This window comes from Dreissena polymorpha, chromosome 7 (assembly GCF_020536995.1).
Source record: "Dreissena polymorpha isolate Duluth1 chromosome 7, UMN_Dpol_1.0, whole genome shotgun sequence".
Lineage (NCBI taxonomy): Eukaryota > Metazoa > Mollusca > Bivalvia > Myida > Dreissenidae > Dreissena > Dreissena polymorpha.
The window spans coordinates 74098692-74153930 of NC_068361.1; the positions used below are offsets into that span (position 1 = coordinate 74098692).

Sequence of the window (55239 nt, forward strand, 5' to 3'; positions counted from 1 at the left end):
GACCTCTCTACCCAACATTAATAAATTTGGAGTCAATTTTGTAGTTTCATTGGGAGTAGCTCTATATGCTGCTGCTAAACAACCTAAATTTAAATCCCAGTCAGTTTGATTATCAGACAGATAAGCCCTGATCATGCGTATTAATGTTTTATTATATCTCTCAGTTTGACCATTGCCTTTTGGGTTTCTACTTGTCGTTCTCGTTTTCTTAATTTCAAGCATTTCATATAATTCTGAGAAAATTTTACTTTCATAATTGCTTCCTTGATCACTATGAATAGAAATAGGGCATCCAAATCTTGCAATAACTTCATTTAGTATCACTCGAGCTGTTGTCTCAGCTGTTTGATCAGGTACAGGTATTATCTCCACCCACCTCGAAAAATGATCTGTCACTGTTAAAATATACCTATTACCCCTTGGAGTATAAGGCAGTGGACCTAAAAAATCAGTGGATAATCTGTCTAAAACATTGCCTACTGTGAGTGTTCCTAACGGAGCTTTTGGATTTATTGTAGGTGTCTTGTTAGCACCACAATTGTCACATTGTTCAATCCATAAATGAATATCTTCCCTAACACCATACCAATAGTATCTCTGTAACAACTTTTCTTGTGTCTTTGCGAAAATGCTAAAATCTCGTTAAATTTCATTAAAAACAGCCGCCATTTTAACCCGAAACTGGTTTTCTATATTTTTTTCTTTGTTTCAATGAAAGTATTCGCAATTTTGACAGTGAACGAATACCGGTCAGCACCTGTATCGAGACATCGCAAATGTCGAATTATAAGATTAAAAATGAAAATAAGCGTGACAATAAATTAATTATTTCCAAGCTGACTTTCGATCTAAATTAAAGAGTGATAATTAAATAATTAGTTCTATGTCGTTGATGTTACAACTTTTTGCCAATTTTCGATTGAAATGAAAGGTGATAATTAATTAATTTGATCGTTTTACTCATACACTATGCTAACTAACAGCGGAGTATTTTAATCAAAGGAAAACGTGAAAAACACGCGCGGTTTAATTGCAATAATTAAAGTTACGAATTTGTAACACATTGGAAGAGTAATTCATATCGTCTACAATATAAATGGAAGTAACCACTTTGTCCGTGCAGTCGCTAACATAGCTTCTTTAACCTTAAGGCGTCCTTTGGATGAAAATGAGTCTGAACAAAAAAATAAATAAAAATAAAATAGAGCGTTCCAAGAGTCATGGAAAGTTGATAATAATTGGTTTTGCTTTGAGAATGAATCAAAATCAATGTACTGTGACCTATGCATTAAGATGCAGAATTCCAACACGTTCACTGTAGGTTGCAATATCCTGAAAAAAGACTCAGTGACGAAACATGCAAAGTCTAAAGGTAAGATTTTGAAGATGAGAGGAATTTTAATTTGAAATTACTTTGAAATGCTAAAGTCTAACTATATGTTATGCAAATGAAACAAACGAAAACTGGTTGGCAATAGGCCCAAAACACAACACAGACAATCTAGGATCCAAAATTTTTTCGGGGGGGGGGGCATGCCCCCGGACCCCCCTAGATCTGGGTGGCTCAAAGATATTTTGGGCCAGCGCTAGCCCTGCTTTTTGCGACCAAGATGACCAGATAAGATACTGTTATGCATCTGATACAAAACATCTTTTTGTAATATCTTAGGAATTAATAATTGTAAAAATATTCCTGAATTATCCTTCTTATGAAAACGCCTAAAAATCAAACCATCCTTTATAATCAATGCATCCCAGCAATGCAAATAGTGACGTGTAACCACACTTTCTAAATTGGACATATTCCCATTAGGTTTGCTACCCAATGACAGCCATTTTAATATAGGCCCGATATCTTTATCTTTCATTTGCAAATCTATTATGTCTTGTATAGTAAAACTGTTTGACCATGTAATGTAATCATCTAAGGAACCAGTTTTTGACCTTGTAGTCATTGATCTACACACTGAACGATACACAGAATTGAATTTCAATCTGTAAACAGTCACTGTAATAAGTACTGTTAAAACAAGACTTATTGTCTCAAACATTGACCTTTTCATTAGGCCAAACAAAAAATATATTCCATTCAGACAACAGCTGAACAACAGTAATAATAATAAACAATCAACACTTCTTGTTGATTCTATATTTGTTCCAGTATTTGTAACCTTGACATTTGACATAGACTCATTTACTACATGTATGTCGTTGACCTTTGAATCAGTAACTGAACAAGTCTTTAAAGGCTCATCGTATATTTTGTTTGTACATACATTTTGACTTGAAATATCATGGATGTTTGAATCCATTTCTAACGCTCTTTTTCTACGCTTGAAACATGGTCCACATTTAAGCATTTCCTCGGTATCAATATCTTGACAATTACAATCTTTTGGATTGGGACACCTTGACAAAGCATCAGCATTGCCATGTTTTTGACCTTGCCGGTATTCAACTTGGAATGTGTATCCTGATAGGATTTCTATCCAACGTGCTATTCTGCCTGTAGGCGATTTCAGGCTAAAAAGCCAACGTAACGCCCTATGATCTGATCTCACTCTAAATTCTCTACCAAGTAAATAATGACGAAAGTATTCGACAAAATATCGAATAGCAAGTAATTCTTTATCTGTCACACAAAAGTTTCGTTCTGCTTTACTCAATGTACGACTAGCGAATGCGACAACTTTTTCTTTTCCACCTTGTATTTGACTTAATACAGCACCTATACCAAAATTACAAGCATCACAATCTAAAATGAATTCTCCATCATTTATTGGTAAAGTCATGAAATCTGGATTTGTAAGACAATGTTTCAATTTGTCAAACGCTATTTGACATTCATTTGTCCATTTCAAAGAACTATCAGTTTTGGTGAGATCAAACAAAGGTGTTGCAATAGTACTGAAATGTTTTACATGTTTACGATAATACGAGCAAAGACCAAGAAATTGTTTAACCTCTGTTACATTCTCGGGGACCTTCCATTGTAAAACTTTACTTACATTACATGGATCTGGTTTGACACCTTTAGCAGACACCCTGTATCCAAGAATTGTAACCTCATCTTTCAACAACTCACATTTTTTAGGCTTGAGCTTTAGATTTACCTGTCTAAATCTGTTTAAAACCTCAGATAACCTGTTTATGTGGTCATCCACTGTGCTTCCAAATACAATACAGTCATCAATATAGATGATACATGTTTGCCATTGTAGACCCTTTAAAGCAAGTTCCATAACTCTTTGAAAAGTAGCTCCACTATTGGTCATACCAAACGGCATAGAGGTAAACTTATACAACCCATACTTTGATGTGAATGCTGATTTGGGAATGTCATTTTTATGCAAAGGAACTTGAAAATAACCTGATGTAAGATCTAGTGTTGAAAAATATTTAGATCCTGCTACTGTGTCAATACATTCATCCACTTTTGGTATTGGAAATGCATCTACTTTAGTGACCTTGTTTAACAAACGATAATCTATGCATGGCCTTATTGTGCCATCCTTTTTGGTAACTAAACAAAGCGGTGGAGCCCAAGGGCTGTTTGATGGTCTTATTACCCCTTGGTCAAGAAGTTTATCAATGGCCTTTTTTTCTTCTTTTTGATAAGCAATTGGAACACGCCGAAAAGGTTGTTTGATTGGCCGTGCATTGCCAGTGTCAATAGTGTGCTCAGTTAAATTGGTAAGGCCAATGTCATTTTCATCCTTAGAGAAAACATCCTGGTATTCTATAAGAACATTTGCAATCTTTTTAATATCAGACTGATTTTTGTCTTTAACTGAGTCAGTGTACAGTGTTTTTAAATGTTCTGGTATTTGCTCACTTATGCTGTTATCATTTGCAATTTTAATGTTGTCCTGAGAAACATTTCTTAGGACTTTGTTTTCAGGTGTTTGAACAAATTGTAATCTCCTTATTGAATTTGTATTGAGGTCCTGCATATTTTCTGACTCAAGTAATTGTACTGGGTCATTTGCTACAAATTCTGCTGTACCAATCACTGTGTCTTGATTGATTGAAACATCATTAGGAAATGGATTTATCAGTCTAACTTTAACTGTTGGGGCACTATTGATACTTGCTAAACTTGTGGCCATCATAACAGGGAAATTGTTTTTAAAACTAGCTGATGCCTCAATTAAAATGTCAGCACACTTTCTATTGTCATCCATTTCATATCTGTCTACATATGCATCAAGTATTTGTTCTGTATAGCCATTAATAACATAATGATCTGCAGACTTAACTTTCCGTACAGTATTATCACTGTATTGATGACATGTAATTTCTGCGCCATTGAGTAAAATTTTGTTCTGACTAAGTATAATATCAGCAGGTTTGCCGTTACTTCCTTTTAAAATGTCCATACCCAGTAAAACATCATCTTTTATATCTGCAATAATGACTTCTAATTTTGTTTTATATCCATCAATTAGCAATTCTAAATCACATTTTCCAAAATCTGTCAATGGTTCCCCACCTGCATGTAGTAATTTGCCTTTTTTTTGTAAAGATGGTTTACATGAATCATCAATTCTATTATAAATATTTTTGGAAACTACAGTTTTTTCTGCACCAGTATCAACAACGTAATTAACGTGCACTCCTTGAACACATCCAGCAATATATATACTTTCTGATAATGGGAAACCTCGCCTAATAGGATTATTTGCTGGAATAGCAACATTACTTTGGCCTTCAAAATTTTGGACTGTCTCTTGGCCATTTAAGTCAGTCCTATCTAGTTTAAACATGAGCCAGGGGTAGCATAACTGTAGCTATTGGTGTTGTTTTGATGGTGCCATTGATTTTCACTGCCTTTATTGCTTTGATTTTGACTCATTAGTTGTGTGCCATTGGTGTAGCCATGATTTTCTCTCACTTTGTGCATATTACTTTGGGATGGGAATGCTGATGGCATTTTACACTGTTCAGTTATTTGCATGTTTTGTAATTTTGGGCAATTTCTTTTTATATGCGATGGGTCATGACAATAGAAACATTTCCTGTCATTGTTCATTCTGCTTTTAATGTAACTGTTTGTATGTGACCTATCCTTCATAAATTGGGCTTTTGGTGCGGTGTTGCAACTTTTGTGAAATTCTAATTGGTTTTGTTGGGCAGTCAATGCATTTAATTCTGCTCTGACAATTTCTCTCAATTTGTCCATGTCATTGGTTTCTATTTTATTTGATAGGTTCTCATGAACACTGTTAACCTCTTTCTTAATGAGCCTTGTTTTATTTTTACCTGGTGCAATTCTTGCAACATCACATTCTATATCACTGTTATCTGAATCAGTTAATATGTGTCGAATTTTTTCATTATATGACCTTTTCTTTTGTTTTGTTTCTTGGAAACATACTGTTTGAAAAACAGCTTCATCGATATTTTTTGGTTCTTTTATGAATTCTACATGAAAACGAGCCTTATCATCAATTAAACCATCAAGGAATCTTCTTAAAAGATCCTCTTTTCTTGTTTCTTTATCACGATTGACATGGGCTTTGTCATACAACATTTTTAATTCAGCAGCATACTCTTCTGCTGTTTCCCCACATTTTTGATTTCTGTGATTGAATTGTACCCAAAATGTTTTAGAGGTTTCAACTATCCTGAATCTGTTTGAGAGTTCTTTGCATAAAGATTTGTAATCTGACCTAGTGTCACGGTTCAATTGACCATAAACAAATTCACCAGCTATTCCCTGTAATCTAGGTAATATTTCATCTAATTTTTCATCAAGTGTCCATCTTTGCCTTTTTGCAACATCCTCAAATTTGTTAAACCAAACATTCCATGATTCTTTACCTGTGAAGGGAGGTAATTTCGAATAATGTTTGTTTCCCCTGTAAACATGCATTGATGAATTGGACATAAGATTATCTGGGTCAGGAATACTATCACTATCAGTATCACTCTCACTGTATGCCAACCTGTGACTTTGAAGTCTGTTTTGCCTATGCGAGTCAAGAGAGTTATCCCTATTATTTTGCAAATCTAGATTTTTTAAAGCATTTGTTAACTCCTGGGTTTCATGTAATAAAGTATTCTCTAGGCTTGCAACTTTTGCCTCAATGTTTGAAATACTTTGACTCATTGCTTTATTATCATGAGTGTCGCCAGCACTCATATGTAACTTTGAACTAGTCATACACTGTGACTGCCCATTATAAGAAGAACAACATTGTTCATCTGTGTAAATAATTTGTAATTCTTCACTATTTGAATGTTCAACAATCTGCCTCTCATTCCAAATTTGAATGTTATCATTTTCTTCACGAGCTCTATGTCGTGTTAACACCATATCTCTGTCCATAGTTTAAAAAAAAATTGAGAACGGTTTTTAAAAAACTAAATAATTTTCCAAATATAATTTATCCATTTATTCTAATGCAAATCCATTAAATCTGAACATTTAAATTCTGCAGAAATGATACAAAATTGGTAGTATGGAGTTTTCGCTGCCACCAAAATATGTCACGACTCTGACTTTTGTGAAAGTAAATATCTTCGGAAGCGGTAGCGAATCGTGTCAAGATAAATTTCTTTTAGCTAAGAAGTGAAAAATAAACACTTTTTATAAATTTTGTCCAACGTATCATTTATTATTTTCATCATATCACACATTTATGAACATAATACATTTATGTCAATGATAACATTACATGAGAAAAGTATGAGTTATAAGTTAATAATTATGTTAAAATTCTGCAAGTTTTCTGTTAAAATTCTGTGAGTTTTCTGTTAAAATTCTGTGAGTTTTCTGTTAAAATCCTGCAAGTTTTTCTGTTATATTTGTATGTTTATATTTCTTTTTCTTATGAGGTTGTCAATTACAAACCATCAACTTTCAAAGCCTTTGTCTTTCTTTTATTCTCATATTCTTGCGTTATCACCTACCGACCCAACCGTTCTGGTTAGAGTGATTCAAACTCAGAACTCACAGCCTTTTATACTCTCAGAAATTATGTTACCGCAGAATTCTGCTAAGTATTAGAATGTCATAACGTGAACAGCAGAAGACTGACAGAATCACCAATAACTTTGGATTGTTCAATGAAAAATATAACATTTCAATATGTATTAACAATATAATATATACTACTACATAAATTACCTGCATATTTGCTATTTTAAATGCAAATAGTATTTTAAAACAATAAAAATTGATGCAGTATAAAAACAGTTTACAGCAGATTGTTTACGTAATAGTGGCGTCATTCTCAGCTACAACGCCACCTAGGGTTAAATAACACTAAGTGAACATGTGTACAATACATTTACAAGAATCTGGATTTAAACTCCAACAATCGCGTAGCTGGTAATCCAGGTAAATTTTCAAGTATGTTATCATTAGAGTCTCATACAATACTATAACTTAACTGCAGACAGCATTCGAAACATAGGTTAAATATCAAATAGTAAATAAATATTACCCCACCCACTAAGGTTTACATGTGTTACAATATTCTAACAGAAATTACACAACCACCTAAGTGTACATACCATGTTTGATATTTCGTTCGATTGTTAGATTTCAGCATATACATGTTTAAGGTCATTTCGCTATTAGTTAACTTATCCATATGTTCGTGTGCGAACTCGGATAGTCAAGTGCTCATACGATTGAACTCACATGGTCCGGCTATGTGCTCATACCTACTTTCGAGAATCATCATGAATGTATTGCCATACTTAATGAACAAGAATGTGACCCGCCTCCCAGTTTTGCTCAATGGGTCAAGTTACCCACGGGTACTACTTCCCCGTACCCCTTAACTTTGTTCGTACCAAAAATGTTTCGTACGCAACAAATTTCGTACCAAATTTTTTTTCGTACCCAAAATGTTCGTACCCAAATTTTGTATCGTACCCAAATGTTCGTATCAACATACACAATTGTGGTGATATAGATAAACTTAAATTGATGTTTTATATCCATCCTCTTCAAAAGCATCGTCACACCAGTACTACCAGTACTTTGATTCATTTAAGGCCTCCACACACATAGGCGAAGGTCTCCCGACGTCAACTTGCGTGTCCTTGCGAATAAGACTTTAGCAAAATTCAATCTCATTAGTATTATGTACGTTGCACATCGTTGGTGGTGTTCGTATGGATGCGTTTGTGAGCTTTTGCGGCGACCGTTGCGATTAGTTCTGTTCATCGGAAAATTTTAAACATCGTCTATCGTTCGTTAAAATTCGTTTCAATACGTTAGCCGATCGGAAAGTCTTCGAATAGCGTTCGTCAACTGGTGTTAGAGATCGAAGCTCTCAGCTAATTTGCATATCGTGATTACTTGATTTGCATATCAAGCGAAAGAGGACGATCCGAAAACGAATCTTTGCGATAGCTTGCGAACTTTTGCGAACTATAGGGAGGATTTGCGTTTTGTAGCGAATTGAATCCGACGCATTTAAGCGATTTATAACGATAATCTAACGTTCAGAAAACAAACGGTATACGCTCGTATACGAATCAATCCGAAAGGTAACTACGATGAGCGAATCTTTGCGAATCCATCCGAACAATAGCGCTCCTAATAGTTTTAGTAGTTTGTGCAGACATATGCCTATATTTCATATATATAATGTTGAAGGTATCATTATTTCTGCGTCAAAATGGAAGATATACAACGACTGAAACTGCAGTACGTTGCTGCTATGGCCAATCAAGAAGTAGTCCAGCAACAACTTAACATACACCGGTTTCTCAGAGGCCGACTAAGGTGGAGAAGAGGAGCCAGAGCACGTAATATCTGGAGAAGACCATGGCTGCATCCCGGGAGACGGCGCAAATTTGGCATCTATGATCAGCTCATGGTTGAGCTCAGAAGAGAAGATCCTGGAACATTTAAGAAATTCCTCTGCATGCCTACTGAAATGTACGATGAAATTTTGGGAAGGGTTCGTCATCGCCTCGTGAAGCAACACACTCGGTACAGGGAGCCCTTGGATCCAGGGCTTAAGTTTTCTGCCACACTACGTCACCTGGTTTCTGGTGTCAAGAACTCAGACATGCAGTATTCCGGGCGGGTCGCTGAGAATACCCTCACTGCAGTGATCAGAGACGTGTGTCGTGTTATATGTGAAGAATATTTTGATGAGGTTATGACAGCCCCCTCCACACCTGAAGAATGGAGACAACTGGCTGATGGTTTCCTCAAGAATTGGAACTTTCCAAGTTGCGTTGCTGCTATTGATGGCAAGCACATAGCTATCAGGAAGCCTCTGGTTCCTTATATTATAATTATAAGGGATTCTTCAGCATCATCTTACTGGCCATTGTCGACTCGGACTACAAGTTCGTATGGTGTGTTCTGGGTGGTGAGTGTATGTCTACATAAATTTAAGTGAATTATTTTGTAATTACATAAATTATATACATTTAGTGCTGTTTTCATTGTACAGATGTATACTGACAATTTCTTATAATTTTGTATTTTCTGGATACGGTTTAAGTGAAAATGCCAAGATTTATCATGAATCAGAATTTCTGGAGATGGTGCAGGATGGTTCCATTGGATTTCCAGACCCACGGCCGTTTCCAACTGGCACCGTCTAAATGCCCTATTTCTTGGTTTGAGATGACGCTTTCAGCCTTTAAGTTAGCGAGAACATGCAGAAACCCTATGGACATAGAGTTCTGACAAGAGACGAAAGAATCCTGAACTACCGGTTATCCAGGGCTAGGAGAGAATCAGAAAATGCATTTGGGATTTTGGCCAACCGATTCCAGGTACAGTAAAGTTCCGCTATTTAGACCAGGCAAAATAGTGGTTTCAATAGCAAAGTGGTCTTAATATCGGACCATTTTCCTTCATAAATTAACCATTTGGTACTTGAATATTGTCAAAAACCGCATTTTTTTTTTAATCTTCGAAGTGGTCTTAATAGCGGAACTTTAGTGCAATACCCTTATTCAAAACACAATTTCATTTATAAAAGAAATGTTCACGTTAACTTTTAACACATAACAATACTGGTCATCTGTAACTTCAGATACTTCTTACAAAGATGAAACACAGCCCACCCACAGTAAGGCTGGTTGAAAAGACATGCTGCATTATCCACAACTTGATGAGGATCAGGTACCCCCACCATGCAGAATGCACTGGTTGACCATTATGATAGAAGAGGCGATCTGGTTACTGGGCAATAGAGAAAAGGTCGCAACTTGGAGGATACCAGGAATGTCAATATCAGGGGCCACAACACAGCAACCAAAAAAGGCAAGATTGTGAGGAACACTCTGAAGCACTGGGTCAACTCTCCAGCGGGATGTGTGCCATGGCAAGACAGGATGGTGCCACATTAGAGATTGAAATAAAGTGTAACATATTAGTGGAATAAATTAATAAATAATATTGTTGTTTTTGTATTGGCCTTATTCAGGGAAGTAATAGTTATAGGAAGACACGAAATTTACGCAAAATCTTTAATGAAAAAGACTTAATGCATAATCAACATGCATACATACGATAAAAATAGCAAATACAGTGAATATCTACAGAATCTCACTGACAAAGTATTTACTTTACTGAGTACATAATGAAAACATCTCAGGCGAAATCGGCATCGGCATGCGTGCATTTACGATGCTATTAAAGAAACAAATACAGTGAACATCTAGTGACATAATGTCACTGACAAAGTGTCTAAGGTACTTCCCTGAGTACATTATGAGAACATCGTCATGCGTAATCGAAATGCGTACATATACAATAATATTAAAGAAACAAATACAGCGAACAGAAAACCTACACTTCAGTACTGACATAATAGTATATCCATGTCAAATAAAGACTACGGAAGACTTGAACATACACCTAAAATATAATCATGACAAACGATAGAAATATATCGGAAAAAGTTAGTCCATGTCAAAACGCCCGGATGCAGAAACACCGTTTCGGAAATATTTGGCGGTATGCGCAAGTATGCGCAAGGTTGCGCTTACATTCGTATCTTTACGCTCTTAATAGCTCCTAATCGCTAACCGAAAGTACGAATATTTTTTGCGCGACCTAACGCTTTCTAGCGAATTGCAGTAACTGTTCGTCACACTTCGTAAATCATTCGCACCAAATAGTTCCTCTACGTTCAGATTGCGTTATAATATTACACAATGCAACAAATTTTCACACAATTTCGGCAAGAATTCGCTAGAATTCATAAATTTACCCTTTCCGCCAGGCTTCGTCATATGGATTCGTCTATGTGTGAGGAGCCTTTTAAACTAGAAAATCGCTTATTGCTTCAAACCAATTAATAACCTATGAAATAGGCACCATGAAGATATTATATAAGCTGTGATACATAGTTTACCATTTAATTAAACCACACAATGCCAAAAATGGAGAACAGAAGTACAATTTTAAGAAATTTATTTTCTTTAATGTGTATGTCACCCAAAAAACGTCAATTTTTTACTACTTTAACCACATAAATAGAATTAAAAAAATATGTCTAATAGAATTCTGCGAAACTGCTCACATATGTTCATCTACATGTTATTATCATAAAACAATAATTAAACAAGGGACAAAATTTTCACAAACCCAGGTTTTCAATTTGAAAAACAAAGTCTGATGAAGGGAGACAACTCAAACTGAACTGATTGTTTATAATTAACCCCCTTTGTTTCAAAATAAATCTATTTTAGTCGTGGCGACCTTGACCTTAGAGATATTGACGTAATTCTTTCGCGCAACATACCGTCTAATGATGGTAAACAAATGTGCCAAATGATTTTAAAATCTCACAATGAACGACAAAGTTATGGCCCGGACAAGCTTGTTCCGCCCGCCTGTCCGCCCACCCGCCCAACCGCCAGCCCGCCCACCCGCCCGCCCGCCGACATTCGCCAATCTAATAACCAGTTTTTTCCTTCGGAAAACTCTGGTTAAAAAGTGGGTCGCCGCACATTTAACAGAGATTTGTTTTTTCAACCATCCCTACCGTCTGTGTCAAATTACATAAAATACAGCAATAAGGCAAAACCTAAGTACCGGTACATATATTGCTAGATATTGTTTACAATCCTACCTGACATCACAACAATTTACCAAATAAAAACAATAATACAGTATTTAATAATAAACATAAGACCATACAGTATCAAACGACTTAAGAACACAACAGTATTGATTAAAAATAGAAAAAGATCAATATTCTTAAGAAATTCCACACAAAAATAGCCTTTTTAAATACCTAACTAATCTATGGTATTTTGATTGTATTTGTTATAGCTTACAAATCAAATAAGAACTTCATTTAAGATATATATTATATATATAACTTCAAATTATTGTTAATTTTTTTAAAAACCGCAGTAAATGATACATTATGATTATTAATACTATCACAGAAAAATAAATCAGACTTTAGACTGCAGAAAGGAAATTACACGTTGAATGAACTACGGGTAATGTGCATGGCCCTTAATTTATTTTAAAAGAATAGCATGAATATTTTCAATACAAACAAACTTCAAGACAATACTCATCGAGTCTTTACGACTTAACATTTTTTTCCCGCTGGAAGTCAAACAGTTTTTGAATTATTTTAGTTTTTAGTGTTACTCTTGGTTTTCCCCAAAGAGAAGTTTAAGTCCCCTTTCTCCGCCTCGTTTAGCTGCTAATTGAATGTGTGCAAAACACAAACCACTGTTGGAAATTTTGTCCGCAATTCTAATGGAAACTATGTTATTTATTTTTAGTTCATCGAGTGTTTCAAGATTCTTTACACTTGATATATGTACTTATCAATTGCTGATTGAAGAGTACAGCTATGCTCTAAAAATTGATGGCCTGTAACGACAACCGTTGTACATAACTTCTGCAAGCTTTACACATCACCCAAACCATTGTGATGAGAATAATGTTCTTTGAGAAGATAATTCACAAGGTATACTTGGGAATACTTTTCAAGACATTTGTGTGTTGTCCTAAATAAAGATAGAGTGCAGCCATAATGTCGATGCCGTTTGCTAGTGTATATTTTATTAATTGTCCCATAGTTCCGACACATGACAGCTGAACAAAATCCATGTCGATCCTCACGAATTGTATTAGTCAAGTTTAATTCGGAGTCACACTTGCAACATTTATTTAACTGCTCAACAATATAAGCAGGCTCTACGATTCTTCTTCCCGATGGTACGGATGTTTCAGCAGAAGACTCAATTGTAACTGTCTCTGACACTAGTTCAATGTCTTCCTCGATATTACTTATTGTATCCGAAACAATCCTATCCGAAACTGTGACATTATGTTGGACTTCGTCCGTTGTTGGTCGTCTAAGTGTCAACCTGGTCTTCAGTCGATCGTTTGACTAAACCCTCGTTTTAAATGTTTTGCGCTACTAATTTGCCTTTTCTGCATGGCATCATTAAAAGGTCACGAAAAAATAAACTTAAAAAAATGTATACGGTTTAAGATCCGAAATCCGAAGATGTATCAAGAAAAAAATTATTGGATTGTGATATTAGCAATGCGGTGTTGCTATAAATATATCATCGGTTTTATGAACTGCCGCAACACCACTTAATTGTTAACCTTTTGATGCATTCTACGTTTCATTATAAACAGAAATTACGTATTTCCAAAGTTTTATTGTATAGAGTATGCAGTGTTTTACGAGTAATGGCGATAAATGCCGAAGCCGATCGAACATATGTTTTTACCTAAAAAATATTCCGGCTAGTGGTATTAGGTTACGCATGTGCAAATAATTTCCTTCTATATTACATATAAAATAGTTGAAGTTCGATATCATTTTTTACCATGATCAAGCGCATACCCACTATATCATCATACATCATTGGAAAGATAAATGCATAATCTTTTGAAGAAAATGCATGTCATATTCTATACGCGCTAACTCAAAATATTTACCTTAGAATAGGCAAACCTGTTTTGACAACTGTGCAGACAACCATTTTGGGCTCAAATAGTATGACATACTTTCAAAGCCGGGAACCATCAACACAAAAAGTAGAGCAAAAAAAGTGGCTTGTTTTCTTATTGCTTACAAATATACCTTCAAGTTGATACCAAAACTAACCATTTGCAATGTATTTTACAAATCCTAGGCAGCATGCACTCACCTATGTGTGCTTAGTATCAAACTGACTGCATGTTACCCTAAAAACAGGAGTTCCAGTTTGGGGTTATGTGACCTTAAAGATAACCCAACGCCTTCAAATTTGAATTAAAGGCACTTTTCCCACAGGTGTAATCTGTTATGAGAAAGATCACAAAGTTCCGGTACAATGGCACACAGATTTATTCATAAAAGTTGCCGTTGAAAGCGCAATGCGTAACTGCGTTTCGCGTCAAGAATTAAGGTAAAAAAGCCAAACTTGGTTACATCATACAAGCAGCACTTAGAATCCATACAAGGCATCACTTTCGATTCTAATAGGCAAAGCTGATGTAACATATGACTTAATAAGTGAAAAAAATCATCAATGGCAATATTTGTGCATCAAAGCAGGTTTTGAACCTGATTCGAATAAACTTTTTTTAATTATTTTGGCACATTTTTGGTAAAATCCATGTAGAAGCAGCATTTCTAATGTCTTTTGACCCAACAAAAGGGCTTGCTTTTATGAAAAAACAACACACTTGATTTCCTGACTAAAAACGTCATCGTCAGACATGAGCTTTAAGTATTTTGTCACACCTGGACCTATGATTCCTCGGCTCGAGTTCCGTCTCGGACAGGCTCCGGAAAGTGTCAGTCTGGCCCGGGTGCTCAATTCCGTGTAATCTGAGAAAACAAAAAGGTTTTTTGTGCACATTTGCCCATTACGGTGCCAACTAATGTAGTTAGATACAATTAGAGTAAGCTTTCAATAGTCTTTGTTGCTTTTTTGCTGCAAATGAATAATTCACCACGCCGACATCCCATTGTCTGGCACACTGGCAAAGTTATCGCCACAAAATGTGGTTTAAGAGCTGCAGTAAATGTAAAACACCCAATTTTCCTAATTTTTGTGACAAAGGTGTGCCAGGATATAAAAAAAAATCATTTTACAATAAAATAAATTGAAAATAACGGCGAACTAACCTGCAAAGACACCGATCCTCTCGACACGACTGGGCGAGTGTTGAGGGCCGTCTCCGAATCAGTCATGCTGTACAGTTTTTGATGGCCTGTCACTTCAGCCGGACTTGTAAACCAATTGGACGACAGTTCAGGCAGAGCTAAAGACCCATTTCGACACCGCCTACAAATGCGCACTAAGGTTTATGCATAATATTGAGGTCACTTAAATACAGATTCCCTGGTGTTTTTCGCGCAGGGTCTATCACAACAACATTCTTCCAGGAAAGAAAGCATAATATTATAATCATTTTTGTGTTTTCAGCTTAATACTTGATTTTACTTAAACTCTTCAAAATATCCAAACAGGAAAAATAAGGCAAAGTAGTGTTATTCTGAGTAGATCTGCCTGACGGGGTTGAAGGCGAAGGCAGATAGCAGTGTCGGTCCAAAATTGGCAGGCATTTTTAACAGTAAAAGGCTCAAAAAGTAAACAATAATAATAAATACAGATAAAATACAGACATGCATTAGGTTCATTATTGAGATTGATGCAAATTAATGTCAAAATGACACTGAAAAACAATACCGAGTGTGTAAGTAGTCTTAGAATATGTCCCCGGAACAGGTTTCGGTGTGATTTTCCAGCATTTACCCCCCTTATGACCCCAAGTGCAACAGCCCAATTGCAAACAGCCCATATTTGGGTAAAATGACATCTGGCAGTTATGTTTTGCAATACAGAGAGTTTTTGATGGTCAATTGTCAAAATTCTGGCAGACGACTAACTTGGTCGGATGTGCTTAAAGGTTACGCATGCGCAATTAATTTCCTTCTATATTACATATAAAAAAGTTGAAGTTCGATATCAATTTTTACCATGGTCAAGCGCATACCCACTATATCATCATACATCATTGGAAAGATAAATGCATATTCTTTTGAAAAAATGCATGTCATTTAATTCTATACGCGCTAACTCAAAATATTTACTTTAGAATAGGCAAACCTGTTTTGACAGCTGTGCAGACAACCATTTTGGGCTCAAATAGTATGACCTACTTTCAAAGCCGGGAACCATCAACACAAAAAGTAGAGCAAAAAAATGGCTTGTTTTCCTATTGCTTACAAATATACCTTCAAGTTGATACCAAAACTAACCATTTGCAATGTATTTTACATATCCTAGGCAACATGCACTCAACTATGTGTGCTAAGTATCAAACTGACTACATGTAACCGTAAAAACAGGAGTTCCGGTTTGGGGTTATGTGACCTATTATACAAACTTGTTAATTAGAGGCAAATACGGCTTCCCGTTTTAAAATTCGAAAAATATTATCTTCGTTTTGTATTAAAGATAGATATGTAAGAAATATTTTACAATTTTATTAGACCCGAAATAGTAATTGTTAAATTATCTGGTAAAACAAGAGAATTCTACGTATTTAAGTACATTATGTGGATCTTTATGAATACAGACTCTATATCCGTCACCCATACGGTACGCCATATATCCAAAATCAAACAGTCATACATATTTATAGCATAAATATACTCATAAAATCAAAATTACAGTTGAATTGCTAGATGGTTTACTTATAAACGTAACCACTGTAAAATTACAACACATTTATTTTAGAAAAAAAATACTTATAGAGATCTACTTATTTTTCATAAATTATGTTCAAGTTAGACATACCCGTCCAACATTGAGAAAAAAGGTAAATTCAATTATTTAATTATTCAAATTATATTTGATGATAGCTGTAATATATAAATACTAGTTAGTTCAAGCAACGATTGCAATAACAGTGAATACTGTACCATCTAGGCTAGATCTTTTCATCTTTTTATGTACTAAAACAATTATTTTATAACAGTCATTATAGCGAAATCTATTGTATTGTACATACAATAATTGAAGTTTTATTATCAATATCGAATGTAAAATACCCGCATACAATTAAACGTCACTTATAAGCATCACATCCTTACCTAAAAACACTTCCTTGTAGAAATTGGTTCGCTTGATCGATCCGCTTTCGACTTTCAATTTAACTTTGTTTTCAAGACGGGGGAACATGGTCTCAACGTGATCGCTTCTCAACTAGCCTGTTTTTTTATGGGAAATATGTAGCACTATTTTTATTTCGCGCCTACATGTGCATTAGACGAGGCAGCTTCCACTAAAAATCCCCATACTGAGGTTCCATATGAATCCATTCAATTGTATTCGTTTGTGAGACATTCTGCACAAAAATACACAAGTAGAAAAAACCTCCTAAAATACTTTAGAAAGAGTGAAAGTCTATGTACCGTACTCCATTCAAGAAGTGAGACGGGCAGTCTGACGGATGGATTGGCGTTAGGACAAATAGACGGAAGGTAGGTCGATGCGATTACTGTGTGTTCCTTTTCTTGGGATTAAACTAAAGGCTCTCTATTTAATTCATAAATCATTGACAAAGGGGTGGTTTATATTAGTCGTGTTCTGATAAAACGGGGCATAATGCATGTGCGTAAAGTGCGGACTGCACAGGCTAATCTGGGACGACACTTTACGCACATGCATTAAGCCCAGTTTTCTCAGAACGCGGCTCATATTTAGGTCTACGCGCGATAGCGATAAACTACACAACGCAAATACCCTGTAGCGCTTGCCCAGCCTATCGGTTAGGCTTTAAAGACAAGGTGGTTTATTTTCACAAACCCGGAAGACCCTCATTTATTTGCCGACCCGAAATTTATATAAAAATGCAGTCCAGATTAAATTATTGATATTATCAATATCACTTATACCCTTTGAAGTATTTTCTTGAAATGGAGATAGTATGTTTATGTCCTTGAAAACTTGAAAATGTGCAGAAGATATAAGTACATATTGCCGCACTCGACGGTCAGAAAAAAACAACATCCGACTGCTTCATGTCTCCCCAAACTATTGAAGGTATTCATTTGCAAAATGTGATATTCAGGAAATGTCCTGATGACATGAGTAAATCACCCTGTCTGAAAGTTTAGGACGACAGATGAGGGCCATAATAATCACGGGGTATATAATTATATTGGTGTCTCTTTGACTTCCTTATAAGAATTATCATGTTGTCAAATTCAATGAAAAAGCGTTGTTGTGTCTTACAAATATGACTTTACAAACTTTTTTTGATCAACAAGAAAATATAAAGCAGTATTAAAATTATTTTAAGTACAAACCAATAATTTTACATTATTTCAAAAAGGAAGTTTGCTCGCTGTCACTCACATAAACTTTCAACTTGTTTGTCTGTTTGTTGAAGCACTTCATTGTCTTCTGTTTGTTTGTTCTGTAACTGATAAGGCCGATGTTTACTATCGCGATAAACAATATATCGTGGTCCTGATGAGCACATTGTTTGTTTTAAACAATATTTCGTGGTCCGGATGAGCACATTGTTTGTTTTAATCCGGGTCTTAACATTTGTAAAGTGTCATTGTCTTCGTGGAATGTGATTAACAATTATTTTCAACTTAAAAACAAATCGAACTTTTTCAGATCGCATACACTTTGCGACACGATTAAAATATCTAAAGACAAAATTGAGCATTGAGTTTGTTTATATTCATTTACGGTGTACAAATGTTATAATTACGGATCGCATTATTCATGGACTTACCGATGCGTATAGAGATAATACTCCGCTTCACAATAATAGTTTGGGCTAATTAATCGTGCTAACATTTCCTAATTCTATTCTTAACAGCGTAAAGAAAATATAGCTAGATATTATAGCGAATGTGCAGTGAATAGGATTTTATATCAATTTTAGAAATACAGTTTGCATGATAAGAAACCGCACAAACAGAAAGGAGCAAAGGGTTTGTAAAATATTTTGTTCACCTTTTATTTTACGCTTTCTTGAAAACGCCCTCTTGCAAGAAATAGTTTGTTCTGTTGCTTTTGTTACCGACTTTAAGCGTTTTGTTATATTCCAAAGCTATTGAGACATTTTATTCATTAACTTTATTTAACGTACTAGTTTTCATTTATTTTTTTTATTTATATATTATAAAACTTGTTTTATTCCACTTATCTTCTTAAAGACAAAGCATAAGGATATCCCCGATAGATTTTTGGATATTCACTCAATTAATAAAATGACGCTGATCATTACATAAAATGACGCTGATCATTACATAAAATGACGCTGATCATTACATAAAATGACGCTGATCATTAATAAAATGACGCTGATCATTAATAAAATGACGCTGATCATTAATAAAATGACGCTGATCATTAATAAAATGACGCTGATCATTAATAAAATGACGCTGATCATTACATAAAATGACGCTGATCATTACATAAAATGACGCTGATCATTACATAAAATGACGCTGATCATTACATAAAATGACGCTGATCATTACATAAAATGACGCTGATCATTACATAAAATGACGCTGATCATTACATAAAATGACGCTGATCATTACATAAAATGACGCTGATCATTACATAAAAGCCATGATCTAATAAGCCTTATGTTTCGCGCCTTTTGTGTTTGCTCTTCCACTCGTTCTGCTGCATCTGATGTTAAAATAATAATTATAATAAATCATCATCATCATCATCATCATCATCATCATCATCATCATCATCATCATCATCATCATCATCATCATCATCATCATCATCATCATCATCATCATCATCATCATCATCATCATCATCATCATCATCATCATCATCATCATCATCATCATCATCATCATCATCATCATCCTCATCATCATCATCATCCTCATCATCATCATCATCATCCTCATCATCCTCATCCTCATCCTCATCCTCCTCCTTCTCATCATCATCATCATGATCATCAACATCATCACATCATCATCATCATCATCATCATCATTTTATTATTAATTTGACTTATTAATGATTATCATAATAATTCTAATAATGATAATGATAGTGATAATAAGAGATGGCGACTTTGCTCAATAAAGCCAACGTTAGAAAATAGTATAGCTGTGCTTGTAAAAATAGTATTTTTGCATTTATTTATTATGCATGTACAATATTACGTTTGTATTACACTAATATGGACACGTGGGACTTATTATATGTTAACCAAAGTCCTAATGTAGGATTGGAAATTCTTATCTTCAAGCGTTCATGGAACTCGAAACTCGTGTTATATCTAGAGTATTATTGTTCCTTTATGCGGTAAATTAAAAAAAAAGTGACACTTGAAAGTTTCTAGTCGAGACTCCATGTAAAGGTATGTACTGTAAATTAGATCCGTTTGGTAGATTGTTTAAATTAAATATAGATCCTAAGAGAAGGCCTTACAGTGTATCAAGTACACTCAATTGGTAGCAAATGAAAGTTTTCTCTTTATGACATGCAATAAACTACCATAAGACGGTGTAGTGTTTGTATTTTGGAGAGAAGTGATATATTTCAATATCGAAAACTACTTAAAACAAACAACCATTCATCACTTTAACGTGCACTTAAAATCTCAGTTTAGAACAAATGGTAATATGGTCAATCTAAAGAACGCTCCAGCAATATTCTGAATGTTGATGATGGCGACAAAATATATGTTAAACTCTCTTGATTTCGTTTTCTAATGTATGCCGTGTATTTCTTGTCGAAAACCTTGTCGAAAAACAGTACCACACATACGATACCCACCAAAAAATATATGTTTGCATGAGAGAATAAACATGAATTTTAAAGATGTTTGCACTTGCATACAATCCCTTACATATGTCCTTTGGTATGGATAGTTGTACTAGATCGGGATTTGAAAGCAGGAGTAAAAGAAAAGCTACGCACCTGCACTTCAATTCGTGCTATATAACCATCAAACTATTCGCGGTGCGTCTTTTTCGCCTTACCGCACAAAGAACAAAGTATTGAACTGTAACAAAACATTACGGAAATCTCGATAATTATCCTAAAATCAATAATTTCTTAAACCTAAACATTACCTGTGCGACACTAATTTACAAAAAGGAGCAATATGGTTCACTTGATTAATTACTGATAATGTAATTGCATTGTGTTCGTTCGTAGTGCTTTGAAAAACCATGCCGAATTTACTTTGGAGTCGTTTAATTTACTTCTCAGACGTTTACCAAACTTTATGAAGAACATTTTAATTACTCATTTGATAGTATATTACTTAAACCAGAATGATCGTTGCGCTCTCAGACTCGACTCGATATATGTACCAATTCAAGCGAGGCAACACATTATCATAGCAATAGATATTGCTTTATTCCAATATTGCGACATTTTTAATAATATGAGCCTTGTTCTGAGAAAACTGGGCTTAATGCATGTGCGTAAAGTGTCATCCCAGATTAGACTGTGCAGTCCACACAGGCTAATCACGGACGACACTTTCCGCCTTAACACGATTTTCGGTAAGGAGGGACTTCCTTGAAACTAAAAATAACATAAAAGCGGAAAGTTTCGTCCCTGATTAGCCTGTGCGGAGTGCATAGGCTAATCTGGGACGACAATTTACGCACATGCATTAAGCCCAGTTTTCTCAAAACGCGACTCATATATTGTTTATAAAAAAATCATAAACTGCTGAACACCGTCGTAGATTCTCCATAAATCATAATGAAACTGCGTTGTTTATTAACCGATGCCAACTATAACATCAGTTCTTAAATCAATAACTCGTTTTGTCCTTAGATGTTACACATTGATATGTTTATTGCATGACTGTCAGTAAATTCTTTCTTTAGAGTACAGGTGATCAAGTCGATACAGCATCAACAGCATTGGGCATAGCTCCAAACGGCTCCGAATAATTCCGATATCTCAGCGAGCATTCACGATTAAGCACGAAGCTATTCGATAAAAGCATTCCCGATAGAAACCGAACTTGATTCGCTCTAAAACGGAATAAATCGCCTAAAACGGAATAAATAATCGTAAATCGATCGGTAACATCACAAAAGCTAAGGTAGATTATTTCAGAAATATAGACTTGTTATTTATCACGACAATAGACTTAACGTAAGAGTGCGATATAATCTTATTTTCACAACAATGCAAGGAAAACAGTGTGTTTAGAAAATTAGTTTTAAATTGTTACTTTGATGTTACGTCTGAGCACAGAAAGGTTTATAACCAGACATACATGTTGGAATACTGTTGCGCGCACGTTTGGAAAAAAATAATTTCGTGATACTGCGACAAATGACGTAGTGAGTATACATTTTGTAATTGAAGAGTTATGAAACTAAAATATTGGAATTTACATCTTTACATAGTAAATTCAAGATGATATTTATTCGTTATTGTGTATTTGTCATCAATTTTTCAAGTTATAATAGTTGTTCCGCTTTTAAATTTATTTGTCATTAGAGATGTGCGGATAAAGTTATATTCACGGTAACTGTATAAAACAGTATACACAAATGCAATTATAATACAGATAAGATAAGATAGTTTATTAAAATCTCATCGTCAAGTACAAAGTAAAACATTATACAAAATAACTTTAAGACACAGTACATAAATGCCACTCATAATTGAGTTATAAGAGACTATACATATTCTAAAATACAATTCGACGATAATAGCAAAAACTTTATGAACATATTTCACAACTACAAATGAGGATGTTGTTCAAGTTTTCAACTTCAAATAGCGGTTTTAATTAATACAAAATATATAAGAGAGAGATAAATCTTTGATCTAATAGCTATGGGTGTTATAAAGATGCAATTTTGCAAATCTAGTGCCAAATATAACTAATAGTTGGAGCAGAAAATCGAATTGAATTAAAGTTGCCCAAATACAAATTGGTAATTGTGAAGAAGTGTAATGTCTACAAACAAAATTAAGGATGGTTTACAATGAGGCCCTGTTCTCCAGCTGTTTGTCGGTTTCGACTCTAAATTAGAGTTCTTGCTTTTCTTAACCTATTTATGCCTAGTGGACTCTCCCATCCTTCTAAATTGGATCATTTTTTTTCAAAACTTAGGGATGTCTGGTATATTTATTTCTATATTTAGAATATTTCTTACAGAAATTCCTTTAAGCAAACAGCTGAGACCCTGGTGAGACGGCGCATCATGCGGCGTCTCATCTGGGTCTACGCTGTTTGCCAAAGCCTTTTTTTCTAGACGCTAGGCATACATAGGTTTACAAAGAGGTATAATAACATGAAAGTAAACATTGGAAAACTGACAAAATATGTACTGTAGCTTCCAATTATCGCCTTTTGAAATACATTCAAATGCAAATTTTCGATTTCTATTTGTATTGGGTTTAATTCAGTTTCGCGAACGCAAAAGTTGTATGTATTTATATTTCATTGGTTTAAAATTAGATTTTTAATGTGGCATATGGTGATAAATAACATAGACAAATAGCATAGACATAATAAGATGCTAATTTAATCGCATATCCAATGATCCGTATCAATGCTATCACAACTAACGCATTTACATATAGAACACATTAATTATTCACATCGTTGGCGTTATTTTATTGCAAACGACATCACTGCACGTTCAAACTCATGATTATTAGACTGATTAAATGCGATGAAATTGTGTATGCCTTTGTCTTTGAATACCCCTTAACCCATTTATGCCTAGTGGACTCTCCCATCCTTCTAAATCGGATAAAGTTATTTCCAAAATAAGGGATGTCTAGTATATTTATTTCTATATTTAGATTATTTCTTACAGAAATTCATTTGAGCAAACAGCGCAGACCCTGATGAGACGCCACATGATGCGGCGTCTCATCTGGGTCTACGCTGTTTTCCAAGGCCGTTTTTTCTAGGCGCTAGAAATAAATGGGTTAAGGAAGTATCCGGTAAAAAAGTACACTCATGTTTCGCGTACATGGGTTTATTAAATACAAATACCTGGTATACATATGATCTTAGTGTACATCGACAACGTTTCTTAGTTAAACCTTTGTTTTCTTAACCTGTTAATAGCAAAATTAGATGTATTTCTATATTTTCCTCTGATGTTATTAGGTGGATAGATTTAGATAATCCGGAAGTTGAAACGATGTTTCGGAAATGTTGTTTGCTGTGCCCCAAATCGGCGACGATGGGACTGTTCCTGCTTGTTGTCCGACTAGCTTTCGTCAGGTCGGCTGACCCGGTCTACAGTCCGCAGACGATTTCCGACGCCCATGGGAACGCCGCTGGAAATGATTCCGTGATTACTTGGGGAGCGCTCCCCGCTGGGGAGGCGTACTCCGCCGCCGCGGCCAAACGCATCTCCGAGGGACTCAGTGTCTATTATGACATGGTGCATGGCTTTGTTAACGCCATATTCATCAAGGGATTCCCAGATGGTAAGATAGTCTAGTATTAGTTATAGATGCAATGTTGTATTGAATATAGAGAACAACAGGCTACTTCCCTATCGTTGCGTAATATATCAGGTGAGGCTTCGAATAAAAGATCTGCGAAACCAGTTGTTTTATTCATGCCATGCCTAATATATTACACAGCGATAAGCAGAAGCGATATGTAAAACATGTATAAATGCAATTGTATGAGAGAGTGTGTATTATGAGTTCTTAAGCGTTTATGAAGTCACGCGAAATATATATCGTATTGACATAAGTATCTGAACTATGAGTTATTCAACAACAATAAGTTGGACACTCGAATAAATAATAAAATTTATGGTTCGATTTGCAAGGTGATTTATACTCTCACTTTCGACGAAATAACTGATATTGATACATGATTCTATATCACGTGACTTTAATGAATACATTTATAAAACATATTTCAAATTAAATTTTAAAAAATAATAATACGTTAATAACACTGAACCGCATGATGTGGCGTCTCATCGGGGTCTACGCTGTTTGCTTAAAGGAATTTCACTAAGAAATATTCTAAATATAGTAATAACTATACTAGACATCCCTAATTTTGGAAATAAATTGATCCAATTTAGAAGTATGGGAGAGTCCACTAGGCACAAATGGGTTAAATTTGGAATGAATGTGTTGCGGTAACATTTGATTTCCATTTCAGAGATTGTAGAGAAGCTGCTGACGCAAGATCTGAAGTACATCACTGACAACTACAGTACGGTAAGCTGCCATTACCTTTGGGCCGTGCTCTGTGAAAAGGGTGTTTAATGCAGGTGCGTAAAGTGTCGTCCCAGATTAGACTGTGAAGTCCGCACAGGCTTATCATGGATGACAATTTCCGCTTTTATGATATTTTTCGTTTACAGAAAGTCTTTTCTTTGCAAAAATCCAATTTAGGCGGAAAGTGTCGTGTCTGATTAGCCAGTGCGGACTACACAGGCTAATCCAGGACGACCCTTTACGCACATGCATTAAACTCTATTTTCACAGAGCACGGCCCATTTATTTTCACGCATTCAAAAACTTGATTTTTCTGTGAATTGATATAACATCTTATATGGTGTCAAACAATCTAACAAAATTAAACGTTAGTCTGATAACTATAAAACGATAAAAACTCGTAAACTATTATCATTTCAAGACCCCTACCGAATAGTTATTACCATGTGATATTATGAAACCTGAACCATTACTTTGCCCAATAATAAAGTATTACTATTTTATGGTTAAACCATTATCATTACATGGCACATTCCCGAGCCATAACCAATACTTAGCCGTTCAAACCCATTTGAATTACATCGACCATTCCCGAGGCAATGACATTAATGCGCCAATCTCAGATATACAATTACATTGTACATCCACAAACCAAAGACAACGATGAACCATTTAACATCACTAGATTGGTGCATTCTGATGCACCCTATGGTCATTTCAAATAGTACTATAACCATATTTTGAAATTATACCATAACATTGCCTTTACCCAAATAATAATGGTAGAACGGTATTTTATTTTTCAGATTGTTAATTTCATTGATAAGTACAATACATGGTTGATTGTAGGTATAACATTTTGTTCGGAAGACACTCTTTATGATTATCTTAAATTTCTTATAGATTTTAATTTCAAAGATAAACAAATGTTTTAGGCTGACATTTTAAAAAACGGTTAAAATGAAAAGATCTCCAATATATAGCACAATGAAATAAAAACAAACCATAAAGGCTGAAACGTAAACTCTTGTGTTATATATGGACTCCGTGTTTTAACAGAGAGAGTTTGAACAAAGATTTAATGGCAATTTAAAATCCTTTCAACAAACATCAAGGCGTCTTAACTAATGTCTGTATACAATTCTCGAGCGAACCATCATTTAATATTCAAGCTGAAAGTGACCTTATGGTGTGATACTAGATATGTTGATATGTTGTTGTTAGTGACACTATAAAACTTCTACATGTATTCCCGCTAATCGTAAGACATTTTTGGGGGAATTTGATACATGCGCTTAATTTTGTTTAGCTTTAATGCATTAAGTGTCGTGCATTTGGACACGTTAATAAGGTATCGCATGGAGGATAATTATAGAGTTTGAAAAAGTAAACACCTTGTGAAAGAAACAACGACCGATTGTTAATAAACAAACAATCGACTGCCAAGGTTACACATCCTCATTTTATTATCATTTTTATTGACGAAAATAACGTTCCAATGTTCTGCCAATTGCAATTCAATTGAAGGTTTCGATTTCAAATGTGTTTTTTTTTTCTGATTTAATCAGAACTTATTGACGCAAATAATTTACCACTTATGTGTCGAAAGCATAAAAAGCTGCCCTTTTACGATTGTCATATTACTGTTAATTAGTTTTCTTTAGAATGTGCGTCAAAAGCTGAACATCGCGCTCTCTTGAGTTAACTGGGCTGAATAGTTTTAACTTTTAAGTAATAGAAGTAAATAAAAGAAAACTTAACTTATGGATTACTGTTTTTCTTAAAACGTTTTACGAATATTCAGTGTGATTATCCAAATGGAAATAAAAAAAATATATTTAAATCCCTAGTCAAAATCCTTTACTTGACGTTTCGGCATTGTGTCTTTATAAAAATCTTTTAATTACATGTTTATATCTTTCAATACCAGTTATCAAATACTAATCTTAATGATTTAGGTCGGTATGACGTTGTAGATTATGACTTATCATAAACGACGCTATATATATTAATATAATGGCGCAAAATGTGTACCAAATTATTTATATAAAACAGACACAAACAATAAAATGTGACCAGCGTTGAATAGATGTCATGACGCCAATAATGCTATTGTTTTTAGGAATATGTATTAAATGATTGTACGTCTACTACGTCTATACTTAAAAACATCTTTGAACTGTGTGTGATAATAAGGTCATATTATCGCATATCGCATACACTGATTTAGGATATGAACATGCGTATAGGAACATGCGTATGTCGTTGCTGGAGGCATATCCAATCATATTGCCCCAGTGTACAAGTAAGCTAACATTCGGTGGACGTTGGTATCGCTCGTTGTTGCTAAACACGACTTATTAACGTCTCCTTCATGCACATTCACACTCCATAATAAATACATGCGCAAGCAGTGCACATACAAAATATCAACCATGAAAAAAGTTAAACGATATCGAAACGAAGACATACAACATATAAAACTTACAATAAAAAAGTATAATTCATTTTCCTATATACTAAGTGAAAAAATACCAATAAATCTTACAAAGCTTATCCAGAGGTTCTCTTAAAACGGTTTTATGATGAATAATGTCTTACACTTTGTTTATTTTTTACCAAAGTGAACACTTACTTTAATAATAAATACAAAAAAAACTAGCTTGCCCGCAAATAAAATTTTGGGACGAACAGGCAAGTTGTTATGTTGTTTATAAATGAGAATCGCTCGCGTTAAAAGAAGTTATTTCTGTAATATTTAAAGTTGGCTGCCTACTCTGTAAATTCAGAAAGCAGGCTTGTGCAATCATTCTTGTGAATAGCTCTAATTGGGAAAAGAACTTTTCATTAACCCTTACAGTGCGGGAACCGAGTTGTGAAGGCCTTTGCAAACAGTTTGGATCCAGATGAGACGCCACAGAACGTGGCGTCTCATCTGGATCCAAACTGTTTGCTATTCTGATAGTATTCTTTGAAAAAAAATCGTAGAAAATGCTAATTTTAGAAATTCAGCAGACGACATTTTAGCAGACGACAAATTTCCCAGCATGCAAAGGGTTAATTATCGTAAGATCAACTAACGAAGTTTGAATTTATAAGCTTTTCCAAATAATACATTGTTTGTTGTACTAAGGGCAATCAAATAAAACATGACTGCACCACTTGTTGCACTGTTTAAAGACAGCAAATAACTGAATGACAACATAATACTCGAGCAAGGGCACCCATAGTATCAACACACATCAACGTCCATGCACCATAGAGATATACAACTATAATAAATTAGGTCGTTCATTTAGTATGAATAGCGGACGCAATAATTAAATTACTGTCTTAATACAGGGTCAACAATAACTTACGAGATTTATATCAGCTTAGATTTAGTATATTTACTCGCTCTAAATGAAGACCTGTTTATTCCATTGATTTTTTGTAAGTCCAATTATTAGTACTTGATATCCGAAGCACGGTATGTTATTTTGGATGGTCTCTTTCAAAAGACATCATCTAAAATATCTAACTCAAACAATAGAATCTTGTAAGTTGATTGATTATTGTGACTATAGACAGACAAATGGAAAAATATTTATTTATTAATTGTATAATCAAGATTGTGGCTGTCTTTAACTTATTTGTATTTTTTATGAGCGCAAAGTCTATGAGTTTCCTGTCGAATTGATTAAATGTCATCTCATAAAAAGCACGTTCACAAACAAATTATTTATTACCTAAATACAAATATTTATTGCATTTGAACATCTAAATGTCGAGTTATCAAACCTCCATATCTCCTGGCGGGCGGTCAGAGGTTTAAACAAAAATCAAATTGTACCTCAATTTGTCGAATATGATTTAAAAACACACTTCAACTAAAAAATAAGGTAGCTATACGCTCTTATTTGAAACGTATGATAGACTATTACAATTAGTTATGAGGAAGTCATAAGCTAAACTGAGATACAAACTGCAAATTACAACATCGATATATTATCCATGAAGAAATTAATATTTTTATAATATTGTATCGATCTATGCGCATCAGGATGTAAAATTGAAAAGAATGGCATTTTAATGAAATACATTTTATGTATAAAAAAATAATGTATTAAAATCAATACGAAAACACCTTGTTAACGTTAATAGGTTTTATAAGTCACGTTTGCGGTATATTGTTTACATTCTAGGAGATATTTGATCTTCCGTAATGTATAAAATATACCGCAAAACGTGACTTACAAAATCCATTTACGTAAACAAGGTGTTTCATTAACATTTGTATCGATAGGGTTTCGTAAAATACACTACCTGCTGTTTATACTCGTAATCAATACGTTGCTTTTCAAATACGAGAAAAATAAACAAAAACGTAAGATTTAATACCGGATTATTGCGTGCATAAATTTCACATGTCTAGACAAATCTACCCCTCGGATGGTAATGTGAATTAAGTATTTAACAAATAATTATTAATCCAATATGCAAATATTGTTGACTGGATGTAATTGCTTTTAAATTACGCTAGGTGTGACATTTACAGTTTTGCCTAGTTATTCATTATTTTTTACAAAAGCACTGAGCCAATAAACCAATGGCATGATTAAACCATTTAAAAAATGTTGAAATGTAATATTGCTATAGACCAGGATTGTTTGTCTCTCTCAAAAGGTTTATGATCGAATGTTGTTTATTGTGGCTAAAATATACTTCCACATCATAGCTCTAGTATTGCTGTAAAACCAATGCTATGTATTAAAGGCTTTACAATAAGAAACGGGATATCTTAAATTACCAACTAAAAATCCCAAACATATGATTAATTTCGACGTTGATGTATTATTTTTTTAAATATGTTTTTGTGTTTTCATTTGCATTTAGCCATTAATGCCCAGTGGACTCTCCCATCCTAGTAAATGGGATCAATTTATTTCCAAAATAAGGGATGTCTAGTATATTAATTTCTATATTTAGAACATTTCTTACAGAAATTCCTTTAAGCAAACAGCGCAGACCCTGATGAGACGCCTCATCATGCGGCCTCTCATCTGGGTCTACGCTGTTTGTCAAAGCCTTTTTTCTAGACGCATAATGGGTTGAAATAATCTTCATTTGAGCAAACGAATTTTAGGCGAAGAAATAATGTAAAAAAAGAACAACACACACTTTTATATAGAATGAATCTAAAATAACTTTTCTGCAGTACTTACTTTCACATTAATAATAGAACAATTTGTATCTTTGGATCAATATTCAGAACTATTGTTGAATGTCGATGTTGTTGTTGTATATGTTATCGTCGATGTTGTTGTATTTTTGTGTGTGTTTTTATTTGTATTAAAATAATCTTCATTTGAGTAAACGAATTTTCGGAGAAGGTTTAACGAAATAAAAAAAAGAACAAAAACACTTTTATCTAAAATGAATCCAAAATAACTTTTCTGCAATAGTTATGTTCACATTAATAATAGAACTAGTCGTATCTTCGGATCAATATTCAGAACCATTGTTGCAGATTCTTTTTTTTGTTCAATTATATATCTTGTAATATGACTTCTATTTAAATCGTGAAGTTAGCGATGTAGAAAGTTAGCGACGTGTAACGCGATGAATTCGCTTACATTTCTGGCAGCTAAAATTGCATCAATTAACCAGGAAGAAATTTACTGTGATACCGGTTTGAGATTAAAATGCATATACCTGTTTGTTATCGATTATAAACTGGTAAAAAATATATAAAAACAAATTATTATAGAAACAAAATATGTACGAATACTGTTGCCGTATTGATTTGATTTAAGTAACTATAACAGGTTTCACGGCTGGTATAAAGTAATCGACACAATATAATTTTATTTTCACATCGTTTCACTTAACTATTATCGTTAGCTAACAATCGGATTACAACAAGAGCACAGTTTTGGCGTAGAAAGGAATTGTAGATTATAAACTTGTTTATTTTTTAATTTGTATAAAAAATAACGATTAATGCAATTTTAACTGCGGTTGTAGCCAGAGACAACGCACATATAGTTGATAGAATTGTATTTAGTAGCTGTGCAAGTTAAACATGTTACATGTAGCATGAATTATTACTTTTTTTAAATCTATGGATTTTTCATCAATTTTAATGTTGGATGTAAAAGTAATACTCTGTATCTATAGCGGTCATGTAAAATACGGTCATAACGACCAGTGATATAATCACATTGAACTATACCAGTAATCTTTTGTTTTTTTTGGCAATTTCCACAACGTTTAATAGCTTGACGCCGTTAGTTACGGAAGATTCGCAAACGTTTTTGTTTGCGAATGTCTGGTATTTTGAATTCACTAACTTTTCGACGGGCTGAAATAGCCAATTTTACAGTATTCCTTTAAAGCTGTTTGCAATTAATTCGCTGCATGGGGTATTTTATGGCTGTGTTTTCAGACTTCGATACACAGCTGAATACCCATTTCTTTCTCCCCCCCCCCCCCCCCCCACTTATTACAACCGACTTCACAGCTCCGTATAAAAACAGTGATCGAATATCTATCGGAAAACAACATAGTTATTCTACCTAACCACGGGTTGTCTCATGTTTGTTAATCATATAATGAATGATTAATCATCATACAATTAGTGGTAAACTAAATCGATTTCAAACAAGTGAAACCTGATAACGGTTACACCTATAGAACACTTAATCGATGAACGAATATATGAAAACACATGTACACCACGGTGTCCTGTTCTGTTCTGTTCTGTAACAAACTCCGTTAAGATGAATCATAGAGCAACACAGGGGGGAAAAGAAAACACGACTTTCCACCAGGTCTAACTGTATGAAAAAGAATTAAACTCTGTTCGACACACTTCAAATACCACTAAATGAAATGTTCCTATTCTAAAAAAATCTTTTCCCCCGTTGTTGATTTGACCTTTCGTCTGTTAGGTGTAGACACGTTTTGCAAACCTACCAACCTTTATTTTGCCGGTGTGGAAACTAACAACGTATTTCTTATTAACGGCTAAATGCGTTTATACTTTACTTTTTCACATTTGTTTATTATTTCTATGCATTTCACAATTTTGATTATTTTCAGTTCATCACATATTTCATTGGATATGCAATAGCCGTGGCAGTCGGGCTGCTATTTCTCCTGATATTTCCTATCGTGGCCTTGTGCTTCTGCTGTTGTCGATGCTGCGGTAATTGTGGCGGGAAAATGCGACAGGAACCGAAGGATGCCGAAAACACGTGCAAGAAAACAACCTTCGTCATGATTGTCCTCATCTGTTCTGCATTTCTGGCGTAGGAATAAACATACGACCTTTAATATAGTAGTATAACGATACAGATTACAAACGCACGTGTTTAATATAATGCGTTCCATTTCATGCACTTGACTACTCGTGCACTGTGTGTTCCTCTTTTGGTCTACCTATTGAACGCGTACCTGCATTGTATATTCATCCCTGTACGTGTTCACGCATCTTTTTTATTTATGACGTCGTTTATAACAATGTTCAATCACGGTGTTAAAACGTTTCAATACCCCCTCCGATAATTTAAACTAAAACTGAATCCTTTCTTTATACGGTATGTCAGTCTCCGTTAAATTATGATAATTTCGTGAGCGGTTGCAAAAAAAACGAACGATAAAAAGAAAGCAAACAATTATGTAAATAGAATTGTTTTAAAATCTACCATGCACGAAACATTGCAATCATTGAGTCATTTATAAAACGCTTGTTCATGAAAAAAACGCAATATATTACACAACTGAAAGGAAATAATTTGTGTATTTGTATCAAAAACGGGGCAATAGAAGAAGATGCAGGTTCCAATTACGTAGAGGCTTCAAGTACCTTCATGTTATGTGACTTAACCTTTGTTCATTTCATAATGTCACACTGTATACCTTTTGCTTTATATGGTAACAGCATATACAGAGAGGTTAAGAATTGATATATTTAGTGGCTTTCGTTGTTTAATTGAATATGTGAAATGATAACAACAAATATGATTTAAATAATCAAATTAACGTAAGAGTTATCCACTGTTTTCACTTTTGAAAAAAAACTACAGTAATGTTAAGCAAAATACATTATTTATAAGCAGCTCAATGTCAAAATATCCAATCATACCACCATCAGAATTTAAGCGACTAAAATGTTAATGGTAACGTAAAGTTTACATGCTCGTAGTGCTCTATGATGATTTATATCATCCACTCTCTTGGTAAACGATGCTAGTGCTTGTGCGCACAGTTTCCAAGATTAGCATTTACAGGGACGACACTTTCCGCATTCACTTAAAAAATACAATTAAGACAAAAAAAGTCATCCCTGATTGGCTTGTGTGGAGTTCACACGCTAATCTGGGACGACACTTTCCGCACATGCATTAAGCCCCGTTTACCTATAGCGCGACTCATTTATATCGGAGAGTGACAGGTACAATAACGAAGAGTTTGCATGTTTGGTTACAAATAACGGAGAGATTACTGGTACGCTTTAACACCATGTCAATGTAATTTCAGTACTAGCGCGGCATGTATTTATGTGAACAATGAAAACATGACAAAGACTTTGGCAGAAATAAACGGTACCATAAACGATAATGTGAAAGATATGAAGACATTTGCCAATAACACAATTGCGGTAAGTTATTCAACTTAACAAAATGTTATTTATATGTTACCTTCATGAAAGCGTTGAGAAACTTATATTAGTACAAAAACGTCTTCAGGTATCATTTTCTCCAACACAAAACGACATAATGTGATTAAATTGTGAGTGCGTTTGGTTCACTTTCAATCTCCGCATCCATATATAATCATCAAACATGTATATGTGCTTTGAATTGCTTTTATTTGCTTTTGAGATATTAAGATATATGAACGGAAACCTGTTATACCATGATATAATTACAGGAAGCTGAACACGTGATTGGAATCAATTTTAATTTCACAAGAGATGCACTCTTCCGCGAGATGGATAGTGAGTTTTTCATTCTTAATAACTTCGCCAGTCGGTTAAGAATTGTTTGCAGAACACTCCGTTATGTATTTTATATATAACATCATAAAATATGCGAACATTTATAGAATGTTTTCCCATTAAATACAGCGGGTGTTCTTAATTTCACTTAATTGATCATATATGAAAAAAATGTATCTGGTAATCACTCCTTTTACGTATATTTTACGTCTCATATTTGAAACATAATATAAACGTCAAATATAATGTCGTTGCAGTCATATAAAGAACTTAAAAGATCACTCTACGAATTGGTTTTTGCATTCATAACCTTTAACGTTCTTTTTGTGACTTCAGATATCGACTATTTGGTTGGAATTCCAATTCGAGAAGAAATCAAATCGAAGACCAATATTTCGGAGGTTCTGAATACGACCAACACGTTGGTAGCGTGTACGTTCTATTTGTGGTTGACTTTTTAGGTGTTGTGCTTCTGTTATGCGATAAAATATGTATCTTTATGCTGTAGCTCATATGTATCAAAATAAGTGAATACTAATAACGTGTGACTGTTTAATTTCAATATATTTTAAGAATGCTATTAACAATAAATATACAATTATGAACATTTTATATAAGGTAGTTGTTGTTAAAGAAATTATATTAATACTAAAATATACATGGTAAAACATATAATTTTTTGCATAACCAGTGTTAATTGGCAAACGTTATAAATAGTTTATGCATTCTTGTGCACTTCATCGCACCATAGAAATATCCTTTGATGTTCATTTATATTGTATGTTAAGTAATACAAAGTGTTGTTTGCAAATCTCAAATGATTTATTCTAATTCCAAACCTTATTTGTAGCCATGAACTCCGCCGATACAGCACTTTCGGCTGTTGAATCAGCAAAGACCGCGCTCGATACATCCATCACCGATCTTAACACCGCTCTTAACAACTTCGAGTCTAACATGAGGACCATTGAAACCAACTGCAATTGTCCTACACAATTTCCACCTTATGCCGTTTCCACGAACATTAATGGTTCACAGGTAAAGGCGTGAATGACAATGCTTGCATTGTTTATTTTACCTACTGAAAAAAAAACATCAAATGCGTCTTTCATATAGTCTGCCTTGCGTTAGGACCTTGTAATTTTTATGAAAGCGTTTTATATCTCGTAAACCTTAAACAATGAATTCCACATGTCCTCAAGAGCATCAACGTATATACTTTTCCATGACTTTGGCAACAAACATTATCTCAACTGTCTAAATATAACAAAATACCGACAAGCTATCACACGTCTCAGGACATCTTCAAACAGACTAGCTGTAGAAACAGGAAGGTGACACAAACCAAACAGTATACCAAGGAACGAAAGAAAATGCATATCTTGTAATACACTAGAAAATAAATTTCATTTTTTTCTTAAAATGCCCACTATACATGGAAATAAGAAAAAATCACATTAAAAGATACTACTGGAAACATCCAAATATAATTAATTTTTCAGAATTTATGTCCTCAAATAGCAATGGTATAATAAAACACCTAGGAATACATGAGTATATATTCATAAATCACTGACGCTTAGAGACAATTTATATTCACAAAATTAATTATTAATCACCTTATACATAAAATAAATATAATCATACTTACGAACATGCCTATACATGGGATAAATGGGGATCCTTGAACTTTCTCCTATTCTCATGCTCCTACCTACAGCACTGAAAGAAACACACACCACTATTTTTTACCGAATTGGTAGAAAACAATTTGGATCAAGAAACAGTAGCATGTCTATCCGTGGTATCGGTCCTCTAAATGGATACGTACGAATGTCGGAAGGGAACATATACAAAAACACGCATGTGTAATATGTCAATCTATAGTTAAATGTGTATTCTTGGATATAAAAACGAAAACTAGATTTGTAATCGGCAATCTTTTGACACAATACTGGCTAGACTTAGCTCCCTGTAGTAATCTGTTTGATATACACTTGTCTAATAGTATCGGCCCTTCTGATTGGTTGCTAAAATATATATTATATATATATATATATATAGTATACGTGTGTAAATAACTTGCGCAATCTTGTATTTCTGTTATATGATATACAATTATATATGTAAATAAGTAACACTGATAAATGCACCTTTTTAACTGAAATGAAACGCTTTGTCATGCCCACGTAAGTTGTTTTTCTTTATTTTTGGCTTTCTCATTAAGAATATACATTTCATATCTTAAAAATTAGTATTGTTGTTTAAAAAATGATTAAGTCACAAAGATCTTATAAACTTTTGTGTGTGTGTGTGTTTACTCATCTTACGATCTTCATATTTGGAGCATATAACATATATCTTTAAAAATGTATTCGAAAAATACTTTTCAACATTTAAATTTACATTTTTTTCAATACATAATACCATGTCATTAAGCTATGATTTACATTTTCTCTTACATTTATCTCTGGTCTAACACAGATAAAGGTTAGTTGTTTTCCCCCCATTGCTTCCAAACGTGTTTTATTATCAAAATAAACATGTTGCGGTATCTTTAATTAACAATATGTATGTACAGATACCTTACATGACGTAACATGCCTCACCATTAATCAACTATATATTTCTTTGTATTGTTTTATATGTGGAATGATGTGCATTTTACCGGTGTTCCTGAATGAAGCATATCATACCTTCTTGTCTCAAATATTTTTTTTATTATTAACCCATTTATGCCTAGTGGACTCTCTCATCCTTCTAAATTGGATCAATTTATTTCCAAAATTAGGGATGTTAAGTATATTTATTTCTATATTTAGTATATTTTTACGGCAATTCCTTTAAGCAAACAGCGCAGACCCAGTTGAGACGCCGCATCATGCAGCATCTCATCTGGGTCTACGCTGTTTGTCAAAACCTTTTTCCTAGACGCTAGGCATAAATGGGTTAAATGTTAATCTAAATGTAGACTACGTTTCGAATATGTAGTAACTAGTTTTTATTCTAAATTACTTATGTACTTCTATACTTCACGTATTTTTAAAATATATTACTGTGCGCACTTGCGATTTTATTACATCTAACAATATATTCTCTGTTTACAGTTGCCAGACCTTACGAGCGCTAGAACGAGCATGAATAGTGCCAAGAATGCTAATTTGACACAATCAATAGCGGAGGCAAGTTTGTTTTCTATATATATATGTCTAAGTATCTTATTATTAAAACTAATATCATTTTATTTCATTTTTTGAAAATAGTGTAATGGTATACGTAATGGTTCATTATTTAAAAAAATACCTACATTTAAAATAAGTAAAAATGTCAATGGGGAAAATATTGTATCACGTGTCTATGCTAGCATCACGTGGATGGTTATGAAGGCAATGATTTGATCTAGCAACGCTGGTTCCAGTAGAATTTTTGCGCGGAAGTTGAAATTGTATGTTAAATAATTTGTGTTTGTGATTAAATAAAATAATGTTACCATCGTGCAAGTGGTAAGGATAATACAAAACTGATTAAGTATCAGCGACTCTGTTTAAAAAAATTGTGTTCATTATAAATTATGATATCAACATGTGCTGTTGTAAACATTTCAGGCTGAGGCTGAGTTAGATAATATTCCGCAGACAGTAAAGAATGAATCGAACTCGACAGTGGCAGGTACTATAATGTCGACATCAAAGACTCAAGTTCGCATTAATAATTCTTAATTAGTCTGCTGATACACTTTCAATAAGAAATGTATACGAACATTCATATTTCTGCTTACATCATTTGTCCTCTTTATTCTTACTATTGCCGGAGAGTTGAACGTGCTTGGTATGCTTTTAATCACATGTAATTAGTGAACTCATCACTTTAACTTTAAGGAACCTTTTTACAGATTTTGGCAGATATTGAAGTTTGCCATTTAATGCTTTATACAGATACATGTAAACATTGGATCTAAAAACCTTCAGTCAAAACAAGAATGAAATTATAGAAAGAAAAAAATAACTGGGCTAGCACCACTAACCCCTGGAGTAAAGTTGGCAATACTATACGTAACTTACCTTCATTTATGATGACACATGTATGATGTTGTTTTTAGACATGAAAACGAGTATCGGCGATCTCAGTGAAGAACTAGACGACATTCAATCTCAAATGGAGAACTTCCAGGTGAGAAAAAAAGAACAAGAAACAATTCCTTTTACCCCATAGATAAGTTTTTTACGCATGTGTTGTCCCTTATAAATTTCAATTTAATTCAAAACCTATCTTACTGTATGAAAGTTTTTAAGGCTTCATTCCGAACCCTTAGGTACCGATGAGCAGCAAACAGCATAAAATCTGAACAGACTGCGAGATTATGCTGTTTGCACATATCCATTTTAATTTTGCACCTGAGTGGTTAATGCACACTACTGTTAATTTACAGACGCTGTACATGTACGCACATACTGGAATAAATCATGGAGTCGTTTCAGTATATAACAAGTACAAACAAACACAGTATAATATTCATGCAGATACAGACACAATTAAGCATGCTTCTCGTGTATCAAGGCTCTTGAACCTCAATATTTCGGTGACTACCGATAGAAAGTTCTAGATAAACTATGAGGCCGACCACCGTTGAAGGCTTTCGTGGCACTTATTCGACAATTGTAGTATATGCCGACTCAAAGAGAACGCGACAAGCGTAGGGATGACAATAACTATTAATGGACACGTTTTTACTTGTCTTTCATGATTGGAACAATATAACGCCGACCTATTGGGGTCAAAACTTTAAACATTTACACCATATATAAAAACTCTTCAAAGAAATACGATGCTAAACATTTTGTTTCAAAATATGTTACTTTATATGTATAGATAATTGCATAATCTAAGATGGAGCATTCTTTCATTTAAGTTGAGCGGTCCAAATGCTTCCATTGACATTGATTCGTATTTAAACCCTTTGGATGAGTACATCGAGCTGTTAACGAAATACGACAAATACAGGTAAATATGTATACTTTCACAGGGTAGTATGTACGCAATTGTTTCCCTGCAATTCAAATAAATGTATAACGTTTTGTGCTCCATAACATACAGATAAACGCATTGAAGACACATCTCGTTTCCGAAATGTAATGACATGGACGATATTTGTATAATTGTTTCCTTGTATGTTTAAACGTTTCATTTGTGTGATAAACATGCCAAAAATGTTCAGATGTAACATTTGTACTTATTGGATAAATATGAGCGACACTTTCGGAAAACCGGTCTTATTGCTTAAATATGAGGCGAGATTTTTCGCCTAGATTGAATTTTTTTTAAAGACTTCCTCAAGCTGAAAATTCAATAAAAGTGGAAAGTGTCGTCCCAGATTAGCCCGGTATTCCCAGACCGAGTCTCATATTTATACATAAGTACATGGAACCCCTCTTAACCGGACATCCCCGGGACCGAGAGAATGTATTATGTGCATTTGTAAAAAATGTAACACTTCATGTCAGGTGGTACGGTGGGATAGGACTGGCATCGGTTGTCGCTCTTGTGGTTGTCTTCTGTGTGTTAGGAATAGTGTTTGGTTGCCTTGGATCCGATACTAAAACACCACCGTACGAGAGAGGATGCATGAGTCGATGCGGTGGATGCTTTCTGATGACGTAAGTATCAAATACAACTGCAACAATGTGGTCGTCTGTAACAGCCGCGTCTACACCACCACCATCACCACCACCATCACAACCACCGCCACCCCTTACTACAGATACTTCATTTTCTCCTGTAATTGATTGCTATACAACCGGAGTTCAATGTTCAACCATATTTAAATTGTCGCTGCCGTTATTGCAGGGCGGCGGCGTTAATCATGATATTCTCGGCGTTGCTCATGCTATTAACGTTCCCGACGTTCATGCTCGGGGCACCCATACAGGAGGTTCTGTGTGAACCATTGACCGACATGGATAAACTTGCAAAAGTAAGCACTAAAATGTTTGTTTATTTGAGAGATTATCATATGCATTCTTCATCTACCGTGTAATGCAGCGATAGCTATGCTTGTCATTCTTCTCTTTATGAAAGCATTACCATCGGTGTCGTTATTCGTGTTGCATTTTTTTTAATTTATTTAATGTCTTTTTATTGAAAGAAGACACGAAAAATGCTACAGGCCCAGCATATCGATATGTACACATCGGTAATAATGTTTCAAAATAAATGTGTGCGTGTTAGTGATTGTTGTGCTTAAAAAGAATGCTATCATAAGATCTGCAATTGTTATCTCACATGATATAATATTCAAATAGATTATATATTCTAACAACTATGCACTTAGTAAAAAAAGGGAAAAACATAAATTATTGAAATAATTGTGTATGAATTAGAAGGTTGTATCAGATTTTTTACCTATGCTGGTATAGTACTTACTAGTATTGTTTCACTGTTTCGGGACAAACAGTTGCACACTGTATGATACAAGCACAGGGCCCGTATTCACCAACCGATTCTTAGACTTAAGAATAAAGCATAGACTTAGAACCAAGAAAAATGTGTTCAGTGTTTGAATATATACAGGCCGCCACTGGTAATTATGTCATTAACAAAATGTTCTATATGAAGAATAATATAGATAGAGATGTTTACTGCAGAGTTTGACTCAAAATTAAAGAAATTATTGAATATTCTAATTTAAAGAATTTTCTTTATTCTTAGACTTAAGTCAAAGAATTGTTTGGTGAATATGGGCCCAGGGCATTTTTAATTTGTAATTTTCTAAATCCAATATCTACATTTTACATTGAATATCATTTTTTTCCTGAAATGTGTTGTAGTACGAAAAGATGTACAGTGACTCTCAAGTAGGCGAGGGAAACTATACCTTTGGAAAAATGATTCTTAACAACGCTACCATCAACCTTACGCTTAATGGTATTCTCAGGTAAGATATTAGTGATCTCAGGTAAGATATTAGTGATCTCAGGTAAGATATTAGTGATCTCAGGTAAGATATTAGTGATCTCAGGTAATATATTAGTGATCTCAGGTAAGATATAAGTGATCTCATGTAAGATATTAGTGATCTCAGGTAAGATATTAGTGATCTCAGGTAAGATATTAGTGATCCCAGGTAAGATATTTGTGATCTCAGGTAAGATATTAGTGATCTCAGGTAAGAAATTAATACTCTCATGTAACATAACAGTATTCTCATGTAAGATAACAGTATTCTCATGTAAGACATCAGTGCTCTCAGGTGAGAAATTAATACTCTCATGTGAAATAACAGTATTCTCATGTAAGACATCAGTATTCTCATGCAAGATATCAGTGCTCTTAGGTAAGAAATTAATACTCTCATGTAACATAACAGTATTCTCATGTAAGATAACAGTATTCTCATGTAAGACATCAGTGCTCTCAGGTGAGAAATTAATACTCTCATGTCAAATAACAGTATTCTCATGTAAGATAACAGTATTCTCATGTAAGACATCAGTATTTTCATGTAAGATATCAGTGCTCTCAGGTGAGATGTTTTTGCTTTCAGGTACGAAATTAGTATTCCCATTTAAGATGTCAGTATTCTCATGTAAGACATCAGTATTCTCATGTAATGCATCAGTGCTCTCAGGTGAGATGTTATTGCTCTCAGGTAAGAAATTAATATTCTCATGTAAGATGTCAGTAGTCTTATGTAAGACATCAGTATTCTCATGTAAGGCATCAGTATTCTCATGTAAGGCATCAGTATTCTCATGTAAGGCATCAGTGCTCTCAGGTGAGATGTTATTGCTCTAAGGTAAGAAATTAATACTCTCATGTAAGATATCAGTATTCTCATGTAAGACATCAGTATTCTCATGTAAGACATCAGTATTCTCATGTAAAATATCAGTATTCTCATGTAAGATACCAGTATTCTCATGTAAGATATCAGTCAGTATTCTCATGTAAGACATCAGTATTCCCATCTGAAAATACCAGTGCTCCCAGGTACGATTTAATGCTGAATGATATATCATTGATATTTTTCGTTTCAGTTTTATAACACATGGTGCACAATTCCATTCTTCATATAAAATAATATAAACGCATGATTGTTTCGCAGGAGCTGTAGAAACGGTGCCTCGGCATTCAATGCCTTTCAGCTGGGTATGCTAATCGACATCGACGATAAGCTAAACTATTCGAAGGTGAGTTCATGTCTCGAATGGTAACATCAGTTCAATGTTAAGCCAGGTCTGCAAAAATCAATCGTTTAATTAAAAAAAACAACAATTTTTTTAATATCTTCAATGTTTTCTTCAGCAGGTTGCATCACTCATATGTGGCATTTAACCCTTTACCACGTAGATATGTATTTAATCCTTTAGCGCTTAGAAACGTATTTTTGACGCATTTGTAGTCAATCAGAAATTTAGAATTAACTTTAGACCTTTTTTTCTAGATTCAAATTGTAAAGGCTTCATTTCCAACCCTTAGATGCTGATGTGTAGCAAACAGCATAAAACCTGAACAGACTGCGAGTTATTCGCATGCTGTTTTGGTTTTAAGTTGTTTGCACATAGCAATTTTCACGTTGCTTCTAAGTGGGAAAGGGTACAACTTTTGCCGGTAAATGGTTACATTCCCAAACTTGTAATTGAAGCTGCTCGTATGTCCAAACTTAATGGAAACTCTTGTTCATGTAACCTATATTACTGTTGATTTGTGTGGATTCGATCGATCTTCACAGTCAATCTTTATATTTGTGATTTTAGACTGTCAACATAACTGGCGATATAGACACTATGGTCATCGACATGTCAACTGTACAAGTGTATTCGACTGATATGAAGACCCAGCTTGCCGACTTGAAAGCTGCAGTTGGGGTCAATTTCACACAATTCTTTGAAGAGGTAATATTATACACTTTCACCCGTTACTTCTATGATACGTATTTTGACGCATATGTAGTCCCTTAGAAAGTTACATTTAATTAAATACCTTTATTACTAAATTCACGTTTTAAAGGCTTCATTTCCAACCCTTAGATACTGATGAGCAGCAAACAGCATAACACCTGAACAGACTGCGAGTTACTCGCAGGTTGTTCTGGTTTTATGCTGGTTGCAAAAGCCATTTTCACTTTGCTTCTTATTGGGGAAAGCGTTTAAGGAGCTATTGAAACGTTGTAACGTTATTTAAATGTAATGCTTAACAACAGATTATATAAAAATATACGCATTCAAGTTTTTAGAAAAGGTTCTGAATAGCAGTAAATCATTAAGGATAAATAATTCCGTAGAAGCAATCGCTCCCATTCATAATCCATTGATTTGAATCATCTTCAAAAATCATTTGTACTGTGTACCTAGCTCCTTAGTCAGTTTCAATATATCGCGCAGTATTATTGTGTTTAAATTTATTGAACCCTGAAGAGATATGCTTATGAACCTTACGCAAATGTTCGTAATTATTCAATTACATAAATAATACAACTTGGCAAACCTCTATTTCAGCTCGCAAATAACCCAACATCGGTCGACTTAGATCAAATGGCTACTAGCATAGACACCGCAGCCGGGTCAATACCAGATCCTCATGCAGTAAATGTTTTACAATAATAATTTATTTAATATAAAAATATAACGTGACCTAATAATCTTATACAAAATGTGTCTGCATGTGGATGCTGAGTCCATTTCATATTTCATTGAACAATGTTGCATAATGATGCAAAGTGCATTTCCAACTTCCTTGAACATTGTGAATTTACAGAATCTGTAAATCTGTTTCGGTTATGTAAGCCTGTATTGGATTTGGTATTTTTTCATTAAGACATAAACGCATACTTTTTATTCAAACAACATTGAATATTTCACTTTAAATGTTTACACGTAAGTTTTTTTATTCAAACTAAAGTGAGCGACTACGTGTCATATGTCCACGTAGATAATTAGTTGCACACTGGTATAATAGTAACCATTCTATGCTTAACGACATGCGTTTAACCACATGGATCATCCAACATTTAGTCCGTTAAGTTGGTGCATCGTTCAGAACTCAACACAAGCTAAACATATTTCTGTTCTTGCACAGCACATAAGTTCGATACACAACACAGCATTCAATATATTTTTAATGAAAGCGAACCTTGGGCTGGCTCAGCAAATCAGCACTTCAGACCAGATCTGTGTGTTGCATATAACGTAGTGATATAGTTGCTGACACTTAAGCCATGGTTTTGTTTTTGTTTCTCAGACAAATCTGAGAGCGCAGGCAACTGAACTAAGACGAATTAAAAGCCAGGAGTACGCATATCTTCAAGGGAATGTGGTGAGTATAGAAATGTCTTACTATTACTTGTTTAAGCTCACCTGTGCGCAACGTGAAGAGGAATGGGGTTTTAGGACCATATTTGGTCTATCAGTGTATATGTATTTTTAAAGAATTTAATTTCTCTTTTAACATAAACTTCATTTTGTTATCGCAACCGTGCTTTTTATGTTTATTTCCTGTATTCTATGATGCTTTCCGGAGGAAACTATGTTGAAAGATCAAAGGTTAGGGGTGTGTTTGTTAAGTTACTGGGACTTGTTTGCACTACCGAAGCCATGTTTTCTTAGGGTGCTTGCGTGGAGGTGAAAATGAATGTCTTTCAAGTAACAAGAGATACGTAGTTTATTTTAATTTTCAAAAGAAGAAGTGTACATATTAAACTTGACAGTATGCTTTCACAATTTAAAATAACGGATGTCAGGAACAAATCCTTACAGGTTGGTCGTTTTATATTGGGGCCTTACGGAACTGAATTTATTTTAAAAACTCACTTCGAATGCTAGCCATAGCGCTTTGCATCATGCGTTAACTTCTCTTTCATACGGCATCTCCCCCTAAACCGCTTGGTAGATCTTTACGTTACTTCAAATGAAGTATCCTTCAATTCTTCAAAGTATGCAGGTGTGGTGAACAATGGCCCAATCCCACTGGCCACATGCATTAAATGAAGTTGTATGTCCCCCACCACTATAGTGGGGGACATTTTGATTTTGCCCTGTCTGTTGGTTGGTTTGTAGGTTGGTTTGTGTGTTTGTTTGTGCAAACTTTAACATTTGCAATAAATTTTGCAATATTGAAGATAGCAACTTCATATTTGGCATGCATGTGTATCTCATAGAGCTGCACATTTTGAGTGAAGAAAGGTCAAGGTCATCCTTCAAGGTCAAAGGTCAAATATATGGGTCAAAATCGCTAATTTAATGTACTCTTTTGCAGTATGGAAGATAGCAGCTTGATATTTGGCATGCATGTGTATCTCATGGAGCTGCACATTATGAGTGGTGAAAGGTCAAGGTCACGGTCATCATTCAATGTCAAAGGTCAAATATATGGGGACATAGTGTTTCACAAACACATCGCTTGTTAAAAATAGTAAATAAATGTATAAACCTTCTGTGAAACCAAACATCTCAGAGATTTGATATTTTGCATTTAGCATCAGATAGAGTTTATCTACTGTCATGTCACAGGCGTCAATAAAGGCTTCTCCCCAACGGTCACGTGTTTTATAAACACTTATACAGTCAATTACAAATAATTTTCTCTCAACCATTAATGGTCAGATGTTTAATATTTTGTATTTGCCACTGTGTTGAAAACTGTGCAGGTCCTACTGGTCACTTCTATAGACGTATATATTGCATAACGTTAACAATCGTCTATAAAACCGCAAGTTCAACATATTAAGTAAGTACCAATCGATAGCAATCTCGTCCAAATATGTTCAAATCATGGTCGTTGGGTCGTCAAAACTGGCCATATCCCAGGAGTGACACGATTTTAAAAGACTTGTATAGTAAATTAATTCGCATCTGAAACTGCATGGGTCAGAGGTTTGATATTGGTTGTGTATATCGTGCAGTGGTCCTCTACGAATGCTGTTCCTCTACGAATGCTGTTCAAAATGATAGAAAGCGGCCACATCCCTTGATCACATGCTTTATACATTTTATACTGACTTATATAAATTCAAAATGCTGCTTTCTAAACAATTTCACAAATACGCGATATATGGCCATCTTCGGCCTGATGTTCCTGTATGCAATCTCACATTTCACAACAAGAATTAAGCGTCTGTTTGATTAAATTTTCAACATATTTAACGCTAACTTTTAAACGAAACGAAATGTCTTATTCTTAATTGACATCTTAATATAAAGACGTTAATATTTCGATATACTAAAAAACCTCTTTTTTTATTAAATATTGCAGACAGCCCTTAATAGCTCAGTCGCAAATATGGAAGCTGCTGTATCGAATATGCCAGTAAGTAAAATCATTTCAATTACGTCACATTACCTGTGGATAGTTCTATAAAGGTCTAAAGCCAATTACGACTGAACTCTTTTGTTTTGAAATAACCGTTAAGTACCTGTAATTTTCTGACATAAAGGACGTGCATTTGCGCGAAACAGAGAAACTGACTTTCATGACTATAAAATTAAGAAATATCACTATATAATGCTTCGAATGTGTGCATTTCTATGAGTTTACCATATCATATTAAATAGACGGATCAATTATGTATAAAATGGAATTGAAACATTTAATTTGGGCCGTGCTCTGTGAAAAAAGGGGTTCAATGCATGTGCGGAAAGTGTCGCCCCAGATTATCCTGTGCAATCTGCACAGACTAATCAGGGGCTACACATACCGCTTTTGTTATATCGTCCGTTTCAAGAAAGTCTCATCTTAGCAAAGATCAAGTTTAGGCGGAAAGTGTCGACACTATACGCACATGCATTTAACCCCCTTTTCACCAAGAATGGCTCATTTATATGATTTTTTTAGACGCAGATTGACAAGATCGACACGGGTCTGAACTTCACACAAGAGTACATATCCAAGAACGTCAGTACGTTTGTAAAAAGTGTAAGTATCAATTTGAAAACTAATTCAATAATGAAAATATTTTATGTGGATAAACGGTCACAGACGTTAGATGTTTATATAGAATACTGTACACATCAAGGACGAGAAAAATTAGATTGACGCTTGCGAAGTGTAAATGTTCGACACACCTTTTAATCTACGCATGTTGTTTTTGCTTGTTGACATGTCTTACTCGATAACCTAAACTGTATAGTTATAACATCATTGTTGTTTATGTAGTTTTTATATTCAAGTAAAAAGCGAAACAAACATCTACCTGCCTATATAAGTCATTAGAAGATATTTGCAGTTTGCTTAAATATTTCATGTTGAGCATTTGTATACCAAATTTATCATGCATATGAATCGTTCTAAAAAACAAAACTGCTAAGGTAACGTTCATTAGAAATATATCAATCTTGCGCCAACCTGATATGGACATATAATTTGATACTTTAAAGTGTGTATGTCTTTGCTTTTAGCAACTGCGAGTGTTTGCAGACAGAGTTGTTAACGTCATTGATTCCTTTGTCGATTTCACAGACGACGCTGTAAGTGTTTTATATATTCACAAACTATGAACACATAGTCTTTATCGCCATGATATGTACATATATTTGGTTCATACAGATTCATAGTGAAAGCAGTTGTGTCATTCATTCATCGATAAATTTAATTTAATCTTTGTTCTTTACAATATTTATTACAAGTAATTGTAATTGCAAAATGTATTGCGTATTTCCGTTATTTCATTTTAGGTGAAAAACAAACTAGGAAAATGTGAACCAGTGTGGAACGTTTACAATTCTCTCATAGTGTACACAGTTTGCTATAACTTCATGGATTGTTTTGTAAGTATATGATTATTACAACGTTGAGCAATCAATGTGACCTTCACTGAAACATAATAAACAAGATTTGTGTTTGTCAGAAACACTATGTCCCCTACTGCGCCGCTTTGAAGCTATATATTTGACCGTTGACCTTGAAGGATGACCTTGACCTTTACCTTTCACCACTCAAAATGTGCAGCTCCATGAGATACACATGCATGCCAAATATGAAGTTGCTATCTTTAATATTGCAAAAGTTATGGCAAAATGTTAAAGTTGGAGCAAACAAAAACACAAACAAACAAACCAACCAACCAACCAACAGACACGACAAAAACAATATGTCGTTCACTATAGTGGTGGGGGACATATAAATCGTCATATTTCTCGCCAAGTTATTTATAATCGTCATATTTGTTTATATAGTGTAAAGTTAAATATTATATATTATATGAGGCGGTGTCAACATACTTTGCCGACACTGCTAACACGAGCATTTTACATTAAAAAAACATTTAAATATTCAGAACGGGTTCTGGTTTTCGCTCGGCTGGGCAGTGTTCTTCTTCCTCTTCGGCTTGATATTCTCCGTTAAGACGGCGAAGTACTTCCTGCGAATGGACAAATGTGAGGAGGACTTGACAGAGGAGGATGAGGAGTTCGATTATGCTAACGGCCACACAGGGAAAGAACCCGTCGTCCAACCATGGTAAACTTAGTTTATGAAACAAACCATGTTATTTTTATATAATTTCATTTAAGTTTTTAGTGGTATTTGTGCCAAAAAAAGGATCAGTACTTTACTTCGGACGTTCGTAAGTTCGGACATTTGAATGTCATGTTCAAAAATGGAATATTCGAATAAATTCGAATAATGAAAAACGAATATTGGAATATCATTTGCAGTATTCTTTCACATCTCTAATTATTGTATTGCTATTTTCAAAGTATGTTTCGGAAATGAATATTAAGTGGATTCAGTTAAATTTGGTTTCACGGAATATATAAATATATGTTTACAGTAAATCAAATGTATACATACATAAACACAAACCTGTTTGCTTTATTTTAGGGAACACCATACACCTGCTAAGGGGAAATTCTGGCAAAAGTATGCATCACTATATTTACACATACTGTTAAATTTTGATGGCGTTTATTGAACAAATAATGTTAAATTAATACTTACTTGTCATTATAAGTACTTACTACACAATCTAAGCAAGATGCTGACAGTTTTTGCGGTGATCATTTTTTAACCGGTTTATATCTATCAAATAATCCTGATAGCACTATGAATCTTTAAGTATAAATGATATCCTTGTTCATGATATGTTAACTTATATACGTATTGATTTCCCACACGTCTGTTTGCTTTTTCAGAAGAAATAAAGTCCAGCACTATGACAGTAATTGGTAGGCCGGTAATATCGTATGGGTCCTGTAGACATGTGTAGTATTCTGTCGTCTGATACATCTGTTATGTCGTCTGGTGCATGTGTCTTGCCTTCTTGTGGTACACTCTAGAACGGTGTTGTTGTATTTGAAGTAATGCTTCTATTGGCAGTTTTGCGAGGTGTTATATGCCTTGGTCATTTAATGGCATTTTGATTTTGCTCGCCTCTGAATATGGGACAGAGGAGCTTTATATTGAAATGAACAATAATGTATAATGTTAACTACTGAAATTTTATAATTTAGCATTTTTTTGTTTAATGCCGTTTGTTTATACAAATGTGAGTAATGTTGATACTTGTTTAGTTAAAATATGTTACAGACGATGGGCAATTTTAGCTCTTTCATTAACTGTCACTATGTACTAAACAATTAACTGTGATAAATTTTGTTTCTGACTGTATCCTGCAAACGTCAGTATAGTGTTTTTGTAGATAGCTTGTATTTCAATTAAGGAGACGATATACATTTTCAATTTTGTTTATTTCGAATTGACGGGCATGTTTTAATTTATCATAATTATATGTTTTGTATTGGCTTTTCGTTTTGCATGTACATATTAAACTTGCACATTGACAAGAACATTGAACTATTTGTATTGATCTGTCTAAGAACAGACAAATACAAATAAAATATTTTTTACATGTTCAACACTTACCTGCGTTTTATTTTATACATAACGCAACCGTCACAAAAATAGATGTTACATGCATCCACGTGTCTTTTTTGCCGTGCTATATTATTAACAGCTATATTAAGTTACACTTTTCTGTACAATAACTTAACTATGTTTTTGATGTATTTTTTATTTCATTTATGTCTCACATGACACTCTCTGGTATATGCCAAACTGACATTCCCCTTCTATTATTCGTATGTTTGTTATACTTTAAATTACCTTCTAGAAGTGACACGGTGTTGTACATGTTTAATTATGTTTTATTAAACCCGTTATATGTTAATAAAGTTTATGAGCTACTTAAAAGTATGTCTCGACAGAAAAAGCCACTCGGATTACCAAACAACTCACACATGATGTTTATGTTGTATTAGTTTTCAAAAATTATTTTAAAATTGCATATTATTTGCATTTTAACGTCACCAACATCTATTTAAATCTTATTCATGAGGTTATTCCTAAAACGTACGATTAATTTTACTTAAAGCAACAATCGCAAGCTGTTAGTAAGAAACTGTATTTAATATCCCATCCCGAAGACCTGTTATTAACAACTCTTGGAAAACACCCTTTATTTGAATAATACATTAGATACTAACTTTAAAAATAGTCTCCCGTTTCCTCATTTCCTTAATTTTCTCTACGTTTCTGATTCTGAAATGTACAGTAGATTTTTGTCTACTTATTATAACATTTATTTTGATGTGTTTCGTACTTAGCAATTTTCATATATATAATTTTGTTCTTTCGTTAAGATTGTTTGCTACTTGATTTAAGATTTTGTAATTGTTGTATTGTATTTGCATTTGAAAGTGGTAAATGTTCACTTTAATCATGTATAATCAAATTACAAAAAAGACCGTGCGTTTTGCATTCAACGCAACAATTTTTCAGTCCCGATACTCAACATTCAAGTAACATCGTACCACGATCGTTGCCTCCATTACTGATTTTGCCCCCAATCGTTCAAACCATTCGGAAGGGAGATGGCTCACGTCATCCAACTCCGGATATGTTAGATTCGGACATCAATGTCATTCTTGGTCAACCAAAATCACCGCCGCCGATTTTCCCATTCGACGATTCCAACTATGATCGATATGCAGGCCTGCCCAACAGCTTGAAGCCATTGTTTGTACACCTACCTTCTGAACCAGGCAATCCGCTTGCTCCACCGACGTACGCGGTCAAGACTGACCACACTGGCCACATTACCAGCAATTCTGCCAATCAGAGGACCCAGTCGATGGTCAACCTCCGCACTGAGCCAAATAATGAAAATTTCATAAGACGTTCACTCATTGACGTTCGGAATGCCCCTGTTACCATGGACACAGTTACTCCCCCACCTGCTTACGAAGGTAGGAACACGCCCGAGGAACAATCACCATATGCTGAGGAGAAAGAAGATGACAAAGAGGGTGATGAAGGTACAAATGTGATCAATGAAAATTAAGGAAAACGGATTATAGTTTAACATACTTGCATTAGACTTAGAACGCATTAACGTTTCTTAAAATGTGTATGTGTATTTTTTCTCATATTAAACAAGGAAATTGTGTGATACCATAATGTGCACTAGTTCTCATTTTTAATCCGTCCATTTTTATATACGCGGATTTATGTTATACGTATAGTACTGTTTTATTAGCTTATAATTGATCATTTGAATATTTGTACTTATATGCAAACTTATCTGACTTCTGTACAGGCATAATACGTGTGTATGTATTTCATTATAATTTTATTTGTTGGCATAATGTCGTATTTTTATTAAAAAATAACAAAATTAGGTAAAAAAGTTTAAATATGATGAACACTTCTCAATAAATATATTCCGTCAATACTAATACATGAACGTTTAAAATGAATGCTTAATAAAAAAAATGTCTCACTAATCCTTAATAAGCAATTTTTACGAACGTGATTAGAAAGATATTGTCATTAGCAATTATCACTTATGCCAGTTAGTTTTTTTTACAGTTTATAGATAAATATCAGCGAATTAAAACTGATAATTCACTGTTTCAAACGTTGAAAATTAACAGTGAAATATATCGATAATTTTTAGTGTTTTACTGTGAAATAACGTCGTTTTCACGACGTTACGGCGTCATTATTTAAGCAAAAATTAAAAAATCATTTATTTACATAAAATACAAAAATAAAAATTTGTATTTAGTGGAATATCGAATTTAATGCACTCTTGGTCATGGAAAAAATATATTTCTATGATCACTCTCTATACCCTCTTTATATCCTGTACAATAAATGTTAATTTTTTTGCGTAAAATGTATCATGAACATGTTTAATATTTCGATGACTCCTTTTATTGCCCATACATAAATTTTCGGTTATCATCTTATATTTGTGTGTACAAGTTTGAGTTTGATTTGTTTCCTGTTTCTATAACGTTTCATATTTTAATTAAACCATTGCAGGTCCAATGGCTGTATGCTATGTTCTTAAATTATGTGTTGCATTTTGTATTGATTTAATTAAGTTTGTTATGAGTGTTTCATGAATAAATGAATAATCGCATAATTATAATAGTTTAATTCCTTTCTTTCCTTATCGAATTAAAATATGAGTACATTTATAAAAACCGAATACAAACGCATTAATCCTTTCCTGTAATGGGAAGATGAGCTTCAACATTCATGATTTGTGGAAAAATATTAAGACTTCAAATGATCAGAAACCCACTTCGTCTCTCTAGTAGAATGCAATAAAAATTGAGCGCATAACAACGGTCACTTATATATGGGCCATGCTCTGTGAAAAAGGGGTTTACTGCATGTGCGTAAATTGTCGTCCCAGATTAGCCTGTGCAGTCCACACAGGCTAATCAGGGACGACACTTTCCGATGTTATGTTTTTTGTTTTAAGAAAGTTTCTTCTAAGCAAAACTAAAGTTTAGGCGAAATGTGTCGTCTGATTAGCCTGTGCAGACTGCACAGGCTAATCTGGGACGGCACTTTAAGCACATGCATTAAACCCCTTTTTCACAGAGAACGGCTCATACATTTTAAGCGTAAACCTCTCCATTATAGCCCGAAATAATCCGTGTCCGTCAAAGCAAAACAGCTTTGAAATATGCGAACTAAAAACAATAACTAATGCTAATTTGGAGTTTTCATTTATTGCCTTTATAGTAAATACGATAAAGAAGTATTTATTGGCCAACTAGAATTCACAGAATCAGTTACAGAAAGAGACTGATTTTGGTGTCGCATCAGTAGGCGACATTCCACAGTTACTAATGTCGACGGGGGCGTGTCGTGTATCAGTAATAAGAATTGACGCATGTTGGCACGTAATTGTTATCCCTGCCAAATGCGGAGGGATATATAATTGGCGTTGTTCGTCCGTTCGTCTGTCACAAACATTGCCAGGCTGTATCTCGGAAACTTCATAAGATTTAAAAATGAAAAACAAACGATAAAGTGAACCTACAAAGGTTACGTTTACCTGCATAACTTAGGTAAACGTTCCAAGTTGTCAAGGCATGAAGATCGACCATTCGCTGTTTTAAACGTGTGGTGTTCAAAAAGTTCTTATATTAAAAGTTCAAATAATGATTATATATAAACAAGCCATATGCAACCCCTAAACAGGGCTTTGAACTAGTGGCCCCAATTTTAATAAGGGTCATCTGCTGTCAAAGGCCTATGCACATGTGAAGTATCAAGCCAATCGGTTAATTCGTTGAGTTATTGATCCAAAACGAATTTTACACTTAATGTGACAGTGACCATGACCTTTAACCTTGTGACCCCAATTTCAATATAGGCCATCTACTGTTCAAGGCCAATTCACATGAGAAGTATTGAGCCAAAAGGTCAATTTATTGCGAGTTATTGATCGGAAACAATTATCACACTTATTGTGAATGTGACCTTTGACCTAGTGACTCCAATTTCAATAGGGGTCATCTACTGTCAAAGGCCAATCCAAATGGGGAAACATAAAGCCAATTGATCAATCCATTCACAAGTTATTGATCGAAAATAATGTTCACTCTTAGTGTGAGTGACCTTTGCTCTAGTGAGCCCAATTTTAATAGGTTTCATATAATGGTAAAGGCCCATGCACATGGGAAGTATCAAACCAATTGGTCAATCCGTTCACAAGTTATTGATCTAATGCAGTGTGACAGTGACCTTGACCTTTGTCCTAGGGACCCCAATTACAATTTGAGTCATCTACTGGCAAAAGTCAATGCATATGGGAAGTATCAAGCCAATTGGTCAATCCGTTTACATGTTATTGATCGGAAAAATAAACTGGCCAACCGAGACACATACAGAAATACGGCCCGACGTCCAGCAAAACAATATACCCCCTCTACTTCGAAGGGGGAGGGGAAGCATAGTTATATAAACTGATTTCATATGTTACATGTAACATGACATAACGTAAAAAGATGACTTAATTTGAATATACATGTAATAAACGCATTGAATGTTTTGAAGTCACATTGTGCTATACCGACACTCGGCTTCTAGTATAATAGAGCATCAACCTGGTATATAGTGTGTGCCAAAATGCCCAGACGATTTAGGGAAGCAACAATGGGACTTGGAGACAATGACAATGCAATAAAGATAACATCAAGGAAAAAGTTGCAGACGTCAACTAAGCTTGCTTTTAATATAGACAGACGCCAAACAGCCAAACAGCCCTTAAGCTATTATACCTTTCGTGGCTTGAAGCATGGACACCATACATAATTCATTCCTAACAACTAAACCGTGAAAAGGATGTGCTTAGTAAACGAATACCATTTCACAGTTCTAAAATAGAGGCCTAAAATGGAGGCATAAAATAATCGCATATTCCTTCCTCTCTCCGTTCGTACTTAAAGAGTTATTGTCCTTTAATCAATGTTCTTGGGTGGAGCAGAACGCCAAAATTATTCAAGGTATTAACTGTGTGCATTGATAGAGAAAATTTAGTTCAAGAATAACAACTCATTGATCAGTCTTTGAGGAGCTTAAGTATGTAAGTCACGCAAACCAATTGAAACTTGATTCAATGATAATGGCGTCAAGAGAAATCCGATGAGAACTCTCTCTCTCTAAAGTGTATAAATAGTTATTGCCCTTAAGGAGTTTCATCTCTGACAAGCATACAGTCGTACATATTGAACTAGATTAAATAAAACTTCATGTAAAGATAAAGGACATGGACAGGAAGTGCGGAGCGCAAA

The 55239-nt window shown here is 34.4% G+C and overlaps 1 protein-coding gene across 1 annotated transcript; it reads left to right on the plus strand.

Moving 5' to 3' along the window:
* The first annotated feature begins 18457 nt into the window (after positions 1–18457).
* On the plus strand, positions 18458–52558 carry LOC127839833 (prominin-1-A-like). Its single transcript, XM_052368222.1, has 27 exons — positions 18458–18926; positions 24089–24414; positions 25112–25170; positions 32254–32462; positions 33694–33814; positions 34087–34153; positions 34490–34585; positions 35004–35191; positions 37261–37335; positions 37759–37822; positions 38253–38323; positions 39063–39154; positions 39655–39807; positions 39998–40124; positions 40978–41084; positions 42255–42339; positions 42907–43044; positions 43648–43734; positions 44390–44464; positions 46400–46453; positions 46979–47059; positions 47542–47610; positions 47818–47910; positions 48420–48601; positions 48965–49003; positions 49276–49308; positions 50921–52558. The coding sequence occupies exons 2-27, from the start codon at positions 24123–24125 to the stop codon at positions 51480–51482; spliced, it is 3219 nt and encodes a 1072-aa protein (XP_052224182.1). The 5' UTR covers positions 18458–18926; positions 24089–24122; the 3' UTR covers positions 51483–52558.
* Positions 52559–55239: the final 2681 nt, after the last annotated feature.

Bases quoted from the DNA above. Each gene is read 5' to 3' on its own strand.
- LOC127839833 (XM_052368222.1), top strand. From the start codon at position 24,123: ATGTTTCGGAAATGTTGTTTGCTGTGCCCCAAATCGGCGACGATGGGA. The intron at 25,171-32,253 runs GTAAGCTGCCAT...GATTATTTTCAG, and splicing joins TCACTGACAACTACAGTACG to TTCATCACATATTTCATTGG. The intron at 47,060-47,541 runs GTAAGTATCAAT...CTTTGCTTTTAG, and splicing joins TCAGTACGTTTGTAAAAAGT to CAACTGCGAGTGTTTGCAGA.